At 44.7% G+C, this 59,548-nt stretch overlaps 1 protein-coding gene across 1 annotated transcript; it reads left to right on the top strand.

Moving 5' to 3' along the window:
* The first annotated feature begins 7,628 nt into the window (after positions 1 to 7,628).
* Positions 7,629 to 40,013, top strand: LOC142564781 (A disintegrin and metalloproteinase with thrombospondin motifs like). Its single transcript, XM_075675935.1, has 14 exons — positions 7,629 to 7,895; positions 12,265 to 12,437; positions 13,037 to 13,126; positions 19,608 to 19,734; positions 23,907 to 23,960; positions 24,044 to 24,162; positions 24,354 to 24,425; positions 24,506 to 24,639; positions 24,724 to 24,773; positions 26,929 to 27,037; positions 28,456 to 28,608; positions 29,263 to 29,413; positions 37,456 to 37,575; positions 39,900 to 40,013. Exons 1-14 carry the CDS (start codon positions 7,772 to 7,774, stop codon positions 39,963 to 39,965), a joined length of 1,542 nt encoding a protein of 513 aa, XP_075532050.1. The 5' UTR covers positions 7,629 to 7,771; the 3' UTR covers positions 39,966 to 40,013.
* Positions 40,014 to 59,548: the final 19,535 nt, after the last annotated feature.

The raw sequence follows: 59,548 nt of genomic DNA, 5'->3' as shown, positions 1-59,548 counted from the left end.
CCCGGCAAGCACGAATGTTTTTATTTCAGCGTGCAGTCTGTAACATTCGCAAGCTATTTTTTAGTTTTGCCCAAACTTGCCATTATATTGTGTTTTATGCCCTCCTACGTGCGACAGCAGTAGTCGTTAAATGACAAGATTTTAGCCCGGTATTTTGTCCCTCAGGTCAACGTGTGTCGTAATAACACGGCAAACTTTTAGAAATGTCACTGTTTCACGTTTGCATAGGTAAGCTGCGCTCTTCGCCCTAAATAACAGTAAGTAGTGGGAGCGTTGGAATATTGAAATATAACAAAACATTCAAATGCAGCTTAAGTTTTCCGTGGCCGCCATCCACCTTTTTCAATGACCTTCTTTGATGACGGAATTGCTGAGATCATGGAAGGTGCTTTTTCATTTGAGCCGACCTGTTCACTATTAACGAAAGTTTCCAGAAGTGTCATCGCTTTTGCAGAAGCAAGTGACGCATGCAGCCTAGGCGTATTTGCTGTGCAGATTTTGGCGCCCTGTGGTTAACTACTGTAGTCTACGAATTGGCTAGAGGAACTCAAAATCTAACTTTACTAAGCCACTTAGTATAGCAATAATAAGAAGAAGAACAAGAATAATAAATAAACTTGTAGAAATTACTGACGATAGTTATCAATGTAAGGAAGAATGCCGAAAGAACGAAGCAGCAGTGCGAGCGAACGAAAATAAAACACATAAAAAATTAGACAGCGAGCGAAAGAATAAACGTTTTCCTTACCGAGCGCTCCACAAAGCTCACGTGCGACAAGAAACAATTTTTCTCTTCCCTGCTTGTTCTCCTCCTTGGAACTCGGTTGCTCGAGAGCTCTCGTGTGACACTCCTCCCCACGACCTGCAGCTTGCCCGTCCCGTGACCTTACCCGTCACTCGGTTTCGGGAGACCACGTGACCTTCCCTCGATGCCTCTGTATTGCAAGTCCAAACGCCGACCACCGCCAACCTCTAAAGCACGCTAAAGAGGAAAATAAATCTATTTGCTTTCATAAATATATATTTGCCGCTTAAGTGGATAGGAAATACTCCGCGTAATATCATCTGTGTACATAGCCGAATGCCAAAAAGGCAAGTTCTACGGGTTCGTAACTAAAGGGGCAGGGTACTTCATGACAAAGCGTAAAGTAACAGCACCTATATGCTACATCAATAAAGATTTCATAGTATTTTATAAAATACAGATCTTTGCGTTAAATACCATTACCTGCAGAAAACCTTCATATTTATTAGATCTAGACAAAACGGAGCGTTCCGGCAGTATGTGGCGTAATAGTAAGCAGCACCAGCTGAAGACACTATTTCCGAAAAAATAAATGTCTGCATATTTGTTCGTCTATTGTACAACACCTGTATTCGTATACATCTGCCCAAAGCTATTCGTTTCATTCCTCAATAGTATTTTCGTTGCAGTAGAACGAACGTTAATAACCCTGCGTCTGAAATGACTGCAAAAGTGATTGAGAAATCATTTTTGCCGGAAATCACTGAGAAAACTTATGCTGTTCCCGAATCATGACTGTCTCGGTCAGCAGCAGTACCGTGTTTAATAAAGTATTGCTGAGCTTCTTCAAAAACCTATTTCTTGAAGATTGCATCAGCACTGCTAAGCAGCCAGAATCTGTGTTTACAGAGGACAGCCGTAACGAGAAGCCATTATTATTGAAGAAGTTGTATAAGGTGCGTTCCTCTCACTGCTATTGTTTAGAGTACATACGCAACCTGCACATTTTCTGAAAAGGTTAGCCCATAATTCGGCCTTTTCAGAAAAGTATCTATATTAGCGTTTCGGAAGGACCATAGAGAGCGCAGAACCGATACATCTTCCGTTCGTTTGAAACAAGCAGAAAAAAAAATGAGTGCGGGCTCCAGACAACGCATTTTTCTTTTGTAGACTGCCACCTCTATCTTCAATCTGTTTTCTACATTTTCCCCCGACCAGATGCAACCAAAGCAAACTTCGAGCGACTATAACAGCTGAATGGGTCTCTTGACCAGCTTTCCTTCAGGTGCACGAATCAAGCATGCCCTTAGTAGGCCATCCTTGCCTGGGAGAATCCTTTCCACCTTGCAGAGTTTCCACTACGTCCTTTTACGTGCTTCTCCAAGCAGAAGCATATGCCATTTTGGTATATTGCCGTTACTAGCCTTTTTTGCACTGGTACATTTCCGTTGCTTTAAATACTATTGCTTACATCTTACCCAACCAGGTTACCATTACCTCTTTTCTTTTTCTCCAGCAATTCAACAAACTGTTCCCTAGGTTTGCTGTCCTCGTGTTTGTTAAGCGCTTGCTTACCTCCTATACCATCCACATTTCTTATAGGCTGTGGCTCGTTGGGTTTGTCATACTGGTAACTAAGAGGCCGATTTCTAAAGACCCCTTCTCCCTTAAGAACCACATTTTGTAGATCTTCATTTAAAAATCTAGCTCCTGTAGCTTTGCTCATTGACGTGTTCAAGCTTCTGGTGAGCTTTTCATAATTTTCATAAGATCCTCCCTGCCAACGAGCTAACTCTGCAATAAACTTGCCTTTGAGTTGCATTTTGCTGGTGTATTTTTGCACCCGTTCATTTGCCATCCTTAGGATTTTATTTATATCTTTTTTGGACGTGTAGAATGGGCTTCCGTTGCCACTGTGAGTTCTCGTACATAGTCCTCTTGTGGCTACGAATATTCGGAAGGCTTGCACGAAGACTTCAAGTAACGCACTCTTGGCTAACTCCACCTGTGCAGCTTTCGCGTCTGCATAAGTAAATATAACAACATAAAACTTCGTTCCTTTGCCGTCCTTCTCTTCGCCAGCATTCAGCAGTCTTGCGAAGTCTACACCAATGATGTCGAATAGCCTTGTCCTTGTTATTCAGTCAGCTAGAAATGGCGCCATTTCTTGAGCGATTGGTCGGGAATTAAGTATTCCGCACGTGGTGGCTTTCATTATAATGTATCTCACTAACTGTCTGCCACGCACAATACGTTATTTTGTTCTTTAATCTGTCAATTTTAGGAAAACTACACATTGTGCGATGGCGCTCGCCAAATTGAAAAAGCGACGACAGCCATAGCGGCGTTAACTGAGCATTATATCAGTTATTCAGCCCTTCTTCCTCATATATCACGTAAATTTAGAAATAAAACCTTTCGGTAACTACCTGTTAAACCCTATGTGATGAGAGGATTTATTAAATTTATATGTGAGAAAGGTAAGTGGCATCAAAAACTGAGAAAACTGAACGAGAACCTATACCGCAACAAACGAATATAGTACATGAAGGAATTAGGTTTTCATGGTTATGCTTCACCGAACAAACAGAAATTACTTTACTTTCCTAACTGAATAAATCAACAATAGTTGCCAAGGAATACAGAATATGCTTACTCTAAGCGCCAAAATTTTAAAAGCCGGACACAAGCTGAAATGTACTTGAAGTGTTGCTCCATGACATCACGAATGAAACATCGCATACTTCAAGTGCTTCTTTCAACCAGCTCTCGATTAAGAAAGTTGTACATGCGGATAGATAGGCAACAATTCAATATGTTCTGTATCCAGAGAGCATGGTAGAAGTACGAAAGCCCCCCTTTACTTGCACGCAGCCACAAATAAAATAGTTATCACCTGCGGAGGTGTACTAGTAGCTATGGCGTTAAACTACTGAGCTCGAGGTGGTGTGCTCAGTCCCTGCTGTGACGGCCACATTTGGATGCCGGAGAAATGTGAAAAATACGTCAGGAGCAATCTCACCTTTAATGCTGGCGTTACTCCGATTAGGATTGGAGCAGTTTAGCGACACAAATATTGCCAACGGCAAAGCGCGTAAGCAGCAGGGTTACTCTCTCGCGATTGGATGGATGGATGTTATGAACGTCCTCTTTGGAACGGGGCGGTTGGTTGCGCCACCGAGCTCTTGCTATTATACTGCCTAATGTCCGACCTAGTTTAAATAAGGAAAAAAACATTATGAACTACCACGTCAATATTTTTTGATCCCCTATTGCGAACTGTGCTTTCGTACGTCTCCGTCTTTTGTCGTTTCCTCACATTTCTTCCACCAATCCTCCAATCGCCGCTTACTAAAGCCTATTGCGGACATGTTTGCTTTACCACTGCTCCCGCTGTACCCAAGGGCTTCAAGGAGGCCGGTGGAGCCTAAATCGACCGCTGGATAGACGTCTTCACATTCTAATAAAACATGCTCCGTCGTTTCCCTAGCTTTACCGCAGCAAGCACATGCTTCTTCCTTCTTATATCTCGCTTTGTAGCTGCGTGTTCTAAGGCATCCAGATCTCGCTTCGAAAAGTAATGAGCTTCCCTTTGAGTTATCATAAATTGTTTCTTTCCTGATTTCGTTTTTTTCCTCTTGAGTAGTTACTCATGGCTTTTGTGGCAGGATTTTTATTGCACACGCAGCGCCACCTAGTGACGCGACCGTAAAGCCCGCGGGCGACACGGCTTAGATTCCGCAGAGGACCGGCTACGTTTTTGTCATCGGCTATATATTTGTCACTTCACGACGCAGTGTCACGGTATAGTGAACTAAATAGAAAAGGGTCCATAGTGAGGATTCGATCCTCTGCCCCACTGCCTCTGCTACCACTCCTTAGCCGAGCGTGGTAACCATTGCGCCACCTATGCATTTTAAGGCGATAGCTTTAAGGTGCCAGCTTCGCAGAACATCCGGTGTCGGCGTTGGTGTCCGGCACCACGTATGTCCAATCGCGCATGTCCAACCACGCAGGCCCTCCGCGTGGCGTATAGACATTGCCGAACTAATTGAATTTCTGAAAGTAAAATGCATGAGAAAATTCGTCAAGTGCAACGTACGCGCAATCTCGTATTGCATATACTTGACTGTAATTGAATATATTGATTGTAATTTGAATATACGAGAAGACATTATTTTGTTGCGAGGAAAGTCAAACGCAAACCCCTTTCAACACGATATGCCGTTGGAAGTCTGTCTAAAAGTAGGAGCGGCGCGGTCCGCCCGGTTCCCTGCAACACCGTCGAAAAAAGAACCACAGGCTCACCTTCGTGCATAGCGTTCGGCGCCAGCGTTTCCCGGTAAACATTACGATTACATAAGCTGCAGCTGCCGCGAAACGTAAGAAGCATTCAAGGGTCTTTCAGTGTTATCGCGTTCCACTCTTGAAGGCGATGTTTATTTCTATTTCTTTTTCCAAATTTATTTTCTTTAATTCACGGAAGCGGAATATTCAGGGAAACAAGATAAACAACGCGCTGCAAAAATTTAGGGTCACTGAAAAACACATTCAAAAGTCGGGCAAACACCTGCAAGTGTCCAGTAAAGGCATCCAGTCCGGCGCTGTTTCTTCGGCAGCGTGCACACTACCAACATAGGCAGCAGATTCCCGAAAAAAAAGCGACGGATGCATTGGAACGTTGGAACAACCGTTGCAACACAGGTGGCAGTGATGAATATCTTCGAGCCTGTTCCCGTGGATGGACTTTGTCTGGCGTGCGACTCACTAGATGGCAGAGCTAGTTGCTGCGGAACGAGCACTGCGATCTGCAGCCGATTGCTCTGCGTTTCGCGTTCCCAGGGGTCCGCCGACCACCGTCGCCGGAGCCCACGGCCGAGACATAAGATGCCACTTGCTTGAGGCACCTGCCGGAGGACGACTATGACATCCCCCGAGAGTACGAGGTGGAGTTTGTCTACGAACTCGACGAAGAAGTGTAGTGTCCACACCGTGGTGCCCCTTAGAAAACTGTTGCCATCGCTCGACAAACGGTGTCGTTGTGCAGGAAAAGTGCTATCATCGAGAAAGAACGCTCAAGGCAATGTTCGTGAAGCACTACTTAAATGAGAACTCTGCAAATAAAACTCGGCTGAGAGATTTTAATATGACCGGCTTAGCGTCTTGTGTTGCTGCGACCTCGCAAGCAGTAACATTACATTCAGAAACATAGTGCAGCAATACTAAACTCAGCAATATTTCGCTGCAACGCTAAACTCGGCGATGTAAATCAGTGACAGACTCAGCGACAAGTCATGCTCCCGCACTTACACATCATGAAAATTGCTTAGGTGCCCCCATAGTTTTTGTGCTTTGTTATCTTTTCCGTCTTTTTTTCCCTTTCTTTAATTTTTTACATACGTTCATGCTCGCTAAGCAACAATAAAATTTAGTTACTATTAGTCCTCTCTTGTTTTCATCTTCTTCTGTTTGTGGGGCCAGTTTCGCGCACAATAAGTTTACCTGCGAAAATAACCAGCTATTTCAACGTCCCGTCGTTTCAGAAGACGTTTCCTTTGTATTTAGCGCTATTCTTCGATTGATGAAATTTATCTGCCTTCTGCGTGAGGTCTTCTAATGTGTGTTTATAAGGGAGAGGTGTTGCTGATAAAGAAAACCCTTACAAGTGTGAGCGGACAACGCATTAAAGGAAATTCATGCTTTCTTTGGTATGTTTTACCGCACAACGCCACGCCAAGATTTATTTCTCAACAGTCTGGTTCGCTTAGCGAGAGGAAAGACCCAGGTGCTTGTGGCATGAAAATTGTATAAATGATACACTATAAGATTATCTTGCTGTGCACGTGGCAAGGTCAGTGGTGGCGCCTATTTGTTGAACGTTTCAGCTTTAAAGCGCAGGCTAGTGTTGGCGGCCGAAGCAATTGGAATATTACATGTGGCTTTTTTTGGGGCCATCTTTCGATGTTTCCCGCGGCACTTTCACATCTTTTTGGAAACAGACATTCTCAAATGTCAACTAACGCGAGAGGTTATACTAAGTTGACAGATTTTCTTTCCCAAGATTGCTGGTCTCTTTCGCAAAGCAACAGTTTGTATTTCAAATTATTAAATTAAAATGACGTATTTCATGATTTGCAATTATTTCTGCAAACATTTTCCCTTAAGGGTGTGGACGAAGAGATGCTAAATGCCTGTGCAACTAGCCTAATTGTTTCCAGAAGGCCTAGTAGCCATACACTTATTTGCAGAGTGCTTGTGGAAGTTGAGCTGTCAGTGAAATCGTGAATTCAGGAAAAAAAAGATTCTTTGCCTAAAGTTGGTTGGGAAATAATAATCTGGCGCGTCTATTGTGGAAAGTGTGTCGTTGCCATTTGAAATCATTCATTCCAAGACCAGCTTTGTTTACCATAAGGTGTACCAATTTAAAGCTCACGTCACAACATGGGTGTTGCAAAAACATTACCACGGTTATATCTTATATGTCTCCAAAGCACTCTAAAAAACTAAGGTTGAAGTAGATCTATAGAAGGACACGTTTCTTGCAACATATCAGGTCCAACGCAGTCCATTTTTTTTCTTCGTGTACGGTGAGCAGGAAGGTTAAAGATTGCGTCAATGGACGTGGAATTCTGGGGCGTTATGAGCCAAAACCCTGTTAAGTTGTGCGCTTAGGGCGCATAGAAGGAAACGTCGCATATTAGCAATAGGCGGCGTCTTTCTTGCTATGTTATGACATCCCTTGACTATATTGTCATATTTGTAGGACGCAGTGACTCTTCTTACTTCCTAGGCTCGAGAATGAGCAAAATGCTAGCTGCGCTTTTCGCGACACATGGCAGCAAATGCTACAAGAACGGCCACAGCTCCCTTGTGTGCTATTAGCAGAGGCCTTAAACACAAATGCTGACGTCGCAGTCTGCCCAGTCCGTAATGCATATTGCCATCCGCCAACCGTAGGACATTACCTAAAGTCAGCGGGCGCAGCTTAGTCGAATGCTGTCTAGTTAATTTTATGCTCAAAATTCTATGAAATATTGGGCTGGTGCGTTACATATCGTGGTAAATATGATGACAAAAAGCTTATTTCATCAGCTCTTCTGCTTGCTTGCTTCCTTGTCCTCCGTTCTGCAAGTGACGTATTGCGCCAAAAGTAAGTTCAATCACCGTATGAAATATTTTTACCCAAATTATGTATTGTAACTAAAGTATATTAAATGGCATTTGCAAACGTTCCAGTGTACCTCTGTTGACCATCTGCAGCACTCAGGATAACGGTATTGGACATTTCCTGCTTGATGTTAACAGCACTAATAGCTGAGACGGATTTTGCAGCGTCAGCTGTTATCGGCTCATTCCATTAACAGTTTTGGTTGGCAGTGGTGTCCGCTGCCACCACCTCCTCTGCTGGTGTCCGTTGTCCATAGCAGCTATCGCCAGGAAATAAAAAAAATAATAAAAAACTGTTCCCGACGGGATTGAAACGGGGCCCGCTGCTTGTAAGTCACCTACTTTACCGCTGTAAGCCACGCCATCACTCACAAACTTTCAGTGGAACAAATGCGCTATAAACGCGTCTCAGCGCGCGAGGAAACGCGCGATGTAAATTGTGCGCCGGGCAGCGTCGATACGTGCACATGTTGAATTACAGTTGCATATTATTACACCGGCTAGAACGAAATGTAGCGCACGTGCAGGTAGCGGTGCAAAGACTGTAAAGAAGGTTTTAAGAAGTAGAAGTAGTTTAAGGCGATGTATGCAAGAGTGCTAGAAAAACCTATATTGTGCACCTTATTATATCAAGCTGGCAAGGTGAATATGGGACCGCCACGTTTCAAAGAGGTTGCCGATAAATCGTGATCATCACCATGATTGCAGTCGTACTGTGCCACTTGTCAAATCAAGCCGGCTAGGTGACTACGGCACCGCCGTGTTTCAAAGGAGATGCCAATAAATCATCAACATAAGTACCATCGTATCGCGCCCCGTGCCTTGCGATGAGAGATGCGTGCCGCCTGGCGTGTATACATGCGCACTCTGTCTCGCAGTTGCATATTATTACACCAGGTGGCGCGTCACGTTTCAAAGGCAAAACCATTAGGTCATCATCGCCATCTTTAGCACAGCATCGTGCCTTATGACACGCGATGTGGCATGCGTGGCGCGTAGCGCCGATACGTGGAAAGTTTGCGTTGCAGCTTCGTTATATTCCACCAGGTGTCCCGACATGTAGCAGTTGCATGTCGCAGTTGCGGCAGTTGCGTGCTGTATGTAGCTGGACCTGGTTAACGGCTAGGCGACAATTTGTCACTACCCCGTTACGAAGGGGATGCCAGTAAACCTTTATTAGCATCAGTAACAGCAACGTACTGTGCCACGGGTCCAGGAATGTGACCTGTGTGCCACGCGGTCTGGATACCCGTGCTTACTCTTCGGTACACGTTATGGAGCCTCCTCGAAAGGCACGAACCGCTGCTGCAGAAATGAATCCTAGAGCCATGCGTGCGGCAGCAACCAGACAATATCGGGCTCAGCAGACTGCAGTGCATAGAGGAGGACCAGCCGCAGCACAAGCCGCAGCTCGTCGTCGACATCAGACGGACAGTTCGGATTGTTCTCGTGAAAAACGACGCGAAGAGACATCTTTTTTATTGCGGCAAAGACTTGCCCTTAAAGGATAATTCTTGATGAGCATATGTGTGTTATATGTGTGCTGTGAGGCCGGTGTTGTTTATGAATTCGAGCAGTGTACTGTGGAACCTGTGATTGTGGAACCAGTGTATTGTGGAATCCAGCGGTGATAGGTGGTTGTGACGCCGCAGTGGAGGCCGGCCTGCAGTAGGAGACGCGAGCGTTCCGATTGTCAGCCTGGAACACGTCCATAATACATGGTAGGCGTCTGCCTCCATCAGACTAGTATGTACACGTAGCAACTAGTGGTAAATACGACCAGTTGCACGTTGAGCTCACAGACTCCTAAGGACAACTTCCTCCGCCATAGTAAGATGAAGGGGTGGGAGCAGCCATACGGTGGAGTAACAGCGCGTGTCCTGCAGGAGAAAATATTTATGGGCTCAGAGTGATTTAGGGGCTGAGGTGGGAGAGGAATGGATGGAAGATCTGGATTAGGGGGCAGTGCGCCTGCTGGTCAGCCGCAATGTTGTGAGGGTTCACAGCATGGCCTTGAATCCAGTGTACCTTGACGGAAGTAGCCGTTTTACTATTCATTGTGTGTATCGTTTCGAAGATTTGCGTCGCCTTGTAAAGCTTCTTGAATTCTTCAATCGCCGCTAAGGCATCATTGAAGATCTGTAATTGTTTGATTATAATCAGCTTAGATGTGGTTTCTTGCACGGCGTCGTAAATGGCTTGAAGTTCCATTGCTATAGCGCTAGCTTCCGTTGATAAATAATGCTGGTTATCGCTAATGAAATTATGCCGAGTACTGAGGAATGATCTGCTCCCACCGTCTGGTAGGATAGCAGCATCCATATCGACTCTGCAGGTGTTAGCGAATGATGCATTGATTATATTTTGTTCGTCAATAATACGTGTTGTATCGTTGCGTTGTAACTTCAATGGCTCATTAGTTGGGATGCAGGTGAATTTCCAAGGAGCCAGTGTATAGGGCTGATTGTCAATCCGGGAGCCGCGTTGAAAATCAGTATGCAACGCAACGACAGCGGGAACAAGTTTCTTTTTTGCGATAGCAACCACACGGACATTAGAAGCGCATTTATTCCGTCGGCGTCGCCGTCATGTTCCGCACGAAGTCCAAGGGCGATAATACCGTCGACGAGCGCCGTACGCTCTGCGCGCGAGTGAAAGCCTGCGATGCGAGCCGGCGATAGCGGCTCAATCTCGCCCGTGTGAAAGAGAGGAAAGCGTAGAGGAATCACGCCGTCTTCTTTCGTTGTGCGAGACACCCAATGTTGCCAGGCCGGGGGGGAGCGAAGGAGGGCGACGTTATCTCCGGCTACAACTGCGCATATGACCGCTGTGCGAGATCTCGCGGCCGTATCTTGAGAGTGATTGGCGTTAAGGGCAGAGTCTAGGTTGGCCGGAGGTTTGTAACTTGGTGCATGCCGTGTGTCCTCGGCGCTCGATTTGCGTTGAAGCGATAAACAGCATGACTATTTCTTCGCTGGCTGCAGCAGTGTTTCCTCACGCTAGCGTTTTGACAGCTAGTGTCGCCAGTCATTGAGTGGGATGAATTCATGTTTGCTGTGGGCGCTTACACCGTGCTTGTTAATTTATTCAGCAAGCGAACGTTTACAATTTGGTACGGTCGATAAAAGTGTAATCCTTATTTCGCATAGCTGTCTGCTAATTTGATATCGCAAGCTATGCTTCGCCTTTCGAGTGAAACTACGCATTTTTTTTATTTCACGTGCTTTTTCACGTTGCAAAAATGCGGGGTAGCGCTGTGATTGTGTGCATAGCATCGCGGTTGTCTCCAACTGTGCAAAGTGTGCCCATGCCAGCCGTTGAAATTGTGCCTGATATAAAATTTCATGGCTGCAAGGCGCCTTGCGCTGAGCGACAACTGAAGCTGTTAGCGCTTGAGAAGCGGTCATCGTAAAAGAAGGATGAAGAAATCACTAACGATGGACTCATGTTAATATCGCTAGGTGGAGATCAGCGGGTTGAGAATGTGGTGGCAAATTTTGTCGTTCCTGACGGTTTCTTGTCACTTTTCCGTTAACAGAAAAGAATATTCTTCACAAAGTGAACCTTGTGTATACAAATAAACAATTGTGTAGTAGTCGGTTTTCTCTCTTTCACTAATATTTATAGTGCACACGATTGAGCCTAAATGCCGAATCGCTCAGTTGTCCTTAATCTGTGATCGTATTAAAAGGATAGCAGTATAGTAGAGCGCGTGTCGCTATATTAAAACAAGGGCCTAAAAATCCAACGTTGAAGCTGCCTAAATATATATAAAAGATTTTCAAATCTTGAACCATTTTGAATATGAAGCACGTGACGCAAGCACCCTTATGAAGGACCGATCCCTGTCACAATACAGGAATGCGTGTAGCATGCTTGGGAGGTAGTTATTCAGGACACGATGCTGCCCTATGTGTTATGGGTGCTGCTCCTCTTGCCACTTTGCTTCACCCACACGCGAGAGCCAACGACGTTTTTTCGAGAGCCATGTTATAAAGCACAAGTTCGGAACTCCACAGAGCGTAAGCGTTTACCTCTAGTAAGGGACGCTGCTACAAAAGGCTCAATGTCTCAAAGCACGAAGCAAGAATGTGAGAACTCCCCAATTACCAGCGCGCAGCCATGTAGTACCGCAGTGAGAGAACGCACAGTACCACTGGCCGCAATGATACCGCCATGTGACCGTTACCAGTCTGTTATGGTTAAACGGGTTAAACAGAAGGTATGGTCGAACGGGTTAAACAGAAAATCGTTAGACATGCAGTTACAAAATGTCGCGGTTTCTTTCCATAGAACTATAAACGTAACATAATGACCTACTTTGACTTATACGTTTGCTTTGTTCCTTTCAGTTCCTGCTGAGGAGACACTGGTCTTCCCAAAACTTCTTGAGAGCCGTAACGACAAAGGGACGAAGGTTCTCAAGATAAACGATGCTCTCACACTGAACTTGGAAAAGAGTTCCGTCATTGGCGATGAGTTTTTACTCCGGACGTATCAAGGCCATGTTATGCAGCACACTTACGTAAGCCGCGAAAAATGCACCCTTTATGCTTTGAGGAATTTAGGGAAATGATTTTTACATTTATGTCAGACTGGTTGTGCCGTTTTAGTAAAATGTCCTGCTGTTGGTATTTACACACGTTCTAGTCAGAAATGTATTCGCTAAAAATCAGGCTGAATTAATGTGTATAAAAACACATATTAGGCTGCTTCAACATGATCAATAAAAGACAGTTCAGCCTGATAATCTCAGAAGACACCTAGTAAATCATTAGGTCAAATTTCTTGTGGCAGCTGTCCTGTTGGGCTACGTATTTCCGATAGCTACTTTCTCTCGATTAGACTTTTCTGATACACCACGTCATCATGTGTGCGACTTTCATTATCATTGGCACATTGCACCTGAACTCTCCCAATAGCTGTTCATGTTAATGTTAAAGTGAGCTGAGAAATTCGCATGTCTTGTGTGAATCCTCTGCTGAAGTCCTAGTAACGAATATTGCGCGTTAGAGCACAGTTAAATGCATTCAAGAATGGTACTTGCACTTTCCTGCTTTCGCAAGGCAGTCATGAATGAAACGATGCCCACAAGGTAAAGTTTCTTAACTTTACGTGTTACAGCTCGACGGACAAGCACTGGAAGAGGACCTGTATCATGACCCACATCGTTTCGCATCCGTATTTGTGTCCGAAGAAAATGGATTAGAAGTGGTACGATGTATGCTGCATGATTTCCTTTGGGTTAATTGTAGGCATACCACTGACGTAATTATCGTACTTTGAGTGATATTATGACGCGCCGTATGAGCAGCAGAACCAAACAACTAACTGAAATAATCTGGGGAATCTGACTACGACAGAATATACGCCATATTGCCAGATTGTGGCTGAGTAGTTATATAGGTTCTCTGTGTGCTTACGCAACTTAATCGTTGTGCAGGGAAGATATTCTGTAGGAGTCCACCTAGTGGACTGTCCATTTGGGCCACTGCTGATTGGCTGGGGCCGCTCGTATCCTCCACGCTTTTAAAGCTGCATCCAATCAGCAGCGGCCGAAATGGACAGTCCGCTAGGTGGAATCTCATAGAAGACACCCGCCCCCCCCCCTCCCCCCAATGAATGTGATATGAGTCCGTCATCTCAATTGCATTCCATGTATACTTGTCTTCGTTACTTGAACAATATGTTCACAAAATGAAGTAAGGAAACTGAAGTTTGCCTCAAGTTTAGGTAAGCGTTGTCTAGTGGTATGTAGTTGTCGAATAGCGGGAGAAATGGCAAGGCAATTTAGGCAATTTTGCATTCAAAGTCGAGCTGAAGATATCAGTTTCGTAATTAGTCACGTGCACCAACTATTTTCAGTATGTAGCTAGGTCAGTCTGCTGAAAAATTTCAGAATTTTCGCACGCTTACCTCCTATTTCATTACCTCTTATTTACTCCCTTTGTTGCCTTTTAACGTACTTTCGTTAAAAAGAATTGCGACGTGATATTTTGGCGAAGCGTACTGATGTACGTGAAATATGGTCTAGCAAGAACATAATATAAAGGTTACCATACGTTCAGTGAACCGCAACTCTACTTGCCCAACATGTTATGCTTATGTTACGCGTTAAATGCTTCGGGGACACAAACCCAGCAGCTTACGCAGAGCGCTACCGCGGAAGAGAAAACGTTAACCTGGACAGACCCATCACGCGAGAAGAGGTCTACGCAGCGATTCGAAACACAACCAGAAACACAGCCACAGGTGCAGACAAGATAAATAACGCACTCATCCGCAACCTCAGTGAAGAGTTAGTCGCAGAATTAACCGACTTTCTCAACAAACACTGGGAAGCTGAGACCGTTCCCGAGGAGTGGAAGCATGCGGAGGTAGTGATGATTCCTAAACCGGGCAAGAAACTGCAAATTGAGAACCTCAGACCGATCTCGCTCACATCGTGCCTGGGAAAACTGTACGAACGAGTGGTGACGCTGAGACTACAACAGTACATGGAGGACAACGAATTGTATCCCCACAGCATGTTTGGATTCAGAGCAAAATTATCGACCCAAGACGTACTGCTTCAAATCAAAGAAGAAGTACTCGGGAACGTCCCCAGGAGTGGGGAGAATATAATAATGGCATTGGATATCAAGGGGGCTTTTGACAATGTAAGCCACGAAGCTATCCTCACGGGCATGAACGACCTGAACTGCGGGAGGAGAGTCTACGGCTACGTCAAAGCCTTCCTTTCAAACAGAACGGCAACGATTGGCCTCGGAGGGCTCCGATCAGAGAAGTTCCTTACTCCAAACAAAGGGACGCCTCAAGGGTCGGTCATCTCCCCCACGCTTTTCAACATAGCAATGATTGGCTTGGCAAAACAGTTAAATGAAATCGACGGCATACGCCATGCCATGTATGCCGACGACATCACCATCTGGGTTAACACAGGCTCGCTCAGACAGAAAGAAGAGAAGTTACAAGAGGCAGCCACCTGCGTAGAGGACTACGTCAGAGCAAGAGGGCTAGCCTGCTCCACTGAGAAGTCCGAGCTGCTGAGAGTTTGGAGAGGAAAGCAAAACCGCACAGTCCCCACCAGCGACGAGTTAAAGCTCCACGTCTACCTCGAGGGGAAGCCGATACCGGAAAAGACGCTCATCAGAATCCTGGGGATGTGGATACAGTCAAACCAACGCTGCACCCACACGCTCGCCCTACTCAAGGCATCCACCCTACAAGTGGCCCGCATGATCACGCGCATCTCACACAGACGCCACGGCATGCGAGAGGAGGACACACTCAAGCTGGTCAGAAGCTTGGTCGTCAGCCGAGTGGCATACACCCTTCCATACTACAATCCCATCAAGAGTGAGGTACAACAGGCGGACGCGATTCTACGCAAAGCCTACAAAACCGCACTCCACCTTCCCCACAACACCTCAACCGAAAAGCTCCTAGCCTTAGGACTACACAACACCTTCGACGAATTGAAAGAGGCGCAACTAGTCTCCCAACAACGCAGACTACAGCAGACCCCATCTGGCAGGGAGCTCCTGAAGAAACTAGGCTGCGCCATCAACTTCAAGAGATACAGAGGACCGAAACAATTCCGGACGAGTATCGCAACACACTGAAAGTAGCACCAATACCCCGGAACATGGATCCCAACCTACACAAAGCGCGCAGAGAAGCGAGGGCTGAATACCTACAAAAGACACTAGCACCCCAAGAAACGACAGTATACGTGGACGCATCCACGTACGCCAGAGCAGCGGGGCAGAGCAACAGCAACGCGGTAGCAACAGTGATTGATTCGAACCTACGCGAGATCACCAGCGCATCACTACAAGGCTGTACGATAGTCGAGGCTGAAGAAGCGGCCGTCGCTCTAGCGGCAGCGGAGGGATATCGGTCTAAACGGTCTCTAACAATCCTTACAGACTCGCAAACAGCGTGCCGCAACTACCTACGCGGCAGAATAGGGCACGGAGCGCCCCGCATACTCCGCTCCGGAGACCCCATAACAGAACGACAAACAAAAGAAGAACCAATTAGGCATACGATAGTATGGACGCCGGGACACACGGGAGTGGCAGGGAACGAAGAGGCGGACAGGATAGCTCGAGGGTACACTTATTACCGAGCATCCAACATAGGCGACCTCGAGGAGACCGAACCTGTACCCCAAGACTATTCGGCGATACTAAATTACTACAAGGGCTGCAGAAAGCGGTATCCACCACCGCACAACTCCCTTAGCAGAGAGGACTCTGTCGCGTGGAGGCAGCTACAAACGGGCTCGTACCCTAACCTAAACGTACTCAGCAAAATTTATCCCACACAATACAATGACAAATGCCCCTGGTGCCACGAAACACCCACGCTGTATCACATAACGTGGGCATGCCAGAAGATAGACGTGGTACCCGTTATACCAAACCCGAGTGCGGAGCAATGGGAGGGAGTGCGCTCCAGCGATCGCCAGGTCGACCAAGAAGGTCTGATTCGGCGAGCACAACTGGCAGCAGCATCCAGCGGAGCCCTGGACTAAGGGCAACCGACCGTTGTGCTAGAAGATGGACGATTCCATCTGAAGACCGCAGAAGACCAGTGAATCTAGAGCTGATAAAGTTTTTCACTCACTCACTCGTGTTCAAAATGTTGGTGTGGGTATGAGCCACATCGGGAAGTAAAGTTAACTTAGAAGGGACAAATTTGAAGAAAATACAGCCTAATAATATTTTAGTGGCTAGTATTATCTCATGGGTAATTGCAATTATTTAAATGAACTCTAAGACTTCTACCCCAAGACATATCTTAGCGCGTATAGAATTAAGGCATTTTCTATGAAAACGGCAGGACACTGAGTTTTGGCGTGCTTCCTGTCGTAACTTTCACGCTGACTTCTCCCAAGAAAAAATATAGTCAGCGCGCTTTGTCCACGTATCCTTGCTGGCGCTCCATTTCCATCATTACCTTTTCTTTTGCTTGCGTTTTATACAAGTTTCAATTTTTGTAGTTGTCTCCTACATGACACACGGCATAGTTGTGTACAAACAATAAAACGTTAGTTTGTGCTACGGGTTCATTCTTTATTTAAACAGGGAGCAGAGGCAAAAATGATCGCCGAGAAAAGGAAACACAAACAGGATGGGCGTGTGCAAGCTCTTCACGGGACACCACAATGACTCTCATGTTTTAAGCTGTCGGAACGCACAGGGTGGAACTCAAGGAGAAAGCACGAAAGCGCGCTTGAACATGACTGTGTTACGCAATTTCAAAAATTATTTTAAACGTCTCATTCGCCTCTTCTACTTTTCACATTTGCCAGATGGCGTCAGTAGTTCAGATTATAGCTTTGAAAGTTTGCTTACTGCGTTCCGTCCCTCACATTTTTGTTTATACCCCCGTTTCGAAAGCCAGTCTCAAAATGCCCTTAGCCTCCACACTGAGCGAAACGAGAACAATGTGAAAGCCGGAGCCAACGTTTCAACAAGTGCATTTGTATTTTTCCAAGGCGAAATGTTACTTGCACATTGTAATACCGAAGTCGCTGTTTTCTTGAGATGAATACAGCATCAAAGGCATCAGAATGCTGTATCTATCATATTTCAAAAAAAGTGCTAAATTTTCATGCAAATGTAGCGTAGCCTTTCACAAAGGAACAAAAACATTTCGTCAATTCAGACTCACCTCAACATGAAAGGGCATTTCCCAAGTGACAGTGAGGCAAGATCAGAAAGTGTACAACTGGTCGCTCTTCGAGAAGTTGCCTCAGAGAAAGAGAGAATCTTCACAAGGAAGTTAAATTCGACTTCCGAACTAAAGAGCTGGTGCAATGAAAAAATTAAATTCGCGGGCTCATGATGGAATCGCTCCGTACATAATACCCTTGGTATGTGAACATGAGGAATGCCTTTAGTCCTATATTGCTTATAAGTGAGGGCGCAGAGACATATAAGATCTGGTGGTTTCTTGTGGGATTTTAGAGTGCAGCGTACTGTAACTCAGCACAGACGTTCAGGCAACTACCCATAGGCACATTAACATTGGGGTTTAGTAGTGATGGCGCACAGAGCTCACCGCCCTGCTTCACCCTTTACACTCGGATACTGGGGGTAAATATGTCATGTGCACTGTTCCTATTGGACGCTTGCGATAAGCTGTAATTTGGATATTGCTCACGGAAGCTTGTAGCTTGTGACCTCAGGAAAAATATGGGACGCCAGGAAAACAATACTCAGGTAAAACTCTCGCGTCATCCTCGACTTTTGACGCACTCTCTGACATGTGAAAGTGAGACAACCTTTTTTATTATTTTGCCTTGTCATTGCGCAGCACAGTCGAGCCCTCGCGTGGTAAAGAAGCTTGCGTCACAGGCCTGGGAACATCGCACGCGTTTTGCGACTGAAGCACGACAGTCATTATACAGTAAAGCGATGTGTTGTTAAAGGGCTGTGTCAACCATGGGGACAGGAAAACTTCTGAAGTTCAAATTTTGCCTAAGATAAGCACAATATAAAATTGCAACAAAAAGAGAATACTACTGAACTTTCTGCATTATATATTTTTGCTTGTAACACACCTCAGTGTAGAAATCTCGGCCGAAAGCGAGCCGGCACCGATAATTAGGTTGGTCTGTTTCTTTTCTTTTTCAGGAAATACATATAATGTATCAGAGCAAAAGTTACTGCTGGGGGAATTTCCGCGATATACCGGTGAAAAAATGAAATAGAGAGGTATTTAGCAGTTTAAAACCGTATTAGTTAGCTAAAACTATGTCGTAAGAAGCCAACAAACAGTTTATTGGCTTCTCATAACTCATGATGACCACTTAGAAGAGATCTGTGTAAGTTCTGTGGTCTCTATGAGCTCTCTAAGAAGGACGTAGAAGACTAGATCAAAGAGGCTGACTGTGCAATATATGCTGAGGTCAGACGGACGTTAATCTTCTTGGTAGGCAACAAATACTACCAATGCGTCTGTGTGCCTAAATTTAGCTTAAGGTTAAACCCTTGTTGCCGAAATTAATACATAGCTCGTGACTACGGCGCCTCCCATAGCACGGGTATTGCTTTGGAACACTGACACCAATCAATTATGTTGTAATATCATTTTTCTCGTCACACTTCTATATAGGTATTAATCACGTTTCGCAAGAACTGTGAGCTTAGGTAACTATAAACAACCGCCAATGTTAAACGCGTACAGCGAACGCCTTGCAATGCATTTAATATTTAAATGCATTGGCAATGCATTTATATATGAAACGTTTAACCCTTGCTTATAAGCAGTCACACAATATTTCTTTTAGCTACAATATATCCTAGGCAATGGTGCTGTCGGAGCTCATTCATACTGTTTCCATCATTTTTGTTCCTGTGTGCTTTCTAGCTTATTGCGTGGCTTACTTTTCTGGTTGTTCACTAAAGAGTACAGATGTGGTTAGTAATATTTTATAATGGCCAATGGGCACGTAAAAATTTCTGTATACATGTAAGTATGTATGAACCATATCCAATGTAAATTTCTGCTAGAATAAACCGCCATTGAAACACCTGATCGTGGTGTTAAGTATTGCTAGCAAGTATTCTGCAAAAATTATTCATTGTCAATAGAGAAATTGGTGAGCTACCGTGGTTATGTGTAATCACTACGGACTAGAAACAAGCTAATACAGCTAATTCTCTTTGAATTCTTTTAGGAGGGTGTACTCAGTCCTAAGTTTGCCATAAAGCCAGTCAAGGGTCAAGAAAGATCGGCAGGAGTAGGGGATGTGCCACATGTTATCTACAAGATTGAAGACCATGAAGGAGTCTTCGCGAGAACAGGTGATGCTTGTATAGGAACTCTGTGTTCGTATATTGTGAATTGATTAGAAAATTCTACAGAGATGAATATCTCCCCTGCAACTTGTTATCAACTTCGAATGGTTTTGCAACGTAATTCTTGGAGACAAGTGGAGGGAGGCGATAGCCGTTGATTGGATAAAACATGGCAAAAGCACTGGCTCCATGAGCTCCTATTCATTCGTGTACATTGACTGATGACCGCAACTGTACCCCAACGTTGAAAGTTTCTCGACCTAGTCTTATCCGTAAAAAACGCATCATAACCGTAAAAGCGTCATAACTAGGTGATGGTCTTGTGTAAAATATTCAACAAAGAAATTTTCAACACAATCACGAAAGCAATTGAGTTGGATCGATTGGGTGAATATGTTGAATTAGGAGTGTACAGCAGTGACAACATGAGTGCCATTGTTCAAGTAACTATAAATTAAGCGTATTTCAACCGGCCCTCTATAGAGCTTTGAGGCATTATAAAAATCACTGTATTTAGTGGAGGTACCCGTAGTCATAATCCACTTCGTACTTAGACAGTTGAGGAATGCCCTCTTGCTCACTTTGACACAGCATTGCATCAGAAGCTCCAAAAGTCACATATTGCCTAAATATTTAAATTGGTCAACGATTGCCAATTATACGCCCGAAAAATGATAGCGGCTTTAACGATCGGGTTGGCGACGCTCTTCCGGCTTTTCGAGAGTGTTTGGAACCTTTGGTTTTAACGTACGAGTTGCTCGTAGGAGGTGTCATCAAGTTTTTCACTTAAAGCTTAGCATTCGGGGCAACCACTTATACGGGAAGTGTGTGTCACGTAGTCAAAGTCATTAGTGTCATACAAATCACGCATTCTAAGGTTGTAAATCTATTGGCAGAATCCATCTTACAGTGAATGTCGACGTTAATGCGATTAGCTTTTAAGCAACAATGTGTCACACCACAAGACCGCCGCAGCGAGACTTAATGTATGAGGCCTATGGGAAACCGTTTTACTCTCTCGTTCTTCTACTGTACACGCTGTGCCACCTAGCGGTAATGCCGTGAAGTGGGCGCGTGTAGCGTGAGTAAATACTCAGGGAAGGTTACCGGAGCATGTATGACGCAGGTTTGATTCCGCTCAACAACGAATAATGTTTTGTGATATTGTGAGGCGGACAAAAAGCACAAATGCTGGTAATGAACGCAGGTAAGAACACAGGAGGCTGAAGCCGACTTCTTAAAACACTTCGACCGAAGCGCCAGCTACAACAACGCACGCTTCGTACTCAACGTCTTTAGTTTGCCCGTCTTAGCCTCCCTTATCACCACACTACCCCGCCTGCGATGGAGCGCTGTCCGGTAGCAGGCTAACGTCACTCAGGAACACCTCGCTCGTAGGGCTTCAAGCGAGTGTTATGAGCAACATCAGTTCTTGGTTGTACTTGATGGTCCGGAGTCCCCGGGAGCAAACTCGTAAGTGACAGCTGAAAGCTGTCGTAGGATTGGGTAGGGACCCCAATAACGCGGTAGAAGGCTTTCGGATAGGCCAACCAGACGAAGTGCTGACCTAAGTGTACGAGGGAGCAAGGTGAAAACTTGACGGCCCTGTGATGCCTATCGCGAGGGGACTTCTCGGAAACTTGGGATGACGTGAGGCGAGCACGAACAGTCTGACGAGCCTGTGCTGCCATTGTAATTGTATCGCGAGCGTCCTTGGAAGGCGACTGTGTTCCACGGAGAAGTATGGTTTGCAGGGGAAAGCATGATCCCGGCCAAATTGTAGCTAAAACGGTGAGTAGCTAGCAGTGTCATGACAGGCCGAATTATACGCGAAGGTGACCTATTGCAGAACAACGTTCAAGTTCCTATGATCTGCAGAAACGTACATGGATAGCAGATAGATAAGCATGCTGTTAAGTGGTTCGGTACAGCTGTTTCTCAGCAGATAAGATGTGGCTACTCGATGTTCATTAGATCACGAGAGGAGATTATTGTCGATGGCCTTAGACAAGAAGTAACGTCCGCGATCGGCGAAAAGCTGCCATGGAGCGAAGTGTTGTAGGATGCCGTTGTGCAGGAGAAACTCTACGGCGTCTCTAGCGCAACCGGCGTGCAGGGCTCGCGTAATGGCGTAGCGTATTCAGTCACAACAGCAATCTATTTGTTGCCGGTAATCGACGTCGGGAAAGGGCCGAACAGGTTGGGACCCACGAGAAGCAATGGTTCGGTGGGAATATTGATGGGTTGTAGATGCCCTGCTGAATGCATGGGGGGAGCATCCGGTGCTGGCACAGGTCGCAAGCAGTAACCTCTTGGCGGAAAAAACGGTAAAGTATGGGCCAGAAAAAAAAAAGTGGCGCCATACTCACGGCGCCTCATGCACTCATTGAAGCAAAGTGCACTGAAGGTGCCCCAAATGACCAGCAACGATTCAGTGCCACCAGGACGCAAGTTCCGTCTAGAGAACAGAGAGTAGGCGAAGGGAAGGATCAGAAGTTGCTGAGCCCAAACAATGTCTTATGGTCCTCAGAACTTGCTCACAGCGCTGCTTGTCTGCAGTGTGAAGAAAGTTGGAAACGGACAGGACGCAGCGGTCGGAGTCACTGGCAGCGGCTTCCGGAGGGTAAACAAGATGGCAGCACAAGCAGCTAGCGTCCTGATGTAAACTTTCGGATTTTTATACGACGGTGTATAGATAGATAGATGAATGGATAAATTCCAAACGGGTGAAGTAGGCAAATCATGATAATTGCATTAAAACCAACAAGGTCATCGGTGGTGCACTATCGGCCCCTTAAAAGTGAAACCAGAAAAGCGACTAACATATTAAAGTTAAGCAGATACATGATTATCTCCCATATGCAATACGTGTCTATCACACCCTATTATCATGCCGCATGTGGTACATTGGACAGGCAGGTTGGTGCTTAGATATTGGAATGCGCGACCATGCTAGCAGTGTATACCGAGAGCATGGAAGTCGCTTTGCGACTCACTGTTTCACGTGCGGACGCAAACCTCAATTCAATAAGTGCGCAATCATGACCAAATTTAAGTTCCAGCGAATAATGGTGATAGCAGAACCAACAAGAATTTAAGGAGTGCAGTATCGGCGAGTAAATGTGCCGTCAACCCACGTTTCTTGGAAGATGACATACATACATACATACATACATACATACATACATACATACATACATACATGCATGCATGCATGCATACATACATACATACATACATACATACATACATACATACATACATACATACATACATACATACATACATACATACATGCATATATACATACATACATAGGGACCGAGGTTAGATACACTACAATGCCTGAATCAGCTAGCGAGACCTGAGAACCGTTCGCACTGTGGAGAGGGGTGGAAGAACTCGTTTTTATTCTTCAATTTCCTTCTAACCTCGCAGCACAAAATGAGGATTTCATTATATATATATATATATATATATATATATATATATATATATATATATATATATATATATATATATATATATATATATATATATATGCAATGTATACGATCACGCTGTTTCGTATAAAGTTGCTGTGGAAGCCACTGTTCGTGGACGCCCTGTCGTGTCTCCGTTATTATTTCCTGCTTGAAGCCTACAATTCTGGAGACAGCTTTGGGAAGTCTAATTGGCTCACTCATTTCACCGCAATGCTTCGACATGCATGTAACGCGACAGTTAGTGCTTATGACAAATATAGTACGAAAGCCAATTCTAAGGCTGGCACACGGAATCAGGCAGGTATGGGTAGGTCCATCCTATGACTCAGATTTCCGGTGGGGATCACAAGGTGACGTAGTATTACAGACGCTGCTGCAGTTTGTTGTTTACGAAGGTTGATATTGTTAGGTCGGTAGGTATAGAGCGTTCAGACAGCAAATTTTTAGGCAGCCATCGGGATCAAATCTCATAAGTGGAGGTAGTTCCCGAATTCTCACACAAGCCGCCACTGATTCATGAACTACTGCTTGTCAGAGGTGAGAGTGTTCAGTGTTAATACACTTGATGGCTAGAGGGCTACGCTTTTGAAGAATCCCGCTGTAATGTATAAATGCCGAATCATTTAGGAAACTCACTGAAACACAAAAAAAAAACCTTTTATATGTTGAGCCCTGATGTTGATGTTATTTTAGATGGTACTGAGCAAGAAAGAGCGAAGACCAACATCTCTGAACGGCAGAATCAAAGTAAGTTTGAAAGGACTGCTTTGCTTTAAGAATTCTCGCGCTTTTGCACTCTTGTAATTATTGAACACTTGTTTGTTTTCAAGATAGCGCCAGACCAAGTATAATACATCCAGAATTATTGATCATCGTGGACAGCACACTCAGGGCGCAATTCAGGACGGAATTCACGTTGCTGAAATATTTAATCATCACTTTAAACTCCGTAAGTCATTTTCTTATCTTCTGGTAGATTCAGACTACTATTACTGCGAATTGATCAATCTAACATTTAAACTCTGTAGCAGGACATTGCCATTCACAGGGCATGTCACAGATTCTGAGAACAGTCTGTACGATAACCACGTGAAAAATGTTTGATTAATGAGTGCTTTTTATCACATTCCCTATTTTCAGGTGAATGTACGATACCTGACTGTATCAGATCCAGCAGTGAGAATCAAGTTCCGTGCGATGGAAGTTCTTACTGTAAGAGACACCGTTATGCAGTTTCCTGTCCTTTTTTTACATTAGTACCGTCCCCATGTACCGGTGGTTTTCCTTTGCAGCCAGCTGTAGAGACTTTCCTGAGCCGTTCTGGAAATTATGTTCAAGGTATTCGTTCACTTCAAGGCCTGCGAGACTATGTTCACCGAAACACTGAAAAATACGGAATTTACGACGGCGTTTACCTTGTAACCGGGTAATGAACATACTCGATAATGCATGACGTTTGACTCTTGATTTCAGGTTCAGTGTCCACATTGCGTTTCGTAACTTTTCGCAGGCTTGACATGGCAGAGTACTCCTATTACGGCTGGAACGGGAACCTGCTCGGTACGGGTGTTTGCATACACAGGCGATATTCTGTAACTAGGTGCAGACCTCGCAACAAATCAGCATAGCTCGAATCATGCTCAACATGAGCGTTTGTGAAATTTCGTTAGGTAACAATCAGCCAGCGCGCGGCTACACAAGGCTGTCTAGTTTTGTCCCACACTCTTAAAATGGTCGCACCCTTTGGGGTGCACATTTGTCTCACAACGATAATTGTCATCTTCCTTGCTTGCGTTTCCTTTCTTAAAAACTCGGCGCTCGCTACTTTCTTCTCGAGAATGCTGTGTCACACTTAAAACGCGCAAGCTGTTCGTGCGTGGGAAGTACCGGGCTCGCAGCGTTAAAGAAAGGAAACGTGGGCTAGACATATGACGAATATTGTTGTCAGACAAGATAAGTCCCGAAGGGTGTAATTTTTTTAAGAGTGCAGTTTGATGAATGCGGCTACACTGTAAAAACAGTTGCACTCTTTGGGGTGTATATTTGCCACACAACAATAATCGTCATCTCTCTTGTCCGCATTTCCTTTCTTTAACGCGGCGAGCCCGGTGCTTTCCAGTAACGAACGGCATGCGCGTTATCAGCATGACATAGCATTCCCGACAGGAAAGTAACGAGCGCAGCGTTTTCAAGAAAGAAAATGAGGGCAAGACAGATGACGATTATCGTTGTGTGGCAAATATACACTCCAAAGGGCGTAATCTTTTCTTAGAGTGTACACGCTTAGACAAAAGGTACACCTTTTGGAGTGTATATCTGCCACACAACAATAATCGTCATCAGCCTTGCTTGCCTTTCCTTTCTTGAAAACGTCGCGCTCGCTACTTTCCTGTCGGCAATGCTACGTCATGCTGATAACGCGCATGCCGTTCGTTACTGGGAAGTACCGGGCTCGCAGCGTTAAAGAAAGCAAATGCGGACAAGACAGATGACCTTTACAGTTGGGTTGCAAGATACAATTCAAAGGGTGTAATATTGGAGTGTAGAGATTCACCGCACAATCCCCCCCGAAAAGAGAAGGGTATGTTTTTCATAAGCACGAAGGTCGGCTTACTTATTCGAATCCTATTCAACGTAATGAGTCTTCGCATTTTAAATGTGGTGAATCTCTGTCAATTATAGCCAGGGAAAATGTAAGTCTAACATTTTGGTTTCACAATAATGGGTAGAGATGCTGTGCTTTTAATTCCGGTACCCGCAAACGAGAATCGTGAATCAGGTTTCCTCAAAGACTCTTTAGAAGCAGAGCAGAGACACACCAAGATACAGCGTTGCGCTGTGGAGCTGGACATTGTGGCTCAGTGACAGATGCGGAAGCCGCATTTCGCTGGAGGCGAAATGCAAGAACGCCAGTGTACCTGGATTTAGATGCACGTTAAAGAACACTACGTGGTCAAAATAATGCGGAGTACAACACTACGGCGTGCCTCATAATCACATAGTGCTTTTGGCATGTAAAGCCACACAATTTAAAATTGATGTGCCAGATGAAAGGTGTGGGTATGGAATTGGTCGGGTGGTGACAAATCTTTTCATAACAGCGGCAACGGTATACGTACGTCCAATGGAAAATAATGCAATCAACTGTACAATTATAAATGATCAATGTCCCCTCAAGAGCCGAGTAAAAAATTACATTTCTAATAAATGGCTCTTACTTTCATTACGATGGCTGTGGTGATAATTATATGAAGAAATATAATGCTAATGTATATGATGGTAAAATTTTCATGTTTGCATGATGGAAATCATTTTTCTGTGCGTTAGCTAACAGCAGATGTGTAATGAATTAATTTCTGAGGAATCAATTTGGCATATGCGCACTATTTCTGCATCATTGCTTTAGGGATATTATTGTTAATATTCATTGAACACATATACTTGTAATCTTGGGATCTGGATCAGTACAGAGGGCAAAACGTGAACACCTGAAAGTCTACCTAAGACATATTTGTACAAAAATAATTTGTTTAAAGATATTTTAGGTGTCACTTAAGTGTAAGAAGGGACCTCCTTCTTTATATACTCATCATATAGATACCCCAATTTATTTCGTGAATTAACTGATTCTTATACTGATTGTATCAACTATATTTGCACTTTATACTGATGGTATTTTGCCAACGAAAAAGCTATTCAACACTGATTTGCGCAGGCTATGCATATATTGGGGGTATCTGTAGCTGGCAGAAAGTCGGCTATGGTGAAGACGCTGTGGGAACGTTCAAAGGCATCCGTATACTGGCTCATGAGTTTGGACACTTGTAAGACTTCATTCATTTATGCTTTTACTTTTCATTAAAATATGTAATAATGTTGTAAGCTTTTGCGTACCCTTCTCACATATTGCTTGATGAACATTTATCTGTTTGATTAACATGATAGGCTCTCAGTCTCTACTCTCGGCAATTCCTCATATCTTTAAAGTTTTTGTAATTGCTGTTGACATTTCCCGAAAGAAAATTGTAAAGCTTGGCATGTAGGTTTTACGTTAATGCCCATCGAAACTCCGGAACCAGATAAACCTGCAGAAGCGTGAGAGAGCGAAAGATGATATACATCAGTGACATTACCACACGCTATATTGCTGAGTGTTAGGCAGAGTTTATTTCTGAGGAGAATATTTATTTTTAAATTACAAACAAGAGGAAGGCGAAAACTGTTAACAAGAAAAAAATATATGTATACACGAGCTTCCTGCTTTCCTGCACCACTTTTTTAGCCAATTCACCAGAGCGGACGCTGGACGCTGCCTTACGTAGATCAATCAACCAAACGCTCACGTACAACACAGACGTCAGAATAAACGGCGCCTTGCCGTTCATTTTGCAGTGAAATTTTGAGCGTAACCACGTGTCGATCATACAATGATGCATTCCGATGCAGTGATCAATATTAAAAAGAACTGATATTGAACTCACTTTCCAATAGCGTCCATCGGTCACGCAACGCAATGCTCGCTTGGGAAAAAGAAAGGCAGGCCAAGTAAATGATCTAACAAAACAACGCTGTTATATTATACTTCTTCTCCCTCTCCGCGTAAACTGCAAGCGGGGAGAGCGCGCTGTGCTACCGCTCGTGGGTTCATTGGAAAAGAAGGTTTCGTTTTAGAAAGAAACCATTTCCCTTGGTTGCATTGAACCTCGCTTTCACAATGCAACAGCCCAGTGAACCAAACAATAGGCCGCCATCATAGGCGCGCTTCCCTCGTTCCTAACGTCAAGCTCCTCTTAGAGATTCTTAGCGCATCCGCCACGTCTCGTAGCAAGTGCGCGCGAGACTAGTAGCGCGCAAAAACGTGTAAATGCGGTAAAAAAGTTTGAAGCACGTTCTATCACGTGATAACGTTGTTGGTTTTTGAAAGTTTAAACACTATGTTTTGCGGAAGCCCTGTATAGCGTTTCTCGGCCGCACTGGCTGCACGGTTGCGGAGCCGGTTCATCGTTGAAGTCTGCTGTGGGTCTCATGTCTTTTCGGTTTAGCACTGCGAAGCGTAAGCATTTTCATGTATTTATTTCAATCAACGTTCCAAATTTTCTGCCCAATTTTCTGGAATTACTAGCATTTTGTTACAAACGCGTAGCAAGTTTATGGAATCAGAAAGAACCAATTGAAGTCCTCCTTGCTTGTTTGAGTTCCCAGGTGGCGTTCTTCATTCATCACTCTTTTTTGTGTTGCGTAGGCTTGGATGCCCCCACGATGGCACTTCTAGTGGCTACTATACTTCGGTGAGCTGCCCCTGGAATGATGGATTCCTCATGAGCTACATGGAAGCGGACAGCAGGAGCATGAAGTTCTCCCACTGTTGCAATCAAATGATTTCTTTGCTAGTATGGTAGGTCACTCGGTTTTGTGCGAGCATGAACCTGTAAAAAAAATATTGCAGAATTTACTTGAAGCAGTTTAGCTGATTGAACGCAAAAAAATTGCGCAATAATGAATTCCATGAATAGATCATAGATTCCGCAATTGTGCATTCCACAAGTGTGCTTTGTGCAATAATTTTTTCTGTGCACTTTAAGCAGTTCGTCAGGAACATACAAGGTAAAGTGTTGACATACAAGTTAGTTTTAGCAAAGCACATGCCTCCAGACCCCTGTGCTTCAAGGGCTCTAAGGAGGTAGTAGTGCTCTAGCATTTCTTATAATCTGATATATTTTACCTATCGTATTATTCTTTTTCTATGCATCTAAATGTTCATAGTACAAGTCATACGTCATCACCATAATTTATTATACAGATTTTAAGCCTTTTAGAGCGTATAATTTAAGGCCCCTTTACAGCCGCGTCACACCAATTTCACAGTAGTCATAATTACACAGCAAACTCATTACCACAGATATGGCGCTCTTGGGCTATACCTGGCCCTTGCGCCATAAAAACCCCATACGTCATCATCATCATTAGTTTTAGCAAGAATTTTTTATATGAATGGTTGGCTTGATCGATTTGTCGCATCTTTGCTTTTCGAACACTACGTTCAATACAGGTCCGAACGTGGCAAATGCCTGCTGACGAACACCGCGAAGAGGAAAATAGGGAAGAAGTATTATGTGAAGATCTTTGTTGGAAACATACTGACGAGAGACCAGATATGCAAGCTTTCTTTTCCTAATGTCGCAGAAACCCGTTTCATCAAGGTTAGTCATTTTGTAATATTTATTCATAAAAGAATGAAAATAATAAAAATGTCGTGATATGTCGCATTAGGATATTTGTAGGTTGCATTACGTCACTTCGCTTGAGATTTTATCCAGTTGCAAGGATTGCACATTCGTTGAAAAGGCATACTGGAAAAATGAGAAGATATGTTGCCGTCAGGCATAGCTCGAGTCAATTTGAAACCTTTTTATCAGCTCTAACGCTTCATCTCCGAGCGAGACTGCCAACATTTTATTTTATTAAACGTCATCTCTTTGATTCAGTGGAAGCCTAGCGTGAGGCTGTGTTATCAAATGTTGTTTCCAGATAGCGCGCTACGCAAGAGGTTTTTGTAGTTCTCTGACTGGCAATCCTCAAATGTGGAATTGAAAGCAATCATTCATGGAATAGGTGACGTTTAGAACCTGAATGAGGCAACCAGTTGTCAAGGTGAAATAATTCGTTCTCATGGAAATGAAATGCGGAAAACAGTTGACATACATTCCCCTTAATTTAGCACACAGAAATCGAGACAACAGCCTTGAGCAGGTGATTAACGAACTGGTATCAATTTCACAGCATGTGAAACCCATGATCAAGCAATATCAAAGCTCAGTGTATTTAAAGGCGAAGAAAAACGCGGTTTTGGTAAAGCATTAGCACATTTGGACTACAATTTATATGAGATGATACAAAAAATTTTGAAATGAGTAATGCTGCCAATAACGAATTGCGCAAATAACTTTGTTGAAATTCAGTTTTGCCATCGCTGGGCAAGGTCATGGAATATGACAAAAGAGGCTCGTGCGGTCTCAAGTAGTGCAGTCGCTAAAACGTGACATCGTGATATCCGCATACAACTTTGGTATTAGGTAAGTGTCAACGTAAACTTCAAGCTAACACAAACTGCAAGATAGAAATATACACTCAAATGACCGGACAGGAGTATACGCATACATGCTGCAACGTGGGGTAAGATCCACGAAAACGAGTGCTTACAAAAATAAAACTTAATATTCACTACAAAATGAGACATACGTCTTCTGAAGAAATAATCTGTAAACGAATTAGCACATTTTATGAGAATGGTAATATATTCACCCAGTATACCCCCAGTGCTGGGTAGCAAGCCCGACGCTCATCCGGTTGACATCTCTGCCTTTCATCTCCTTGCTTTCTCTCTCTCTCTCTCTCTCTCTCTCTCTCTCTCCAACGTTCAAAAGCACTACCTTTCGAAGTTGATGGGAGCGTTACCTGGTCAGTGGTTGAGATGTAGAAAATGCACCTACAATTGTCAGAAAGAAAGGAGTGAGAAATTGGAGGACGCTTAAGTTCGCCTTCAAGAGTGGAATGCGACAGCGTTCCCGTCGACCCGACAAGGGGTGTAAGACAATGCGCAATGGCGCAGCGATCACTTACGAGGCGCCCCGCATCGGACTTTGCACCCACCACTCACCCGGTGAGCGTCGAGCAAAGCAGCGTTCGGCGCGGCAACGAAACGTGCGTCTGAGCATGCGGAACGAACCAAAGAACTCGGTGTCTCGGAGGAAGAAACGATCTACGCCAGCCAAACGTCGTGATCGGCACGGGCAGAGAGATAGATAGATAGTGATCTAAAGAAAGGAAGGACGCTTGAATCTGCAACCCGTGAGGGAGCACAGCGAAGCGTCGTCAGGGGAGAGGGAGTCCGGGCCGCGACGCGCCTCGCACCGGTCCCCGCACAGCCGCAATGCGCGCGTGGCGCGCCACATGTCGGGGCAGCGCCGAACATTGAGAGGAGGGGGTCTTCTGCGTTTGCCGCAACATGGCTCTGCGTGTGCGGAAAGCACAGAAGAAATGTAGCGGAAACGTACTTCGCTACGCGTGTAACTACGACCTCTGTAATTTACATGCTCATAATTACCGATATACACAGCAGTATAGCTTTCAAGGCACGTTTGTAAGGCAACGCCGCATTCACTATAGACGTTTTTGTCCCACTTTGAACGATCGAACTCAAGGCTGAGTGGTAGCGTCTCCGCCTCACACTCCGGAGACCCTGGTTCGATTCCCACGCAGCCCATCTTGCAAGTTGTGTTTATTTATGAATTGTCTTCCGGGATTTTTAGCTCATGGCCAACGCCACTCACGCCGACACCGACGACACCGACTTTTCTGTGACATGAGCTCGTTAACGCTGTCGCGTTAAAAACCTAGGTTGTTGCAAACGTAGGTAACCACACTAGACAACGTAATCAACGAGGGAAAGTTAGACCACAATACATCCAGCAAAACCTGACCGGCTCCAGCAGGCTAAGTGAATCTTCGTCGTCACCGCATTTCTCAGAGATGCCAATAGAAGTTTTCTTGATCACAATCTTCACTAGTCGCAGACTAACACTGGGGCATTAGCAGAATGGAGCCAGTTTGGCGTATGACTATCTGGGATAGGACGATTACTGAGTGGTACGTGAAGCCGAGGCGCTGGTGTGAGACCGGTGACAGCAGATGATGACTCCTTTAAATAACGTTGTTGGGGCTCGGGGTGGTGTTAGGCCCTGGAATCCATCAAGCTCATTGAGGAATACATCCGGTAGCATAAATAAAGGAAAATTGTTTATTTTACATTATTAAGGCTGGCTACAGATAGATACGTAAGCCAAGTCTGTGGAGGAACAAATTGAACACCTGAGTTCACATCAGGGCACTTTAATGCCCTCGTCTCACTGGACCAAAGCTCTACGCTTTTAAAACAGTCGTCTTCCCCAGCAGACTAGACACTGATTACTGTATGTCGGCCAATCAGAATCGTCGAATCGGTCGCATAGCCCTTCCATTATGTCGCACCGTTCCACCGGACTGCACGTCTTATGTTACCCCTTCGCCCCCGCATCTGGCGCAAGCGTGTAGCTATCTAGAAATCCTAGGTCAACGCTGTTCCCATGGTATTCTTCGACGTTGGCCTCTTTCATCTATTACTTCAGCTTGTCAGTGTCAGGTTGAAGTAGAGTGATCTTCGCACTAATCACCGCTTCTACGGAGTGCGGCGGGTATTGTCGCTTCGAAGTGAGTCCCTTTGTTTGTGCGTAAAGTCTATGTCAGGCGTGTTTCTACTTACGCATGATTACAAAGACGGCGCCGAATAAAACACACGAAAAAGGCACACGAGACAGCACGTAGGCGCTGTTGCGCCTACGTGCTGTCTCGTGTCCCTTTTTCGTGTGTTTTATTCGGCGCCGTCTTTGTAATGATGCTTAACCAACTAGCCGACCAACACATGCTATGTTCTACTTACGCGGAAGCCCAGTGCTCGATCGCTGCGCCGCCCACCCGCACCACATTTCTAGGTACTTTTCCGCCGAAGCGTCTTAGCACGTGGCCTAGATCCTTCTATATATTTGGTTTTGGGTCTCTGGCTGTGTCTGGGCGCGCAGTCTGCTAGGGCCAGCCCGTATTCGCAGAGTGTAGGCGGTGCAGGTAAGTTGTAATTTTAAATGCGTGAGCATTTGAATGCTTACCCAACGTGAAAACAATCCCTCCGTCTGCCCCGTATTAAGACGACCGCTTTGAGATAACGCCTGCAGTAGCGACCGAATTTGCCTTTGCGCTGCCTCCCGCTTCGACGGCAATGAAGCGGCGAAAACATGGTGATGACGGTGCTCTCAGCAAATGCCTCACTCTGCCACTTTCGCAGATCGCTTTCAAGTTACGGGCGCGTGCGTATCTTCAACCCTAAGCAAGCGGCGAAAACACAGCGCGCATAGCTACGAGCAGTCGACACACTTTGTGGGCATCGGCTTAAAGCTGCGGCCCGCACGGCAATGCCATAAAAAGCCAACGCCTGAGCACATTCATGGTTCAATAATGGTTCGACGCGGATGGATAAGGCGCTAAAGAGCGATAACGAATTGTAATGATTGGAACCGTCATAAGCGCACCTTGCGTCATCATTGCTTCTGGCGCCGCTGTCGGCCCCAGTTAGTGTCACCACTGAGCTGCCGTTAGTACTGGCTTAATCAAGTTACACGCGCATGTGGGGAAAGTGGACGAGACTCGGATAAACCTCAATGATGTTGCTCATGACTTGGCACGAGAACTTGCTAACCGTGACAGTCACAACCGAGCCGTTCACCATCAAGCCAGGGAATCTAGAGATCATTTAATAACATACAATGACATTACCACACACTACTATTTAGGACTCAGGCAATTTCCATTGCCACATTCAAAACTGAACACTGCTCAAGCAGTCTCACTGCGCTTATTGCAAACAGATACATATCCCACACCGTACACCATCAATAAAGTATATCCAGAGAGGGAGATTAAGATTGACTGCAACGATTGTAATGGCATCATTGGAAACAGACATATACTGGCGGAGTATCCCGCGACTCTCCCCAACCTCGTTGAAGAATGGACACATTGGGAGAAAAGGATTCAAAGCCCATTGTTTCAGGACCAACAAAGGGCTGTCCAGAGGGCCCATGATGTCGCTGAAAGGCTTGGCCTCACAGTGCCAACGTGGGAGCCTTGGCTTAAGAAGCCGAGCCTCCGGGCTTCATTACAATAAATGTTTTCACTCACACACACACCATTGGCAACGACACCGGCCTGCGTGGAGATGAGCCAGTGGCAAAATGCTTATGCGGCTTACGCATATTTAGTCGAACTCCCAGAAGAGTTTCTGCGTCATTTTTGTGTGTGTGTGTTCCTGGACGTCGCATGATAGTTTGTTTATACAATATGCATCGTGTGTGGCGCCAGCGCCTTGCTATTGTTTCGGCTGGAAAAGAGGTAGTGATGTCAAGAAAGAAAGGACGCTTAAGCGTAGCGATGATGAGGCTTGTGGTGCGAGAAACCCTCCATGCCCCACAATAACCACAGCTGTTGTAGATAAAGCGCCTCGCACACCATGACCAACTTTTTATCACATCCCTTTATCCCCTCACACTGACTGAAAAATGTCGTTCAGTGTTACTTCAACTTCCGCACGCAACTCTTATTTGGAAATAGCCTAGGCGGCGTGTTTTGAACAACCTTTTTTCTCTTAGCGACAGCTGGGTGAGCAGACTGTGCGCCCAGGCATAACTTCTCCCCTAGTGCCACAAAGTACCTGCAAGGATCTAGGGCGCTCGCTGTGGCGCTTCGGGGATAAAGTACCTAGAAATGTGGTACACGCGAACGGCGCATGATGGCGTAGAGGTCGAGCCCAGGGCTTGGGTGGAAATAGAAACACGCTACCCGATCGTCTACAGACGTCAGACTCTGGAGTTTCGCAAGACGTGAAACGCCACCGGCCGGTGCGAAGAGGCAGTAATTGAGTAGTGCGAAGCCAGACTCCCTTGCTAAGTTGCCTATGCAGCTAGCGACTGCGAAACAACGGCTTAACTAGATTTTTGTCCACATTGCTAGTGTTTTGCGCATTTAACACCCTGACAGAGAGCTATGAATTTTTCCGCTGGTCGGACGCGCCGTCGAATATGTATTCTGTGGCCGAACTGCCAAGCGCTTGCTGGCTGATGGAGGAAACGTCAGCGCAACCTGGGTAGCTCCGCGCGCTACGAAGAAGCGCCGCAATCGACGCTACTGTTGTGTTGCAATTTCCCATGAACGTGAATGACTAAATAACAGCGTTCAGGTTTACCAATTTCCATTGCGATCGTATGAAGGGGAAAGGCGAGAGCGCTGGATACAGGCCGTTCAGCATGTTGGGTAATCGAATTACTTGCATTCCCCACAACACAGCGGCTCACATAAGAAAGTGCGATAATGATGTTCTGCTGTAATTGTGCTGCGTAGCCCTGACAGAGGACCGCGGCAACCGAGCGAAAACTCAAGAATATGCAGCCGCCACTCCTTTGGCAACACAAAAAAACAACGTTGCGAACCATTCTTTGTATGTGCCATCGATATTTCCACCTGTTAACAGACATCCGCCTCCACTTGACTCAAGTGGAAAGGAGAGATTTGGCTGGTCAGTTAAACCAAACATATTGGTTCGTTTAGCAATTCAAAATCCTGTTCTAGAGCATCGTTGTATCGCGAACTCATTTCTAGTTTCGGTATTTTGTATGTCCTGCGCCGATACAACAAGCACGTTTCGCAATGTACTGATCCTGCTCGACTGCGTCTTTGACATGTGAGCAATAAAGTTGCTGTAGGAGCACTGGATGAGTAATTGCGAAGTAGCGCACGTGTGTAAAAAATGTCGCGTTTATTTACATTTATATGTGCGCGTGTGTTGCTTGAAGCGTCTGCGAAAAGTTCAAAGGTACTGCGCGATGACGTAGCTCCTGCGAGACAAAAAGACGCGGCCCGCAGGCACTGTAGGAAGCTTACTTTCGTTATGTTCGCACGTTGTTTGGTGCTTTGGAAAACGTTTTCTGTTTGCTGCCCTGAAAAAGTCTATGTAAGGATTTACTCTCTGTAAATAATTGCGAGAAAAAAGATTAAGATAAAATGCATAAAAATATAAAAGATACCTAAGTCGTGTTCAGGACATTTTCAACATGAACCCATTTGAAATGCTTAGATTTTTATGCTGATGTGCCTATAAACAAACCTGATGCTCTCTGCTTGCGAGTTGCAGCACGCCGAAAAAACACATGAGACTTCTTAAATATTGTACACGTACTTCGCCCTGCTGAGGTTCCTCCCTTTCCGAAGCGTGGTTGGGCGGAAGCAGCTTTGCAGGTCCTTGATTTTCAGGAAACCGTGCCTCAACACAACCAAAAGAGGAGGGTCCGCTATTGCCTATGCACCTTCGCTGAAGGTGCATAGGCAATAGGCAATTGAAGAAAGTGCTTCTACGACAACTTCGCAATTGTATCTTGACGTTGTGTTCGATTCGTGCTGATATGTAAGCGAGTATTGTAAAATGTCATTTATTCATTTTGGGTTAGTATAGGGAATTTTGTGAAGCAGTGATAACCGGTCGAGTTTCCTTGTTGATGATCGGTCCGGAAGGTGAAAGCTAGTTTTGATGGCAGGATGGCAGATATACTGGCAATACGGGAATAATTGCATAGAGTGAAACGAGCAGACAGGTTTTGAATGGCTTTCAGTAAGTATGTTGGATGTGCTGTAGAGGGATCCCAAATTGACGAAGCATACTCAAGTTTTGATTTTAGAGTTGTTTTCGACAATGTAAATTTGAGGGAGAAGGGCGTGCATGAAAATGAGAAGACGACACACGACAGCGTCCCTCGGCTCAAACCCAGACGGTTCCAAGGCGTTTCTGACTATGGGATGGCGCAGGCTAGTCGATTCACTGCGCGCAATCGCACTCTTACCTATCCGTAGTTTGAGAGAGAAAAAAGTGGCGCCGCCCGGATTAAATCAAACTAAATATACACGCGGGATATTAGCCAACATTATTGGTTTCTTAGAACAATCCCCGACCAGTTGCTGGATTCTTGACCAAACGTGAAGCATACATGGAGAGTTCAGTCCAGTTTTCTGCAAGGACTATCTGACCGTTTCTTTGGCCCGATCCGGAAAGCAGCCTACTCCTAAAATATGTGAGGTTCGCGGGCGTATGCCTCAGTGGGTATACACCACCCTTTATTGAGTTTGTTTTACGCGAACTTGGGTGTGGGCCACTGATTATGCGCCACTGGGACCTCTGGGTATGTGCTGCTTGGGCAAAAAGGGTAAGTGCCGCTGTTACGTGCTACTCTTCAATGAATCTCTTTGAGGCCAACTTGGATCACTGGGAATAAGAGCTACATACAATGACATGCGCTGTACTCCGCATTGAATTGCAACGCGTCGCAACAGGATTCACCGGTAACTGCAGAACAAATGAATGATTCCTAGCAACTATTCTCTACCAGGCAAGCATGCTTCGCATTACGTATGTATATGTCAACTGAAGTTCACCCTGCCTAACTATAGTTAGGAAATTGCGAACTCTAACTCACGGCAGGCCGCATTCACCCAAACAATTTCTTACTTAATAGGTAACTGCGGCGCCGCCGCAAGAAACAAAACGCCTCAAGTTACTTTGACGTCGCAGAACCGATACTAAAGAAGGAAATTTCTGTTCTTGTATTTTCAGGACTACAACGGCAACGAGAACTGCATGGCAAGGTGTTTCATGCCCAAGTCAATTTATGGCTATGACACTTACTTGCCAACATTCCTGCCGGACAACTCTCCTTGCAGGGAAAACAACGGGGTATGGTCACAATTGCATTTGGAGCTCTGGTGTGACTGCAGGTGTATATAACATAGAAGGGTAAAAATGAAACTGGAAGAAAACGTGCACAAACAATCGACGATGACTGTCAATTAGAGTGAATGCTCGAACGCTTCGAGAACGCTATTTGCTTCAATAACAACATGGTGCATGGGACGACATATATTTTATACAAGGAAGACATTTAGGCAGCGTTTGGATTTTATTGCGGAATTCGGTGGAGAAAAGAGCCGTGAGGCAGCATATCTCTAGCATCATTATAGCTAAATATCATGTGCGTCGGAATGAGCTGTGACCTCCGGCTTTAAACAACGACCGCAACCTGAATGCATTTGAGTCAGTGCGTTTCTTAGAACCTCCAACGAGCAACCTACGGCGGTCAACCACCGCCCACAAAAGCGGGCGAAAGAACCAAAGAGAGAGATAGAGAGAGAGAGAGAGCGAGAGAGAGAGAGAGAATAAGCAACTTTATTATATGAACGTAGCTTTGGAGAGGTGTCTTCATACCAGTATGCCTTGAGCTCGCGCCGCCTCCTGGGCCCTTGCGATCAGCCGTTGCTGATCATCGAGGTTGGAGCTGGCCAAGCTTCTTCCAAAGAAAACTATTCAGTTTAACACACTTGTGACGTAGCATGCGAAAATTGAGTGCCAGTCCTACAGGCTATTTCCTCAGAGAATAGCCACTACAACATAATGTCCACATACATGTTCCCTTTCATAAGGATTGAGGAGGCCTCGTATATTTGGCGTGAACTCTGGCCTCGGTAACACTGGAATACCCTACACTAATATAACTAAACTTCACAACAGTATCAGAAGCAGTGAGCCGCTAGGTGACTTGCACCTGACTTCCCATTTCTACAAACATGAACGGCATTCGCCACCAATTACCGAAATATTTTTAGACCAGAACCACGGTAAAATAATATAATTTTTTTTTCTAGCGCTCATTAGGTAATTCTATGCGAAAGCCCGTATTACCTCAAATAATTTATTCTTTTGCCGCACATCATCCATTCATCCCCTGCTGCGATTCGTACACTAATGGAAACGCATCGTCACATTTATTCTCACAAGTAACAGCACCAATATATGACGCGGAGAATATTTTTGGTGGAATAATTTACCACAAAGCCCGTATTTCACCATACTTTTGAAACCTTGCTCATGCGTAGTCCATAGTAGAGCGACCATCTCCGGTGCATTCAGTTTTCCCCCATCCACGGCAAATACTTTCCGTGCTTCGTGTAACACCGTGAAGGAGGGATAGAACTAGTGATTAGCTATCATCACTAATGTCCTTCATTAATTGACCCAGTATATTTTAGCCACGCATCCTCCCTTACTTTCTTATTTTTGCGTCAAAATGTGAACTCAGTTCTGCGTTTACATGACTCGGAGCAGTAGGAAAAAGTTCTAAGCGATTCGGTTAACTCTGTGACGAGGAAAAAAGGCCACAGTTGAGTAATTTTTCCCAGGCACGTTATATCCGCCCACTTGAAGCTTTGTGTACAACATAGCCTCTCTCAATCGTTCAATTCTCTGTTAGAGAAAGCTTCTCTGAGTAGGCTTCTAAGCATGTTTTTCGCAGTACACACGAAAAACGTGTTACAAAGCTTTCGAACATTTCTGTTTCCATTGATATGTTTGCTGTAAGGACATCGCTGATACCTAAGGGAGTCATAGTAAAGAGCAAGCATGTTACATGTGTAATTGAGTGTTCTTACATATTTTACTCTGGTGAACACTTCCTAAATGTTGCAGTAGAATGATCTTACCTAAGTGGTATTCTATTAATGACCATGGACATGTAGAGAGAACAAGTCATATGACCTAGTCCTGACATCTCCGAAGTTTTTATGCACACAGCAAGGAGCGAATATTCATGTGTATATGTTAAGATTGCTTGTGTTATTAAATGTGTTATTAGAATGGAAAATGCGTTATAAAATTGTGTGATAAATGTGTTATTTAAGTAGCTGAACGCTTTCGCACCTCTTCCCTAAGATAGAAACAATATTTCCCTGTGTATCTTCTCACATCGCTTCCAAATATGTGCAAACTGCCTCCTTCCAAGGCAGGTCTTTCTGTGTTTTATTAAGCATATTTCGGTTTAAACTGTCGTTTTCTATTTAAACTATGGTTAACCGCAGGTAAATGGCTTTCGGGAGACTGTTTACACAATGACCAGCGCATTAAAGAGTGGATTATTCTAGAACACAATAGAAGAAAATGCTACATTGAATTCACCGCTATTTCGTCGTGAAATTTACGCAACTCGTCATTCTTTTAAACATTTTCAGACTATATGCAGAAACGGCGACTGCATCCGACAGAAGCTGAGGCGTTCCCAATACCGACCATACTAATTATTGTATCATTAAAGGAATTTATTCCCTTAAATTTGCTTTCTCTTGACAACCGTGCCTGATTTGTGTCAGATGGTTCTAAGCCGGTGCACCCTATATGGCGTAGTCTATATTCAAGGCCTGCCTTTTAATAAGTGTTTCTAAATGTTACCATTTGTACCGGATGTTAACAAAAAATTAAATTACAAGGATTTAAGTGTTGCTGATTGTGAGGCACGCGTAGTGGGGGACTCCGGAAATTTAGACCACCGGAGGTTCTTTAACGTGCACCTAAATCTAAGTACACTGGTGTTTTCGCATTTCGCCCCCATCTAAATGCGGCCGCCGTGGCCGCGATTTGTACCGAATATTGACACACTGCTGGCTGCACGTTCATATAGGATATATTAGGTACTAACGTTAGACACAGATTCAGAGGTTATTTTTAGACACACAACAGTATCTCAGCAGGATCCAAACACATTCGATCAATAATAAGAATCGAAATTAATCACACGACCTAGCAGAGGTCGTGCCACATTGCTGACCTGGAGACCTAAGTTTTATCACCTGGTCGTCAGTTACTAGAAGATCAAACCTAAAGAAAAACCATATGCCTTTATCATAATAATGGAAAAGTAACTAGATAGAAACTTCATATAAAGGAGAATCTGGGATCTCACCTCAAACTAAATGCGGTCGCTTGTTATCAGTCGAAAATGTTGAATTGCGCCACTTCGTGCTCGCCTATATCAGCATTATCAAAAGCGGTTGCCTAAAAGACGATAATAGGTGCAGCTGTATCTGTAGTCTCGGTGATGTACTAGCAGTTCGCAACCAAGGCGAACGAGTGATCGTTAGGTCTTCAATCAACACGTAGTGTGATGGTGCCTCAGGCGCTGTCCGAACGCTCGCCAGGCTAGAACGCTTTCCGCATGCATTGTCGCCATTTAGACGCGGCAGCATGACGGCGCATGATTTTTATGGGAAAATTGTCCGTGAGCATCACAGCTACACACACGATGGCCTAGCTATAGAAGCAGCATGTCGCGTAAAATAATGTCAGACTATCGGATCCCACGGGATGTGAGAACTGGGAAAAGCGAAGCTTTCAATAGTGGTTGAGAATAATAATATCCTTGATTAAGGGCCATTTCAAAGTATAAAGCACAAAACCATGTTTGACATATTATCACATTGAAATGCATCCCTCAGCATAAACTACTGGCCAAATTTGTAATTCTCGCATGACGATCAGAAAAGGACAACGAAGAAGCAACAACGATGGCAAGCAGACGACGAAATAATGACAACGGCATCACGACACTAGAATGGCTAAGGCAGAATGACGACAATGTGACGCCAATGACGCGGTGACGATGACTGTATAACAGCGAAGCAATAATTAGGGTCGCACGATGGCCGCATGACGACGACGCAATGTTGGAGAGGGAATGCCGACGGCCGAATGATGACGGTAGGACGGAAGCGTCATTGGGATGATTATGACGCAATGACGTCGATGGCGGGCCGACAATCGCATGATGACAATGGAATCAAGGTTATGTGATGATGATAGTGGCATTTCCATGAAGGAATGACTACAATAGCATGATGATGTTGACATGAAGAAAATGGCATGACGATTTTGCACTGATTTGTGTGGTATGACGAATACGACATGATGAGAATGGGGGGGGGTGGGCGGAGGAAGCGCGAACGCTGGTGACAAACTGCGTACAACAGAAGTGTGAGACAGTGCAACCTTGAGTGCATGACGACGAGTGAGGGCAACGATGCGACGATGACGATGGCGTGACGATGGTGGCATGACAGTGGAGTGAATACAGTGAAGACGGCGTGATGACGATGCAATAACCGCAGGGAATGACTAGCTGAAATTACGCTGAATGAATGACTACAACGGCCTGACTAGCTAAGATAGTATAACCAGTATAACCATGGTGGAATGACTATGATGTGACGCCGGCGAAGCGACAGCAGTGGAATGAGGACATTGGAATGACGATGAAACTACCGTGACAGCATGACGAGGACTGCATGATGGCGGCGCAATGATGATGGCGGCGTGAGAATGATTGAATGATGACAATGTTATGGCAACGGCGGCATCTCGAGAATAGGATGACGATGGTGGAATGACGACAATGGCGTGACAGCTATGATATGGCGATATTGGGACAACAATTATTGAAATATTATTTATTTATTTATTTATTTCGTGTACCCTCAGGGCCAGAGGCATTAAAGAGGGGAGTGGTTACATCAAATACAAAAAAAAAGTACAGTGCAGCAAAATAGTTAAAGTACAGAAATAGATGGTTCTCGGTTATACAATGTTATCTGAGTGTTCCTGGAGTGCTGGTCAATAAAATTAAATACGGTGCATGCAGTGCAGTAATACAGTGTTCCGGTAATACAAAAACAGTTATACAATTGGTAGTACAAAAACACGAATGAAATTCTCCAGTTATACAATGTTATCTAATACTGCCGTGAAGTGCTGATGGTCAACAATAGTAGCGGTTGAGGCTGGTAGGCGATTCCACTCGGCAGATGTACGCGGGAGGAATGAATGAGACATGACATTGGTTTGGCATAATGAAATTCCAACTTTGTTATTGTGATCTAACCTTGATGAAATGTATTGAGGAGGGGAGATAAGTTCGTCGCGAAGTGAAGGATGATGAAATATCTTATGAAAAAGTGAAAGTCTAAGGCCTTTACGGCGAGAGGCTAAAGATGGCAAATCAAGGTTTAGTTTCATTACAGAAGTGCTGGCTACGATAGTAGCCAGCACTTCTGTAATGCTACGATAAGTGCTAAGTGCTACGATAGTATGAGGATGGCGGCATGATGACACAGATGTGTCGAAGCTGTAAACACGATGATGTGACTGCCTAGGTGGTATCTCGACATGCGTATGTCGAATTATGGCGACGACTGTATGAGACCAGGCAATGATGGCGATCGCATGAAAATGACGGCATGAGGGCGATGGAAAGATGACGACATCATTAGGATAATGTGATTGCAATGTGCTGAATATCATGGAAGGACGCAATTGAATGATGTTGATTCAATGACGACGACGAAATGAAGAAAATAATGACGACACTAATCCCCGTATTCAGAAATTAAACTTAACTTGAAGCTCACGCGTGACTTTATTTAAATGTCACCTGCCGTGAACACCCCCAAGGAAACGCAAGGAGGGTATTAGAAAGGTTCGCCCCAGATGTCAGTTACATCTTGTCAAGCATGGGCTTCAAGTTAAGTTACACTTCTGAATGTGGGGGTAAGACTACGTTGTCATCAGAACACTGGAATGCGCCATTGCGTAATACGATGACGACACAGTAATAAAGGTAAACTATTTATAGCGTGACGACAACGACTGCATCATGAAGATGACGTGACAAGAATAGCATTAGAAAAAGGAATGGGGACAACGGTTGGATGACATTAGGGGATGACAAGAATGACGACGACAGCGGGACAACGGCACGATGTATCACGATCACGATTCCGGAGTAATGAAGGTAGTATATATATATATATATATATATATATATATATATATATATATATATATATATATATATATATATATGCATGCCCAGCCATAGCAACAGCGGATCCGCCTAGTCTAAAATGGTAGGCGAAGCAAGCACACACATGCATAAACCGAAAAACAGTAAAAATGCACTATCACGCTCGTCTGCTCATTTCCCCACGGGCAGTAAAAACGAAGTTTGTATATTTTTTCTTGTTACTGTCACCCCGAAATCTTTCCATGTTCTTGATCGTAGCAATTTAGAAAGGCCATATGTCCTCAGATATATTCAGCCTGAGAACAATTTCGCGAACAGTTTGCGTCTTTGGAGTTCCGGAACGATAGTTCTAAAAAAAAAAGTGATAATTTGCCAAGAAAGGAAGAACTGAGCAAAATTAATTGAATGACTTCAAAACAGCAGGTTTGAACCAGTCGAATTTATACTCCAGGCGACGGTATCTAAATCAAATGATCCGATGCATTCGCCAGGCTCGTTCCTTCAACTCGATGTGTCTCTGCTGCACTTCTGTATGTTTTTCAGCGCTTATTTAATTTCTATAGCAGTAATTAAAATGATCCATGTGGTTTTCTGCCGTAATTGTTGGCGTCTATGTATTTAGAATTGTACATTTCGCTGTTATTTGCACATCTGATGGATTTTCACAGGTTCTACAAAAAAACAATCAGCTCTTCAGTGCTTAAGTGGACAACGCATATACTTGTATTGCCTTAGAATTCTACGTCGGTCCATTACCATAGGCTCGGTGCTGATATTTAAACTAAATCGAGCATTCATATCAGCAGCTACGTTAGGATTTTATTTGCATCACTCGTAATCAGCATGGCTTCGATTCTAGTCTGCATCTGTTCTGTACCAAGAGCTGCTGCCATCATCTGCAATGGTGGCGTAGCAGCTATGGCATTGCCCTGGTAGTCATAAGATCGCATGCTTCCTTTCCGAACGCGGAGATCGCACCTTTTGCATCCGCGATGTGGCAGCAGTGCGTTCATGACCCCAGGGAACTTCCGGTCAGCCAACTTCGACAGTCCAGTTAGCCAAGAAAAAAGAAGTCTTTTGTCGCATAGTATACTCCAGGCACGTATTCTTGGTGTTTTCAGATATAAGGAACGTGCGCTGAACATCAAGCTCATGTAGGGGCTTTTTTGTTGCACTTAACACTACAATTCACCTGTCAAACGTCCCAAATCTGCAGCAGAACTGGTGCCAGCTGGAGGGTCCTATAAGTTTATAGGCTATTGTAACATATGCCGCTACTGAGGGCTTAACCGGAAGTCTTCTGAGAGCTCTGTTTGTAAGCATGAAAAGGGTCTCAAAGACGCTATTGTACATAAATGTAGGTGCACCAGAAAGGAGCGCAGGTAGCCAAAATTCATGCGGAGTCCCACTCTATGGCGTGCCTCGTAATTATGTTAGGGTTTTGGCAACATAAAACCGAAGACTTTTTAGTTGCTACTATTGTGCGCGTGTTTTATACCAGGTGTACAGTTGCCGTCAAGAATTTATGAACTATTGAACTTTAGAAGAAGTTGAATATTTCCGCCACTTGGGTAAGCAGCTCGGAGTTCTGAGATGTTTTGGACAGGTATCGTAATACAGCTTTAACATTCCTTATGTCAATGGGCCAGAGGATAGCACCGCTGTAATGTAGTTTGCTCTTTTTTTAGACTGAAAGTGATGAGCAGTGGTCGCACATGGGATGTCGCCGGAGCAACCATTTCGACAAGGAAAGATGCCTTCGCCAAGACAACTATGTAATTCTTTTATTTCCATTGAGAGATTTTAGATACAAAAATTTTACGAGGTATCATTCTTATTGTACATAACGCACTTTCCGGCGGCTATCTATTTATGTATGTATGTACGCTTGTCGGCTTGTACCTAACGGTTTTCCTGCCTACCTGGATGATTGGGAAGTCCGTTGTCGAGTGATTAGCGCATCCGACTGCTGTGCTTAGGTAACAAGGTTCTAAAGCAACCACCGGACCACATCGATCACTGAGCACATGCCAATCGGTAGACATGTGCCGCTCTTCAACGAACGTCTTTCACGCCTTCCTGCGCAATTTTAGATGCAGCACTGGTTGGCACCGCTGTTCGAAGACGCTATTTCACGCCGAGTTGGAGCACTGGTTATGTGTCACTTGGTCTGTACTGAGTGAACCTCTTTCATGTCATATATACGTGTACGTTTCACGTTTCATATACGTATACGTTTCATGTCATATATACGTATATGCTATACGTTCAGCACGCATTAACTGGCCCAGCAAACCACACTACTAAACTCTTTCGTGTCAACGTAAGTGACTGGGTAGGTGCCAGCGGGTGTGTGCCACTCGTCAGTGAATCTATTTGACGCTAACTTATGTGTTTATGTATCTGCCAATGAGAATGTGCCCCTGTAAAGTGGCGAAACATATCCCTTAAATTTCTTCGATGCTGAGCAGCATCGCACTCTCGTCACAAATGTGCCTCAGTGACAGCAACCCGACGCATTAGCAAGCGGCTCCATAAATGGACTCGCTATGTGACGCTTTTCGATGAACGCTTTTTACGCAACGCTTCAGGAAGCTGCTTCATGAATTCTCTGGGTCAATCCCGAAGGAAAACGACTGTTGATTTACCATTGATATAATGGTGAGTAATTGTCGAATCAACAAACTGCAAACAAAATTTCAAAAGTCACTGAGTTTGCTAAACAGTGGCAGTATTATCACTGAGAGCTTCTCAATAAATGATTTATCGGGAAATTTGCGTACCTTTTTGCTTGCTTTTTGTAGAACAGCATTTGAGTCCCGCATACTGTAATTCTGACTCACATATGAAATCGGCATTTGTTATTTTGAATGGGAGACATTATTTGCCTCATTCTTGGCCCTTTGGTGCAGGTAGGTTCTTTTTATGCCTCGCATTCATTAAAAATTAGAGGACGCTTAAGCTTCGCCTTTAAGAACGGAACGCGATAGCATTCAAAGACCCCTGACTCCTTCTTCCGCTTTTCGGAACTGTAGTTTATGTAACCGTAATGTTTTTCGGGAAGCGCTGGCGGCGAACGCTGTGCACAAAGGACCGATACCGGAGGTAGTGTACATCATCACCAAAAAAAAGTTACATCATTTTCTGGTTCCTGTAATTGTTTTTGAGTTTTTAATAATTAAGTCTAAGTAGTTTTACATAAAACACATGCGCTGTTGAAGTTTTGTTTCATCACAATTGTTCGTGGGCTGTCATTCTCAATATTTCGATGAATAACTTTGTCATGAATGGAAGACAACGTATGAGCGACCTTAGTGATAAATTGGTGTGGCAACATAACCCGCATATGCCGAATGTCATTTAGCAGTGCGTGGCATATACATATACGTAGATATATACAGAAATTTTAGCTCACGGACAACGCCGACGCCGACGCCGGATTTGCTGCGACACGGGGCCCTTACCAATATCACGTTAAGAAAAATGTGTTCTGTGCCTTGCGGTGACATTTAACGTCGGCCGTTGGACACAGCAGCCCAGTGCTCTTAGCATTAGGCCACGAGCGTACGTCTGCTTCTCACGTTCCAAAGCTACTCAACTCTTTGAAAAGAGTTCTACTGCGGCGGCTGCTGCGTACGGCGCGGTGAGCAGGCGCCCGTATCTTGAAAGCGATCTGCGAGGAGAAGGAGGATGGAAAACTTTATTTTGACAGTGTATTTGGGGCCTCCCCGGCCCCCTGGGTCCCCCACACCATCCCACTGCACTCATACGTTTATGTTTAACATATCCATGACGCTCGCAGCCCGGCTAGCGCGAGGGCCTCATTTTCGTGGCGTCTGCGATGTGTACAAACTTACAAAGTGCACCGAGGGCTCTTAACTTCGTATGCACTTTGCTTTCGACGTTTAGTTCGTGTTGAAGCGAGACGCAGTAGGGAGGTCAATTCGCTCGCTGCTGCTTCAGTCCATCCTTCCTCCAGCGTTTTGATAGCGAGTTTCCGTGGTCATTGAGTGAGATGTGTTCCGGTTTACTAGCGCGTGCGTGACACCGTGCTTATTAGTTTAGATAGTAAGCGAATCGTTACAAGTTTATATACAGCCGATAAATATACTTTCCTTAGCTCGTAAAGCTGTTGACTCATTTGCTATCGCAATAGATGCTTCGCCTTTCGAGCGCGACTGCGACTTGTTTGTCCAACGGCCATGGTACTATAGATCAAACAACAACCGCGCTTTTAGCTCGCATCACGCAACCGCTATAACGATTTACTTGAAAGAGATTTGTATTCAGCAACAGCCGCGACAGTGTAGCAGATAATCGCCGTTTCAGCGGCTGCTCCCGACTCTTGCCTTAGAAGTAACATGCGATAAGATCCTTGTCATTTAAGCCTCATCGAATTGTCGTCTCCCAAGCCTGCAGCCCTTGTATGTTCATTGAAATAAAAGGAAAGCAAAGGAAAATGAAAGAAACACGGACGAAGGCAACAGGCTCACATTATACCCTGTTTGTTACCGCGTCATCTGGAAAGGCGCTGCAAACAATTCTAGACCAGTAAGTTTTTGCAAAAATAAAGAAATTAGTAATGATTCGCAGCCCTAGACGGCGCTATAACCGTCAAATTAGTGCTGCAGTATGTGAATGTGCCCGACTGCGTAACTTTGTTTAGAGCAGACTGTTGCAACAGTACGCATAGTGTACTGTTAGTTTCGTAGTCGCGTTTTTCTTGGTCGTCGTATTTATTGTTTGCGCTACATATTAGGTTGTCATTTGAACATTTATGTGGTTTTGTATGACCGAAAATGAATAAATAATTATGGGCTTTCACTGGGGTTATATTGTGTGGGAAACGTATTAATAACTCTGTACCATAGTGAAGCTGTGAACGGCTTTCAGACTCAGTTACTGGGTTACAGTTGTGCGGTGGTTCGCGGCTCGCGCTTTTTGGTGGATATATTTTTCTTTCCTTTTTGAATATCATGAGGTACCCTTTAGAGAAATGGCTCAAGGACGATCAGTGGGACGGTTATTTGTTGATATCGTTGGCTGAGCCAGCTACTGGTCTTCGACTGATGTCCTAGTCTGGCAGTTTTGATGAGTTGCGCGGCAGAATTCATGATGTCCACTGGAAGGAAGGCGAACAACCAGCTACAGCCGATCTTCTGCATATACGTAAGTAATTTCCTTTTCTTGAGCACATAACCACGTTTTGTTTTGTTTTGACTTTGACGAGCCTGAGATATTAAGCACAGTGTCCACTCTATTTAGGCAAACTGCATGCCCTGGAGTGCTAGTGCGCTATACTAGGGCTTGCGACCGCTGCTAATTCCAATAAAACTATGCAAGGCGAACAAGAGGCAGCGGCGCCCCACGTGCGTAAAATTGCATTGCTTCATTTTTTCTACCTTAGGTAGCCTTACTTTTTTTGACAGAACACACTTGCAACATATTGAACAACTTCTATGTACGTATACTGAAAATTTTGCAGAATGGCCACGCCGTCGGTCACGGGGGCTCACGTGGGCCGTCTCAGCGCTCGTTATCTCATTCGAATGCGTGAGAGGCGCGCTGCATTTCATGGCATTTAGGTAGGCACTGAGAGATTAAGCGAACCAGGGCAAATCATTTTGCAACAGCTGTGCAACTGTGCTACGCTTGTACCAGCCTCTTAATGGAAGACACTGCGGCACTACACATTTACCCATTTAGTAGTTATGGCTGCCGCCGTGGCAATTTGGGCCTACTGTTACTGCTCTGTCTTTCCGATGTCCCAACGCACTTGCGCTATTCAAGATGTTTACTGGGCCGGCCATGTTAGTAATTTTTGTGGTGCAGGGATCTGACTTGTGGGTTGGCAGTTTCTCTCTTAATGGTGTAGCGTGGTCAACTCTTGTGAGGCATCAAGCCACATAAAGGAATCATGGAATCACTCCGCACTCCTTCTCTCGGTCAGCACTCTGCCACATAAGTCAACTTACGTGCATCGAGAGGATCAGATGAAGTGATGTACATGTGATGCTGCATTGATAATATGGGCAAATGAGGGAGGGGAACTGGTTCTAATGGCTCTGAAAAATTAGCTTCAAAGAAGTGGCGCCGGTTCTCACTTGTACAAGCACGCTTACGCACGCATTGCTCTCGGCGTATCTATTAGTCTGCTCTGCTGCTGGACTTCTACACAAAGATTCGGACTGCTGCTTGCTATCCGCTGTGCACTATTCCATGATCTTCGGTTTTGCGAGAGAGCAGAGAATATTTGCCGCGATGCCATTTCGTGGGCGCACAGATAACAAACATTACTTCAAGGGAGTCATCAATAATCACACTACAGGGGTATTCCAAATTTTACTTTCCAGTCTAAATTGGTCTGATGTTTATGCTGAAGAAAATCCTACTGCATCATACAATGCATTTGTGTCCAAAGTGAAACAAATATACAATGTAGCATTTCCTTCCGTCCCTGTGGTCAAGCATAAGAAAGCTAGAAAGGAATGCGTAAATCAACAACTATGCAAGCGCATACAACACAAAGACAAATTATTCAATAACTTCTTAAAGACTCGCGACCCTGACATGCTTAAAGAGTTTAAACAAGTTAGAAACAAGCTGAGCCGTTATCTCAAGAAAGCTAAATTGCAATATTACGCGCATCGATTTGAAGCCTCTATGAGTCATGGTCATAAAACGTGGAACATCTACCGCGAATAATATGGTCATCTTCACCGAATGTGCCACACGAAATTGTTGTAAATGGAGACAAGTTGTGGTAACGATGCAGCTAATTTATTTAATAATCATTTTGTTAATGCCGGTGCTTCAACTTCTACATCCGCTTTTTGCACTGAACGTAATATTCGAACTTATGTAAAACATCGCGTCAACGAGACTATATTTCTTACGCCTACGTCTGAAACTGAGATTTTTTCTTTTCTTAATTCCTTGAGTAACAAATCAGCTGCTGGCGAGGATGACATTAAAACCCAGCCTATTAAAGCAGTTGCTCACATAATCTGTGGCCCCATGGTACACACTTGTAACAGTATATTATCTAGTTGAATTTTTCGTAGGACAATGAAAATAGCTCGTGTCGATGTAATCTTTAAGGGTGGAAAACACAATGACTTGAATAATTATAGACCAATTTCCGTATTGCCAATATTTTCCAAAGTCGCTGAACGTAATATATATAAGCGTCTAAAAGTTTTTTTTCTGGATAAATGTGTTATCTCGGATAAGCAATATGTTTTTCAGAAGAATGAATCGACCGAAGTGGCATTATTAAGAGTCCGAGATGCAATTATAAATAACATCGAAGAAAAAAACTTTACCATTGGTATATTCCTAGACTTTTGCAAGGCTTTTGGTAGCATAAAACATAACGTATTACTAGAGAAACTCTAAGTACATGGCATTAGAGGCATAACATTTGAACTTATGCATAGCTACCTTGAATATAGATTTCCGTATATTTCCTTGAAAGGGTACAGTTCTGAAAAGAGCATGATTAAATATAAGGTACCACAAGGCTCCGTTCTAGGGCCGTTATTATTTATTATTTACATAAATGATCTAATTAACGTTCCACTGACAGTGGAAATCATACTGTACGCTGATGACACTAATGTCTTTTTTTCCAGAGCAGAGCTTCACGAACTAGAAGTTACCGCAAGCCACTGGTTACAAGAACTTAGCGAGTGGCTCTATATAAACAAATTTGACTTAAATGCAAAAAAAAGAAATTTACAGTTTTTTTATTCCAAGAATAAGCACATATTACGACGTAAAACTTTTTTATTCTGGATCGCAACTTGAACATGTCTCAAGCCATTCATTTCTGGGTGTTACATTTCACAAAAACCTAAGTTGGACAGAGCACATAATTAAGGTACGCGCTAAGGTTGCACGATCTGTTGGCTTGCTACAATGGATCCGATGCTTTGTGCCTATCAGGCTTCTCATACAATTGTACTTTTCATTTGTACACTCGCATCTTAGCTACTGCCTCTTAGTATGGGGAAACGGTAATAAAACAAATATAGGAAAATTGGCAGTACTGCAACGGCGAGCTGTTCGGTTGCTGAACTTCTCAAAACAATACATAGGATCTTTTATACTAATGATGGGCTACAACATTCCTAAAATTAGAGATTCTTACAAAACAAAGGTCTGCATACGGCTATTTAAAGAGATCTCCAGCAATAGGGAACTATTTTCAACTCGTTACCTGAGTAGAGACACAGGATACAACCTACGTCACACATCAATAGTAATAAAGAAACTAAGGACAAAATATGGCATGCAAACTATCGAATATGAAACCATGTGTTTATGCTGTTGACGAAGCTATAAATTCTAGAACAATTCACAAATTTAAACATGCAATACAAAACATAATATTTTCTGATCACAGTGTGCTTAACGAATGTTAATAAAGTTTCTTTGTTTAATGTCAACAGTAATGCTATTATTGTTATATTCTGAATGTATAACTTTTGTTAATACCAGAATGTTCTTATTTTTGCTGTATTGCATTTATTTATTTAGTTACTTGCTATTCGGGACACAGTTGATACTCTTCAAGGTGTCTAAAATTTTGCTGTAAATAGTTTTGCAGTTTTGTGTCTTGTTAGTTGTACTTTGTTTTATCAGTAGACTGCTACTTCTGCTGCTCCAGCGATGTAAAGGCCTTAGTGAGGAGGATTACGCCCTCCTTTTGCCTTACCTTGCGGGCAAACCTTGTATTTGTCTTGCCCAAATAAATGAAAAAAAATGTTATGTGACATGTGAGACAATGACAATGCTCAACCCTCCCAGAGGTTATGATATGGCGCACAACAACGCCTCAAGCAAACACCCCTCCCTTTATGTTTTGTGTACTACGCAGACAAACAGCAGTGCACGCAAGGTAACGTTTAATATCAACTCATCGCTCTTGCGTCGGACGAAACGATGAAGAAATAAAATATTCGCCGTCAACATGACTGCTAATTATCGTAAAGCAAAGCAAACAGCACAGAAAGCTTCGCTTGCATCGATTCCCACAGTACGTAGGATATGCATAATGTTTTGCATAGAAAAACTTTGTGTAGCAACAATTGCTTAGAATTATTCAGGACCTACATTTTTCTTTTTATAAATGTCGTGCGTGGAACCACTTAATAACGTCTTTCTGGCACCAGGCTACCGCCTTTTCACCAGAATGTCCCAAACGGGAAACGTATGAGAAGTCATGACCGTGGTGGTGTAAGCTGCAGACATTAATAAGTTCAGCGGCTTTTCTCTATCGCCATTTTTGTGGACCATGATGCGACTGACCTACGAAGGTTCAATGCGTGTATATACAGGTCATGCTCAAAAGAAAGCGAAAGGCAAAGCATAACGTGCGCTGCCAAGTAGCTTTTAGCGCGTCGCTTTTTAGAACTAAAGCACGTAAAAGCCTTGGGAAACAAAATCCTCATCTGCGTTACGAAAATTTAGGAAAGATGGTAAATTGCTTAAGGGCGGAACCAGCGAAGGGCAGGGAGAGAAAAAGTAACAGGTTCCAATTTTTATTTCATAATAGACAGAAAGGAAAACCGATGGCAATCGGATGAGTGCCCAACACCACAGCCTTTTATAGGGATAAGATCTGCATATACTGCAGCAATGTAGTTTGTTGTATATTGCAGCTTGACAAGCAAATGCTCTGGTTTTGATTGCATGCTTTATACTTACTATGCCTGCCGGATTTCGCGTCCAACGCAAGTGCCCGCTGAATGAATGGGGAGGGATTGAGCACTTTATGAGTGTACTTTAATGAAGTCATGTTTCGATGAAGTAAAAAACATCTGGTAAAGCTCATTGATGATATCAACGGTTTCTTCTTGCGCAGCAGTGTTTTTAGGAGACGAAAGAGGGTTATTCAAGGGCCAGGTTTTTAATAATCATGTCATGAGAAGCCAACAAGGACACCAAGGAAAACTTAGAGAAAATTATTTCTACCTACTAATTGAATTTAAAAAAATGAGAAAATAATGGCAATGAAAATGGACGAAAAAACAACTTGCCGCAGGTGGGGAACGATCCCACGTCTTCGCATTGCGCGTACGATGAGTCAGCTGCATTTTACTGCCACAGCAGATGAGTGCTCAAAATTCGCCTTCTCCGTCCCTCCCGTTCTTACACTCATTTCGTGACGCCGACGATGGCCGTTATCGTTATGCATGACTCACAAGTAAAAGTTTTGTCGTCGTCTGTCCACTTCGTTATTTCAAGCTTCGCCTTTGTACAACAAAACTTCTGTAGAACTGCCTTCACCCGCATTTGAGCTCATGTCAGTTAAACGGTGTGCATTTTGGAGTCGACCGGGCTATAACGATGGAGCAATCACGAAACCAAAGTCCGCTGTAATTGATGCAAGACTTCATGAGAACCGTGGCACATGCATTTCGGAGGCTGGAACTAGGAATAATTTAATTGTTGGGGATAGCTTGATGTGCATCGAACATAGACTTTTTCTTAACGACATGGTGGTGTGCGCGTTTGTAAATCCTCGTTGTCATCCTCCTGAAAACAGTTTTGGCAGCAGAAAGGAGACGTACATGACTGTAAGGATGGTAATCCTCAAACATGGCATTTACTCAGACTTCATTTCATAGGCCTGAACTAGCAATACTGCAGTCGACGACGATGCTTCTATGTGCATCGCGCATAAATTCTTCTTCGCAACATGGGGGTGTTTGCATGCAAGTCCTCGCTGTAATCCTCCTAAAACAGTTTTGGAAGGAGAACGGAGACGTACAGTCAAGAACGAAAGTTTACGAGTTACGGTTTGTTCTGCACATGTTAATTCCTGCGCTGTTGATTTATGGCACTTCTAATTTAATTAATCACTGCGTAGAGGGCGAACGTTACTACCCCTGTGATTATTGAATTTCGGGCTGTGTGACCACGCTTCGTCAGAATTAAGCATCTCGGCAGATCCTCTGTTCCGTAAACCTTTGCGGTTGACGTGACACGAGAGTGATGATGATAGCCTTGAAATAGAGCATTTACCCACAATATATTTCGGAGGCCTGAACCGGTGATACTGTAGCCGACGAGAATACCTTTAAATGCATCGCACACAAACTTTGCGTGCGAGTCATTCTCCTCTGAACAGCGTCGGCAGCATAAGAAGTCGCACAGGACGGTGATGGTGATAGCCTTCAAACATGGCATTTATCCACAATGCATTCCGGAGGCCTGGACTGGCCAGTCTGTAGCAATTTGGGAGCACGTTGTGTGTATTCCTTAGAATGTGTTCTTCAAAAACGGGCGGTGTGATCGCCTGCAATGAACAACCGCAATGCTCGTAACGATAGCGTCAGGAGCACAACGAAGCCCCTCATAAAAGTAATGATGACGGACACTATCTCACTACGTGCTTCCTGATAGTTCAATGTGCTGGCGGCGCGAACGGGAATAATACAACAGACATGATAACGAGGAATCGAGCGCAAACACATCTTCATCTGGTCAAAAGGAATTATTATGTGATGAACATAATGTATTACCATAATTCGCGCGCTCAGAATAAAGGATGCGTCAATAATCGCGTGGTTGTCAGAAACCACCCGTAAATCATACATGGCATCAATGCCAGCAACGACGTCAGAAGAACAATGGGACGAAGTTGCTTTGATTATGGATTTGTTCCCGAGCGATTCTTAGCTGACATGTGAAAGAAATGTCTGCAGTGCACATGCAAATGAAAATGGCAGGATGTTGACTTCTGCGAAGGTTGCAGTGACCGAAGCATGGTTCTTCACCAAGGACTATGCAAAATGTCGCTGTTCGAACAACGCCAAGCTGTCCTAGGCAAATACATAGGTCGACGACTACAAAAAACAAACAGCACGATCAAATGTGATGAGCTTCAAACAATCTATAATGGCACGAAAAAATTTCACGGCCCGCAAAGCAACAAGAAGGAACATGAATGCAAACAGAAATCATCAACCTCTTGTCTACGGAGGCGGGCAATGTGGACAGAGTGGTAGAGCTCATAATTTGAAAACCGTATATGATAACCCACAATGTCGACATGTATGGCATGGCCACCCGTGTTAGCAGTGTATTTCAACAAATACAGATTAGTGAGTTCGGGAAGGCCATTTGCTTGTGGCTTCTGCGAGAAATTGAGGCGTGCCTGAAACGTCTTCGTCTAATAAAAGCAGCTGCAGCAGAAGCTCTTCCATTGCACATTTATCCAAACTTGGTGCCGCTCGTTAGGCGCACTGTATCGCTAACACCATGTGATATACACGGGTTCGAAGGTATACGCGGCGTGGGATGTTCGCTGGCTGCTCAGCGTAATTAATGGCGGCTATGTAAAAATTTCTTCATGCCATGCCTTTTCTACACACAGCTTGAAGGACAAGCGAAACCACGTGATCTAGGTAATTTAACCAAGTGCTCTCTAAACCAAATTTAGATGCGATGACTCATACCTGACGTTACTAAAAACAAGAAACAAAAAGACCCAAAGCACTCCAGTGTAGGAGAAGATACTGGTACTTCTAGGTGCATTGAAATCCCACCTTGGTACGAAATATTAGCGGACGTCTCCAACAAAATTTGAGCAAAGTAAACAAAACTAGACGCGAGGAAATGCTTCCGAGAAGAGTTCAGCCAAGCATCAGTCAACACCATGCAGAGGGGAACGTGCAATATCTCTGTAAGGGCTCATTCACACCAGCGGCTGACAGTGGTCGCGCGACCAAGTTGGTCACAAATAGTCGCAAATGGTCGCTTTTCTCGAAAAGCGACCATTTTGGGCCAGTCGCTCTCTGCGCGATTTTTCACTCGCGTGACCGTGGTCGCAAAACTTATAAATCAGTCAGAGACGCACCGGAAGTGATTTTCATGTGTCTACATCCGGCCTCTTCCTGCGTCGCGGCAAATTCCGCGTAGATTCCGAGAGTTCTCGCTGAGAACGATAATCTCCGGGATTGCGACTTGCGGGTCGCGCTCAGGCCGGCTTGCTGGTGTGAACATCAGTCGCCTTCGGTTGCTTTTTGATCGCGAGTCGCAAATGGTTGCGCCACCTCCTCAAGTCGCCAGTCGGAATGAGCCATACAGACCTTTCATACGGCGCCGTCTAACTCCCGCCATTTAAACTGCTCACGATGACGTCTTCACAACCTTATACAACTGAAACACCATTCAACAAAGGGATGACCACGTTCGATTCATTTAGTTAAATCAGGAAATTCGCAAAATCGAGAAAGGCATTGTTCGGGCTTTCGAAATCTAAAATTGTAACGCAGCGACACCCAAAAGCTACCGCGGCATTGTATTTTGTCGCTAACCCACGCTTGCGCGTTTGAAAAGTCCGCGTGGCCTGTCCGAATTCCGTAGGCGGGAAACCGAAAGAAAAAATTGGAAGACGCTTAAGCTTCGCCTTCAAGAGTGGAACGCGATAGCGTTCCCGTCGACCCGCCAAGGGGTGTAAGACAATGGGCTACGGCGCAGCGACTACGCGCCCCGCATCGGACGCGGTGAGCGTCGAGCAACGCAACGTTCGGCGCGACAACGAAATGTGCGCCTGAGCAAGCGACGCACGCCTGAGCCTTAGAAACAGCTCGTTTCTAAGGCAACACCGCGTTCACTAGAGGCGATTTTGTACCGCTTTGAAGCATCGAACTCGTGGCTCAGTAATAACGTCTCCGTCTCACACTCCGGAGACCCTGGTTCGATTCCCACCCAGCCCATCTTGGAAGTTGCTTTTTATTTATGAAGTGCCAGCCGTGATTTATCGCTCACGGCCAACGCCGCGGACGCCGACACCGACGACACCGGCTTTTCTGCGACACGAGCTCCTTAACGCTATCGCGTTAAAAATGCACATCTCTGTTTTCTACGTTCTTCCTACTCTGGATCCCGGCACACACCGATGTTCCGCTCACGGGCAACGAGGTGGCCAACGCCACGGCTGGAGGTCTCACACGCCGAGCCGCCGCTGGTCATGTGGCCGACGCCTCCGCCCCCTAGAGCGGGCCATCAGGTCTGCCGGATCGGAGCACTATGACAGAAATGCAGCGACAAGAAAGACAGTGGGCGTGGGACGATCGCCTTACCACGTTCAGAGACCTCACACAATACTACACACTCGAAAGTCGCACATTCCCGCCACCGCACGATAAATTGAACAGGAGCGAGGCCGTAACTTTACGCTTGCTCCAGACGCACACCTACCCTAGCCCCGCCAACTTACACCCCTGCTACTAGCGTTTATATCCAACAGACACGTGTAAAACTTGAAGACAGAGAGCAACGCTGCGACACATGCTCTGGGAATGTGCCCGTAACAACAGTAATCAAACCAGCTCCATTCGCGATGCGTCCATAATCGCGTCCACTTCTCTACTCTTGTGTCCTGTCTGCAAGCCTCACTTCTTATTTGCATATTGAATCCTTACCAACTAGCTCAGCTTTCTGTCGTTCTAAGCTCGCTTCTTCCCGACGCCGCCCCGGATGCGGGAGCCGCCGGGGACCTTCTCCATAGGCGTCGCCGCCACTGGGAGGCGGCTCTCAAACGTTCAGAGCTGGCAGACCAGCTCTGGGCCATCTGGCAAGCCGAAGATGCCGCCCGAGTCTAAGGACTTCGAGCCACCACTTGAGGCCACAACAACAAAAACTGCCGAACTAGTCTTTAATAAACTGTCTTCTTCTCGGTTTTCTGGAAAGAAGCGCGAATTTCGTATGCTGCACTGAAAAAACTCATTATCTTTGCCTGCATGCGCTTCCCCAGAAGTGGGCGCACACACACCTCATAAGCCACAAGCGCTTGGAAGTCGTCCTCGGTTCCCTCATGGCCCAAGCGAACCGCCTCAAGAGATCGACGACTGCTGAGTTCGTTGTTCCGTGCATGGGCGTGGCGTGTGGCCTCTTAAAAATCAAGCTAAGGCTGTGACTACAGCGCCCAGGTGTTTTAACGCAATTGTGTTAGATCGCCCGCTCGAAGAAATATCTGTCTGAGTCAAACTTAGAAAAGAATCCCCACTTTTATACTCATTGTTGCACGAAAAGCTTGCGTGGTCAAGTTAATTTCGTTGATTCGGGTTAATGACATTTAACGCGATGAAATTTCTACCTCGGATAGGGAAGCTCATAAATCAGATTTCGTTAGATGGAGTTTTAACTGCAGCACTCTTAGCCATAGCTTTGAAGACGTCCCTGGAAATATTGACCTTATCGACGGCCGTAACAATGTGTGCAACGGTAGCGATGTACACGATACATGAAGTAATACATTACGAAACACCCCCTCGGAGTGTCTATGCAAAAATTCAGGTTTGCAAATCAGTTATCTGGCGGTGTGCAGTTCAGTATGCAGTGCAACAACGCAAGCCGAATGGACAATTTTGCGAAGAATTTCGTGAACGCAAAACACCGACGTCGTTCTGGCAGTTGCCGGTTGCAAAGGTGGCGTGTGTGGGGAAATGGACAGCACCGGTTTCCGGAAGAGGAGCAGCTTCCGTAGGCTTTGTTTGGCTGCAGCCTCTCAGTTTAGTTTAGCGTGTCGTAGTTGCCAAAACGAAAAATAGTGGCGTCTACGGTAAAATTTAAAGACTAATAGACGGTGTGCCTTTCAGTGGGCGGAGCGTTACGAGTACCGTAGCCTCCGCACTGCAAAGCATTGGTGAGCGCTATCTCCTTTTTTCTTGAAACAGATTGAAAGATTTTTATTACTGCGAAATATTTCAAAAACGCTATTCTTCCTTCTGAAATTATTTGCACGACATTGATAAAAATTGGTGCGGGGCCCATTCGAAGTGGGCGACAAGTCCGTGCAATATTTGAAATATTCATGCGATAGCATGTAGTTGATGGAGCGAAAACACCGGCGTCTGTGGCACAGGAACGGCCCCTGAAGTGTCATTGGCTGCGATGCCACGTCGCGTGCACGCCTAGAGGGAGCAGAGCGGGCGAAAGGGGACACCTGCTGCCATGCTGACGTGTCATGTTGTCCATGAGGGGAGAAGGCAACGGCGCAACGCCACGTAACCC

The sequence above is a fragment of the Dermacentor variabilis genome, chromosome 11 (assembly GCF_050947875.1).
Source record: "Dermacentor variabilis isolate Ectoservices chromosome 11, ASM5094787v1, whole genome shotgun sequence".
Classification (NCBI taxonomy): domain Eukaryota; kingdom Metazoa; phylum Arthropoda; class Arachnida; order Ixodida; family Ixodidae; genus Dermacentor; species Dermacentor variabilis.
The sequence above is the reverse complement of the archived record's forward strand: the minus strand, read 5'-3'. Positions and strand labels throughout refer to the sequence as shown.

Coding starts and splice junctions, on each gene's coding strand:
- LOC142564781 (XM_075675935.1), top strand. CDS start 7,772: ATGAAATATTGGGCTGGTGCGTTACATATCGTGGTAAATATGATGACA. Junction 24,426..24,505: donor GTGCGATGGAAGTTCTTACT/GTAAGAGACACC, acceptor TTTCCTTTGCAG/CCAGCTGTAGAGACTTTCCT. Junction 24,640..24,723: donor GGCGTTTACCTTGTAACCGG/GTAATGAACATA, acceptor AACTTTTCGCAG/GCTTGACATGGCAGAGTACT.